Raw genomic sequence first — 53,211 nt, forward strand, 5'->3', positions numbered from 1 at the left:
TATGATGTTATGCATGAAAGAGTGCATTTCACTTTTAAATGAATAAGTGAGGGCTAAAAGACACTGAAATTGATCTGTCATACTGCATTTGGTAAGTATTTTTGCTTGCATTCTCTTCTAAATTGCATTTACAAAACATGAAAATTCACATTTATTACACAAATAGGCTTTGGCTGAATATCATTTTGAAATTTTGCAAAAAAAGGGGCCCTTCGTTGTCTGAATTGGCAAAGTGCAAGTCCTACAGAGGACCCAAATGATACATAAATTATTATCCTAACTTGTTTTTTTTTTATTTTATTTGTTATGGCCAAGCCATGCTAGTATATTTATGAAAAAAAACTATAGAAATGTACAATTGGATAAGCTAGGTTCCTCTTGGATTATTATAATAATTGTATTTTATGTTATTTTATATGATATGTAATTGTACATCTCTAATCTCATGCCCAGATATAAATTGAAGGCTCTCGTTGTTCACAAATATTAAAATTTATTAGAAATTAATTATGATTATTTAAAAGAAAAAAAGAACTAGCATATCAATATTTTAAAATAAAGGTGTCAATTAAGTTTAACAAGTTGTGTATGAGTCTAACTCAGATTTGTCTCAATTAGAACCTACATCACTCCTACCCAACTTATTTATTGAATGGGTTAGAATATATAACCCAAATCTCATTAACCTTCAATCCATTGTGCCCATAACAAACCCGAATAACTCATTTAACATAATGAAAAACAATCATTCGGGTCTTATTCATGTTAATTTGAGTTAAAGAGTCAAACTAAACCTGATCAAAAATTAATTATGTTTAGATTCTAGGCTTGATTCCCACCTAATAGTTATTGGGTCAATCTCCGCCTCAAATTAAAAATTGTAACACGTCTAACTTATGTGATTTAGCAAAATTTCTCGGTCGAAATCTCGTTCATTAGAGCACACGATCATAAGCACAGATAATGATGTATTTAATTTAAGTGATCATGTTCATAAAATTTAAAATTACTTATTATGAGATTCTTTTGTGTGAAAATGCACCTCTATATACATATTATTATGTAAATATTGTCCATAAAAATTGTTCAAATTCATTTTAAATTAAATCATTGCTTGACATAAAATCTTTATATGCACAACATTTATTCAATAATACCATCCACCCTATGGGCATTTAAAAGAGGATAGCTAGTTTAAAAATATTATCATCACATATTAAAGGGGCCCTCCATTCATAACACGCAATTCTTTTGCATTTACATATCTAACACCTAAAAATTTATATTTACATGCACAACATTTAAATCTTTAATATCACATTTTTAATGTCTTTATTACTTAAATTTAACATAAATACACTTTTTTATGTGTGATAGAATCAATGTGATGAACAACACAATAAAGAAAAGAAAAACCACGCATATTTTACATGAACAAATCCGGAAAGGAAAATTCACAGGAAAAAGAGAAGAATTAATTATGTTAAAAAAGAAATTATAGATGAAAAGTGTTGGGTAATAAATATGGAACTAAAGGAAAAGTGAGTTGTATATTGCACGAATAAAAAGAGATAGTTATTGACTTCTACAATGCCCTTTTAAGAAAAAAATATTTAAGGGCCAATAAAGCAAGCAAACATGGATTATAATCTGATGTGTATTAAATGTATAGTGTTGTATGGTGTGCTTATTGTATTAATTGACTCTTTTATGCTTTTGTGGGTATATTTGATTTGTATGTGCAATACACAGGAAAAACATGAGCCTTTGGAGTAATTGGCACAAGAATATCTAAGGCAATGGCAAGTGCCACATTGCCTTGAGAGAGCACCCTAGTGCTATTCTCAGCACTCAATTTACACAGAAAATAGAGAAGATGTCATCCCGACATAAAGCCATTAGTGTCGTCGCGCCCCTACCCAATGTCGTTGCACCACGCACCGCCATCACCGCCAAGCCAAAATCCCTAATTTGACAACCTGAGGCCATAAAACCCTGCACTGTCATGATAATATATAGCTGCATAACAACATCAAGATAGTATTGACGCGCCCCCTACTAACTTAAGGAGGTTTTGGTGGTTTTTTCCATAGTTCCAACATGAGAAGACTTATATTTGTGCATTCTCTTCATAAAAGGGGGATCTGAACATATTTTCTTCCTTCTAGACATTTCATTTCATGAGGTTAATTCTCTATAGGAACTTGGGGAATAAATTGGAGAAGGCTTCTAGGATCATTTTGGCTTTATTTTTTTAAATTAGCACATGTAAGATGTTCTTTTACATTTTATGGGACCATATTTCACTCATAGATAGCCTCCCATAGTCCAAGGGATCCATAAAACCCTTCAACAAATGTTTCCGGCCTAAAACCAGGGATTGATTTGTTGTAGTCATGCCTGGAAGTGCTTCCACCTAGTTGGCATTAATTTTTGATGTCACACATGTATTATATCCATTAAAATATTATGGAAACCATATGACACCCAAAAATAGCTTCCAATAGTTAATAACATCCATAAAAAGCTCTCTAGCACTCGTTTAAGGGCACAAAACCAGGGTCTGAACCAACACACTTATGATAGAGACTGGTGCATTGTTGGCATTAATTTTTTATTTGAAACTTTATGTCAGGTTCACAGTTGCTGGAGACAGTTTTGCAGGTGCCTCAGAAGCATGGCTAAAAAGTGTGACTATTTCCGGTGGGCGGACAGTCAGTCGGATTCCACTGCAGGCGGTGATCGGGATTAGACAGTGTCAGTGGAGGACTTTGTGGCACGGCACATACACAGCCTGCATGCTAAAAATAATTTAATAATTTTACTAAATTTAATTTTAATATTTCATGTCTTTTTTCTTACACTCTTGGTATTCACTATTAAGTGTGTTGTGTATCTGAAATTTTGTATTGTTTTAAATTGATTTTTTGCTTTTGGAGTATCAAATATATGGGTGTCACAGTTTTGTTACAAACAAATTTACTAAACTGGGGCAGAATGATCATTTTTTTTCCAGAAATAGCTGTCTGACATTTATTTTCACACAATTGTAACAAACAGCAGCCAGATTCATCGCAGCAACTTCCTTAAAGTAGTTTCTTGGAGCAGCGCAATTGCTGCTGAAAAAGTTGAAAAGCTACAGCTGCCTCAAACAGGCCCTAGTGCAATAGGTTAGGTTGACGATAGAGTTGCAAGTGCCTTCAACAAAGATAAAAAAACCCAAAATTTATATCAGTGTAAGTAGTCAATGAGCTATCTAATTTTGTCCCCCTTATATCTATCGACCTGGCTATTCTACTATCATTAAGATGAACGTCAACCCAATCAACACCTCTCTCTCCTACCATCAACTTGTTGAAACCCATGCTCTGTCAGTTCGATATCAATACACTATATGGCACTAAATTCTCATCGCACAATCTGAAAAGTGTTACTCCACTCGATGCCAATAAACTATTTAAAACAAATTAATTATTACATCAAATATTATTTTATCAAAGTTCTTTAACTTAGTTTTCATCATCTTATAACTTTATTATTATCATAATTTTTAAAATAAATTTAACAAACGCAACAAATTATTGGCGAGATTTTAAATAAAGTAAATTTAAATGGTATACGACCTATATTCCTAATTAAATCAATCTACTATATACTTCACTAAAACATAGAAAATAATGAAATAACAAACAAATTATAAATTAAATTTGACTAATTAGAGTATTTTTGCACGTAAGAAAATAATCTTTTAAGGCCGACTTCTCTTCCGAGACTTCAAATTTTAAAATTGTTGAGAATTAAGAGAGAGAGAGAGAGAGAGAGGGAGGATCGCGCGGATGTGGCACAATTTTTCCTGGTTTAATTTTTTTTTTTCTTTTGATCTTGCATTATCTCATACTTAAATCCTTAATCGTGCTGTAGTTGAAAATTTCACCTCCTGAGTCTTAATTTAACCTTTTAATTTTTATTTATTCATTTTTTACACACCATCCATTTTGAATTGTACCACCTAATTTTCTCAGAAATCAAAATTATAAAAAATGAAAATCACAGTTTTTACCACCAAAAAGTTATCAGAGAAATAATACATAATATTTCAATGCAAATGCAAAAAGACCCAAAAATTTCAGGATAGTTCAGACTTTATACAAAAATGTCTGGCTAAGCCCCACCCTAAAGTCCTCGACAATTATCACGCATGAGAGACTATAAATTAAATAATACCACCCTCCCCCGCGGGGAGCATAGATTAGTTTATGTTTCTTAGTGGGTGTGAGTATTTTTAATTTCCTCACCAAGTGCTTCGAGCATGGGATCTTTCGATCGGTGCCAGAGAACATAACTGACAACCTGTCCACCATCTCATCCACATGTTAAAAAATGTGTTGCTAAACTTGGAGCCACAAACACTATGGTCATACGTGATGTGTAGCCACACATGTCTAGTAGCACTTTTTTGTAGGTTTTTAAGAACTTGGGATTCATTTTTTGTTGAATTCAAGCCCTGACAAACCCTAATATCAGCTTCCAACAATACTAAAAAATAAAATTCATACACCATCAATAAATTTCATCATTTAGCACAAATCTCAAGACTTTCTCTGTGCAAGAAAACCATCGACCACCATTTTCTGACTGTTGTCGACCGCTGCCGGCCGCCCCCAGTTTGTTGCATCAAAACCACTTGCAAAATCACGACGTAAGTTGCGGATTTTCGACATACTTTGCGGAGTAACAAACACCTGACAGAGCAACGCAACGTCCTTAATGCGATGTAGTAAAAGACCTCGAAGATTGTTTAACAACAAACTTCAAAGAAACAATAACAACGCACCTCAAATGTAGTGTAACGACATACTCCCAAATATTGGATCATGAATAAGGTTGCATCAAGGATCCAACGACAATCATATGCAATAACTGTTTACAATTGTCTTACTCAGTGCCAGAAAAAATATCCAACCATCGAGCTACTATGTGATCCGCATGTTAACAAATCTGTTGCTCCCCTTGGAGCCGCAAACACTATGGCAATACGTGCACATGTAGTCACACATACCTAGTCTATAGCACTTTTTAGTAGAATTTTTACAACTTGGAATTCATTTTTAATTGAATTCAAGCCCTAACAACCCCTAATATAAGCGTCCAGCAATACTAAAAAATATAATTGATACATCATCAATAAATTCATCATTTAACACGAATCTCAAGGCATTTTTGTACAAGAAACAATCAACCACCACTTCCTGGTTGTTGTCGGCCATCATCAGCCGCCCCCTGCTCGTTGCAATAGAACCACTTGCAACATCACGAAGTACATTGCAGAAACAGGACATATATTGTGAAGTAATGAAACACCCGACAGAGCAACGCATCGTCCTGAACGCTATGCAGTAAATGACCTTGAAGATTGTGTAACAACAAACTTTAAAGATTGTGCAGCAATGCACCTGCATACAATGTAACGACACACTCCCAAATATTGGATCATGAATAAAGTTGCATCAAGGATCCGACAACAATCACCTACAATAACTGTTTTACAATTGTCCTACTCATAATGTAGTGACCTTTTCTGGACTTATGAAAGATTTTCCTTGCAACCATCCAGCGTGTCTTAGGTGACCAACTATGGCCTACATGATCCACAGCCCACATAGCTTTCAACTCCGGCCTTCGGTGGCCTACAAACATTATCGTAAGTCTCCACTACAGTCTATATAACCAACTACATCATACATGGTCCACAGCTAACATGGCTCTCAATTCTGACTTTTGTGGCCTACAGACATTATTGCAACTCTCCCACTACGACATAGGTGGCTCACAACTCATGCAGCTCTACACTCAGAGTTTTGTGGTCTACGAACGTTATCGCAGTTCACCACTACAACCTACTTGACCAACCATGGCTTATGTGGATCACAGCTCTTGTAGCTGCCTATTACAGCTTATGTGGCCAATAAGCATTCTTGAAGCAACCATCTATGACCCACATGACTATCTACAACCACGACTTTCAATTACGGCCTCTACGACAAATTGATACCACAATCACCGCCTATAAAATTCATAATGTGTTTTTGGCTTCCTAGCAACTGACTCTGCCCCTTGCAATCTGGTATCATCGAAAACTACATTTATTACAACAAGATTACGGCTAGTATAAATGAAATAGTGTTATACATCTATAATGATCAACTTTGTAACTGCATTTTCTCTAATTCAGAAGAGTAGACATATATACTTACAATAAAATAGTGGAGCATTTTAACTAAGCTAGACCCCATAATTTTTTCTTATTTCTAGAATGTTTCACGTAAAAAGTCGAGGTGTCTCATCTTAATTATTTATTATCTGTGTGCGTTGGATCTTCATCAAACGATAAGATGCTAAATTATTACTGTGTCACCACGAATCTTCCAGCAAGCATCAATAATAATAATAATAATTTGGCAAAATCTTTTGATTTGAAGGAATTTTTATAAACAACTGTCTGGGAAGTTTGATGTTTTAGTTTGAGAGGCAAAGAATGATCTGGCGGAAATGGCTTGGTTAGCAGACTTGAGGGAAGATCTAAATTAATACTCCGGTAGTGATTTTCTTATATTTTCTCCAAATATCTTGCATTGCAATTATACTTAATGTGGCAGCAAAAAGGAGAAAAATTTTAAATCTTAAAGAAAATTGCTACCAGATTAACCATAAATCGCATTGCAAGGCAAACGGATCAAGGAAGCTAAAAAAAATAATTGATGTACTGTTTTACTCGGGTTCATCAAATAAGAGATTAAACATAACAAATAAAAAAAAAAGCATTTACAAGATCTAATGCACCACGTTTGGACGATAAACAAAAAAAAAAATCATCTAAAGCAAATGGCCATAAAGTCATTCATTTACATTCAATGACCCCATTTAAGAGGCAATGAATCTTCCCAAGCCTCGCTAGTCTAACTATTGTAACTTTAATATATCATTAATGCTAAACTCACAAGATCGAGGCCTATAGTGTGCTTCATTAAAATAAAATTAAATTTTAAATCAGCGCACATTTAAGAAACGATGATTTTAAACTTGCCCATTTAATGTTTAAGATTTGAACTCAAAACTTTATTCTCATAGACAAAAGCACGTACACATAGATAAAGTTGCTGCACATATTTCTATGAATTTAATTATACTTTATTCAAATTATTGATACAAGACAACCAACTGCAACATTAATTTAGTTACCATTGCCAGCTCGCCCCGGTTAGTTCAAGTCCAGGGAAGCCAGCATTTTGGCGTTTTATCATTTTTCAGGAAACTAACTTTCTTCTGCTTTCTCATAATGTAACTCTCACACATGTCGATATCAACTGACTTCAGTTCGGAAAGCTTAACTTTGGACTGAAGTTTTTTTATGTCTCTCTGACTCATGTGTCCAAGCATGCAATGACACATGTTTGTTGTGCTCTTTGCAATTCTCTACAACTGTAGTATCAACACTATTAATTAAACCAGTACTCATATATAGTGTACTAGTTTTCTTACCCCGAGTCAGTATCAGTGCTTCTTTAGAGACTTTCTAAGTGTTATCTGAAAACACTACTTAATGCCCTCCTTCATCGAGCTGTCTAACAGAAATCAGATAATTTTTCAGCTCAGAAATGTGTCTAACCTTTTGCAAGATCCATTTGTTTTTTCTAGGGAGTGTAATTTCTACATATCTCATCCCCACCATGTTCAAAACTGCTCCATCAGCCAAGTACACCTTCCCAAAGTCACCTGCAATATAGTTTTGCATTAACTCCCGGTGGAAAAATATATTGAAATAAGCCATTGAGTCCAGTATTCAGTCGTCAACAGAGCTGTGAACTACAAGCAATAGTGCATCATGCACTACTTCAGTTACAACATTAGCACTAATGTTCTCCGTCTTCTTATGATTTGCAGTTCTTCTTTATGTGACCAATTTTGTCACAATTTCAACAGTTGTTTGCTGACTAGGTTTTGACTTGCTCTTGCCTCTGTGCTTGGATTTTGACATTCCTTTGTTTGAGTCCATTTAAAGTGATCTCCCTCTAGAATCAACATTCAACGTCAAACTTGAACACGACGTCTCACCAGAATCCTTCCTGCGCACATTCTTAGTCAAAATCAAATCACGAATATCATCATATTTCAGTTTAGTTTCACCTGCAGAGTTGCTACCTACCAATCTCATAGTTTCTTAACTATTTGGCAATGAAGCCAATAATATCAATGCACGTATCTCATCGTCAAAATCAATTTCAACAGTCAAAATCAATTTCAACAGATCAATTTCAACAGACGATAATTGATTTGTGATGGTGTTGAAATCATTTAGATGCAGAGCGACAGACAAACCTTCCATCATCCTTAAGTTTGATAACTTTTTCATCAAGTGCACATTGTTATTCGTCGATGGCTTTTCGTACAGACCTGATAAAGCTGTCATGAGATCTGTAGTCATCCTCTCCTTGATGACGTGGGCAACCGATCTCGATAGAGTTAATCGTTGGTCAATTAAATAACTCCAAGAACCTGTCGATCCGGCAGTTCCAATCGGTCACATCCATCTTCTTCGGTCGTCTTCCCAATAATGGAAGATGAAGTTTCTTCCCATAGAAGTAGTATGCATCCTCCACTAACCAAAATCTGTGTCGTTGAATTTCTCGATCTCCGAAATATTTACTTCATCTCCAGCCATCGTTCTTCCTCAGATCCAAACCGCAGCTCTGATACCAATTGTTATGAAAATGACAACAATCAAGTGAAAAAACAAGATCGAAAAATTGCAAAACAGAAAATAAAATACAGATTTATATGATTCAGCTAATTTGCCTACGTCCACGGAGCAGTAAAGAATTTTAGTATTTCGAGTAATTACCACGTCGAACGCCTCGACGTTTACAAAAAAACTTCATTCCTCTCTCTCTCTCTCTCTCTCTCTCTCTCTCTCTCTCTCTCTCTTCCTTTCTCTTTTTTAGCTCTCCACCGTCAGCTTTTCTTGTAAGCTTTGTTGAGCCAAGCATAAGGAGCGAAGGAATTAAGAAGATTGCTCAATAGGGATTAAGAGGGCTTGGCTTAGCAATTTATGACAGACCAAAAGAGGCTATTTAAAGAAAACAGGAGAGCGGTAGATCTAGGAAAGCGATAGGTGAGATGCGGAGAGAGGTAGGTGGGACGCGGAGAGGGTAGGTAGGTCACAGGCTTCATATATTTAACATAAAATGTAATGTATTTTCATCTGAAATTGATTTTTTGCATCTATCACGGTGGAGCCTTAAGCAAGTTACAAAAAAACCAAACAATTCTTATTCATTTGCATATATATTGGTTTCATGCAGAATTTTTCTTTTTTTTATTTTTATTTGTTTACGTATGACCGGAATATGCATAAAAATGTAAATGTTTAGGGTGTTTGATATCTATATAAAGAAGAGTTGTGAGGTATGTTAGTAACTGCCCCATAAAATTGTGCTGAAGTTGATTTTGGGCGGTGAGACTATTATGCATTCAAATACAAAAGTTACCTGTTATGCAACTTCTTGTTACCTGTTATGCTCTTTGTTAGGTTTTATTCATTCAAAAAAAAGTTATTATTAAGGTGGAAATGACATGCTTTATACGTTGATTGGCTTTCGATATTCTTATGCCTTTACATGCCAAAAATCGAGAATTTAAATATCTTGATTCTAATGAATTTACTTTTACATACCACAAATTAGTTTTGCATATGCCTCTTTTGCAGTATGGTACCTCTTCTGAAATGGATTTGGTTGCTTGTGCCTTATTTGTAATTTGGTATCTGCCTCTTATTCAGGTGGTCGTTTTAAAAGGGTTATGATGAGTAATTTGACTTGAGGGGTTCTTTTGGATGACCTTTTTAAATATGCATTTTTACATACAAAAATTTGATCTCAAGTGTTTATGGTAACCGAAAGCATCTACATTATGAGTCTACTACTTTTTTCTAATGAAAAATTATTATCTCCATGTGTTTACTATGAACCCAAAAATTTGATATCTTGTCGAGCCCGTGATAGCCTTGCAAAATTAGAGAGTTTGCTCAACAAGGATTGCTTTGCCTTCACATTTATGAGTTTGGTTTGTTATTTGTTATTTTTTATTTGTTCTTTCATTACAAAAATTTATGTGCAAATCGAAATGATGAAAAGATGATGACATTTGATGACATGGTAAAGTGATCTTAAAGACCTGAAATTTCTTGTGAAACAATTACTCCTGTTTGATTTTGTAATTGTAGTATTGTTTTTATTGTTGTTGGCATTGTTTTTATTTTGGTGATGACGTGCTTTGGAGGATAAACTGTGCTACTTTAGGTATTTTTGGTAAGCAAACTCGTCACTGTGGCTGGGATGCAGTTTATGTTGAACTTATATTTATATAATTATTTCAAGGGAAAACAAATTGGGTTAATGTTCGTCTTAAATTCTCTTATGGTGTTTGTCTACACTAGAAACACTTTCGAAACTATGTTTTCCAAAAAGAACTATATTATTGAAACAGAACTATGTATATACTGAGGGCATTACAGTCATTATGCAAAAGGCAGAGCTTTTAATACTATGTTTTTCAAACAGGCCAACTGTTTCTGAAACACGAGCTTATGAACAACAAATTTTCAACAGCAGCTTCTAAACTAGCTTTTCAACCGCCACAGCCAAAAAAATAGACCTTAATTTGGGAGGAATGACAACCCATTCTTTGATGCAATTTTAATGATAATATTATATATTATGGTTTAAAGGTAAATTATTTCCGTTTTATTGAACTTCAAACATAAACAAACCAAAGAAATTAGCTTACATAAAATGTCAAACGACAGCCACCCTTACGTAAACACAACAAGCCAAATCAAATGATATTCGGTTTAGTATATTTAGTTTGGATTTCTGGTTTAGAACTAGCCACTTTTATTTATTTTTTTCTTTGCATAAGGATTTATGTCAATGACTAAACCCTAAACTACCTCCGTTTATGGCATCACCCCAATTATTAGTGTGCTCATTTGGGCTATATCATAGCCAACAAGCATCACCAAAACAATGAAACCATCATCTCAGCTACTTCCAAGTTTCTAACTTTTTTATATCTGGATATGTTGCAACTCTTAGCCTTCTTTGATTTGAACAACTCCTGATCAATCCGTTATTGCGAACATCAAACAACGTTGCTTACATTCAATGCCATAACTATCAACGCCTCTTCCCACTATATCGTGTTAAGATCTTTTTTTTCCTTGATTTATTCATGTAAAAAAGTCCCATGTCTTGTTCTCCTGTACAGCGAAATGTTTGTGATAGAATAAAACGATAGATATAGATACTCTAGGATCGATTCCTTAAACGCAATAAATGTAATCACGTTTTGCATAGCTTCTTAAAAACTTTAATTATAGGCTTGGATATTGATTTTTTTCTTTCCTTCTCCCTTCTTCTCTGTACAACGCTTCTTCCTCGACTATTTCAGGCAAGTTATCATCACCAATGTACAGATTCACATGTGAACGCATTGAAGGAAAATGAGCAAAATAAGACGGAGGAAGGCTGGTTGAGAACCACTTGTAAGACAAGCTGATTTGTCATAAAAGTCAAGCCCGTTATGAAATGAAAAGAACCAGATACACATTCAATGCTTTCTCCTCATGCAAGTATGAAGAAGAGTCAGTAGTCCAATGTTCCTTATGTAACAATAGGATTCTATGAAAAAAGACTGCAACTAACTAGGCATAAATAAAACAAAAACAAAAAAAAAATAACAAATTCAGGTCAGGTGTCAAGACCTCTAGAAAGAATGGTTATCGCAGAAATTTATACAAAGAAAAAAATTGAGAAATTCAACAAATAGCAAAATTAGCAAAAGACATGAATTAAAACTAGAAGGCATTTTAATACTTGTCATCGTGTAATATTGAAAATAAGGGCAAATTGAGCCTTTTCTGATTTGAATATTTTTGGGTACACTTGACCAATTTTTTCCTAATTTAAAACCTTCAGTGAATTAAGTAATACAAAAATAGAAAAAACTTCAGTACTGAAACATGTTTAAGGTTTCTCAAATACATAAAAACGCGCTAAAGCTTGAGAGATAAAACAAAGGGCGAACTGAAATATTGAAAAACTTGAAGAGGCACAAGAAGCAACAGATAATAAGAATAAATGGCGAGAATTTTTAAAATAATGACCTGCAGGCTGGAATAACGTTTGTGCATCTTTTTGGGAATATCAATTAAACAACTTAAAAGAATCACTGCTGCTATTTAGAAGTAGATCCCAAGCAAGAAAAAACCGTATCAAGCTGAGAAATCCAACTTCAAGGTTAATTATACTGATAGTTTTCATGGTAAATTAGTATTACAAGTTTGTGAAATTTGTATGAAAACAAATCATTTTAGGTGGTCTTATTGTCTAACATCATAAACGAATCTCAGAAAGAAGCAAATACGGAAGCAGCATACTAAAAAGTTATAATTTTGTTGGTGTGAGCTTACATGAGAATTACTTATGTAAATGTTATTAGTTAGTTTTAGGTTTCCATCTCGAATTGAAATTTCTCTTTTCATTTTCTTTTTTTTTCTTTGATCTGCCTAACTTTCAAACCCAGAGCTCTCTCTGATTTTTTCTCAGTTTGGGCATTAGTTTCTTCAGATTTCAAAGCTATATGAACCTCCTCCAAAGATAAAATCTGCATAGCTCATTATCTCAACAAAACATGCATACAATTTTGAAAATTTATTTAAAATAATATTGATCGGATCTTCATCATCCACCTTAACCCAAAGATTCTTCAAGTCTGACGGTCTTATTAAAATCATCCATATTATCCTCAAGATTTCTAATTTCAGACATCTTAAATCCAAATAATTTACCATAAAAATAGATTCTATTCTGCGAGTTCTTCATCATATACATTTGCACTAATTTCAACTAACTTCCAGTAGTAGTTGTTCCTATACTAACTCGCAAAGTACTTTGTCGCTCGGATGCAACACTTGTGTGTTATAAGCCAACTCAATGATCTCCGGCTTTCTTATTTGCATCTAAATAATTAAGCAAAATATTCTCTCCATCCAAAACCTTCACAACTTTCATTTGGACTAGAACGGCTTTCATACATTTCCTCCAAATCGAGAAATCAATCTGAACATCAAACCTCTCAACTTTATCTTGAGAAGTTCTCATTTTGTAAGATCTCAAACCATGCTCTGATAATAATTTGTTATATTAAAACGAATAGATTCAAGTTCAATCCAAATGGGTTTTAAGAATAAGAGCTTCAAAGTGGTTTTGATAACTAGAAAGATATAATATTTAAAATTTTATCCTACGAATATAAACCAACTAATAGAGTTCTAGTTTTAATTGTCAAAATCCTTTAGAACTTCAAATTAAAACAAAAAAGAATATGATAACAATTAAGTTATAAACAAATACATCAATTATAAACCAAGTCGGCTCATCTTATAGATAGATGTGTCATATCAGGTGCATCGCATGATTCACAACTCAAATAAATAAAAAATCATTGAGGAATACATGGCCTACAGTCATGGCCATAATATAACAAAGTCATCGAGCCAAATCATCCGATCAAAGGGCTCTAGTTGTAACGGTATCTATTTGCTCAATCCATGCACACAGGATCCGGGTCATCCTTATTGACATAGAATTATTTTGAGTATGAATATAGTTTTATATTTGATATGCATTAATTTATTGTGACTTTAGGTTAAGCTCAACTTGGTCACACTCAATAAACGGCTGCAGATGGTTGATGAATTTTGCTTTAAACATTAAGTGATTTATTTCCTTTGATCATTTATAGATTTTATGATTTAAAGTTTTGATCTTATGAATAGAACCTCCAAGTTAAGATTTACAATCAACACAGCCATTATTGAGTTTGACATTTGAAATTCTTGCATTTTTGCAATTTATCTGAAATTGTTAATTTAATATCCTTGAAAGAAATTCTTGTATTTTTGCAATTTATTAATTTGAAATCCTTGAAAATATTAGTCTCCTCAATTCCAGTCTTGATAAGGACAATTGGATTGATTAAAAAGGATTTATAATCATGTCGTATAAGCAAGTTGACTAATTCTAGTGGAGTTCATGCTTTTAAAATGAGGACAATTGAAAAGGAGGTTTGCACATTTCTTGATATGAGACTGATTTGATTGGAAAATTTATTTTAACCTGTTCAACATTCTCAGATTCATATTTGAGCATTTAGTATAAATGAGCACACATGCGGCTATTCAATTTTATATGTTTGGAAAATTTAGAGAATTCTCACACCATTTTTAAAGTAACCGCATAGCATTCTTAGTCGTTTAACTGCAGAAATTTAATGTAAACTGCAGAAATTTAATGTAATTGCCGAACAACACAGACTTTAAATTTTATAGATTTGAATAGATTAAAAAATTTGCCACGCTTTTTAAAGCAACTTTACTTTTGAGGCAAAAATTTGGATTGAAAATTAACACGAATTAGGCCATTTTTATAAACAACTTGATGCATGAACAATTTTGTTTCGTGATTTTTAAAAAACTAGTCTTCTTTACGCTCATGACTACATGTTATAAATCCAGTGATGAATATCTAGGGTGTTCCAAATTCATCATACAATCAAAAAAAATAATTCATTTGCCTTTAATCTTTAGGTGTTAAATTCTTAATTGCTCGTAGATTATCAAAAAGTTCCGTGTAGGTTTTTATTTATATCAAATTTAGGATTTTCATAATTCAATAATTAATTTAAATTTTAGTGAAATATCCAACTTTATTTATCATTAATAAGTTATTGAGTATTCTATAGATTAATACATGCGTCCAATTCTTGTTATTAAAAGTGACTAATATTGTATACAAAAGTTTTTTTATTTTTGTTCATAATTTATAAATTAATTTAATAATAGTAATTTTTGTTATTTAAATTTTCTTATTTGTTCCCTTATTAGGGTCATATAATTCAATTAAGTCATTTGCAAATCATGTTCATCAAAAATTTTGACAGCCTCCAATGTCTTCGCTGCATAGGAGGCATGAAAGGGAATATTGAATCTGCCCACTCGCCTACAAAGCACACATTGTCAGTATTGGGTCTGCCCACTCACCTGTCGGTGCCATGAGACACCGCAGCAATAAAAGTCTTCTAACCCACTTGTCCATTGACGTGCACAAGTCTTTAATTAACCTACATAAAATCTAACACATTAATCCGTAAGAGACACATTAAACCTTCAATTAATCTGCATAAAATCTAAATCACCGGTCTATAAAATGTGCTTGGGCCTTCACCAATTTTTTTCGTATTGGCCAATTTTTTATTACACCAAATACAGAGAATAATTCGCATCCAAATAATAGAGAATTTATTGTAATTGGTACACCACAAGAACATTATCAATGAAATGTAATGTCTTTCAGATTAAAAAATACCCCACAAATGTCCCAAAGATGGATGGATACTATTTTCAAAGAATTATCACATTTTTGTCTCATATATGTAGATAATATATTAAAATTCAGTCAAACTATTACCGAAGATTAAAAAAAACTTACCTTGTTATCTCAAAAAGCCTAAAAACATGGGATAGCTTCAAGTAAGAAAAAAGTCATCTTCCCAACAAATACAATAGAATTCTTAGGATTTATAATAAATAAAGGATGCATGAGTTACAATAACATATCTTAACAAAAATAAGTCATTTTAAACAAATAAATAATCAGAAAGATTTACAGAGATTTCTAGGATATATAATTATGCAGAAGTTTTTATTAAAAGTCTCGCAAAATTAAGAGCCCCTCTAGAAAAGAAGTTGAAAAAGAATATATCTTGGTACTATGATGAAAAAGCAAAAATATATTATATCAAATCAAAGAATTATGTAAAAATTTTTCAAAATTACATTAACCTATATTTGGAGATTACTTGATTATAGAAAGTGACAGTTCTGAAATTGCTTGGGGAGCCATCATAAAAGTTCAACGTAATAATACAAAACTACTGTGTAGATATAGTTCAAGTACTTATACTCATATTAACATGAAATATTTATTAGCTATAAATAAAGCTATTAAAAATTTTGAAATATTTTTAAATGAAATATTTTTAATTAGAACTGACAATAAAACTCTTATTTCCTTCATCAAAAGAAAAATAGTAGATTCATTGACAAATAAAAGATTAATTAGATGGCAAAATTGATTTTCTCTATATACATTAGATTTAGAAAATATTGAAGGAAATAAAAATTCTCTTGTTGATATGTTAACATGAGAATTATGTAGAAAATAAATATAGATGATGAAAATATGGATACATGTGATATAACTAGTGACACTAAAGAAAAATATAATCTAGACATAACCAATTATATGAAAATTATTGATCTACAAATATGGAAATTAGAATATGAAATTGCTTTTGACAATAAGATTCTAAATGAATTATTTAAAATAGAAAAGTATCTCATTGGAGAAATATCAAAGAACGAGTTACACTCTCTATCTGAATTAAGGCAAATTAGAGATTTTGTAAGTCTCAAAATTACTAGAGAAGAAAGTAAAGAGAAAGTTAAAGTTTTTTCTTCAATTACTGAAAATGATGAACTATCTTTCACCCAAACCCCTACATATGTGAAAATACTATAAGACACAACAACAAAAAAGATCACCGAAATAGCGCAGAAATAACAACAATTATCTTTTTTTGAAGAGAGAGTCAATTGTCAAATTTATTTCCATATAGTTGGAAAATATCAAGTTACTTATATCTATGAAAATATTGATTTAAAGCTCGTCTCAAAATTATACAAATGCGGTTTAATCCGTATGATATATTTAGAAGATGATAGTCTTCTAAAAGAATTACCAAAGTCAATTATTGAAGCAATGGATATCTTCCATCAAGTTGTCAAACATTGGAATTTATTTATCAAAATAAATCAAACTTATCCCGAGATAAAAGGAGTTATTTCTTTAATACAAATCAGAATTAGCAGTGAACCTTATACCCTGAAATACAAACCTACAGAAAAATTATTTCAAAGATAAACCGCTGAAGACTTATACCAAATATGGATTGAGCGAAGAAAATTAATCATTCAAACATATGAGTATATTACTGTTCTAAAAAATTATCCATATATAGTCACTGTAAGCAACCAACTAAGAAGATACACAAATTAATGTATAAGAAGTGGACCTCAATTATCAACAAAAACAACTTAGGCGTCAGCAAAGAGACTAAAGAATAATTCTATTAGAAATTACAAAGAGAAAAAACTCACAAATATATATATTTTCAGAAAAAAGACATAAAAAAAAAGACACTATACAGGGAATTCGAGAAAAACTTGAAGCAATGAGTAGTGGAAGTCATATGTAAGAAGAAAAAACAAAGAGGTACAACCAATAATTCTTCGGGCTGAAGTGAATTATTATTAACAAAGAATATTCTGAGAATTATTCCAACAAAAGCAGCTGCCCACTTACCAACCAAAAATATTCTGAGAATTATTCTAACAAAAACAGATGTCCACTTGCTCAGTCAGCCTGGAAAGAAAGCAACAACTATTTCTTCCACTTAATAAATATGCAAGCAATGACGAATATTGCTAGCTCCGTTCGTCTATTTAAAATTCTCCCTTCTTTTCTTAGAGACAGAGCAAACTAAGTCATCTTCTTCCCCTTCTTCTTCTTCAACTGTAATATGTCATTTAGCCACTGCGGCTAAGAAGTATCTTCTTGCTTCTATGTTTGTAAGTTTTATGAACCATGTATGGTCTTTATGTTATGATCTTATTATTTGCTTATATTAATACTGTTTTGTTTGTTTCTACTTCTATATACGTTGAGTGTAGAAAACAAATTTAAGCTATGTTTTATATCTTTGAAACAATTATATAAGGTTTTGGTCTGAGAATATCTAGGTGATCTTGTTGAGCTCTAACTTTCTCTAGAAATTCACGGAGAATGGTATAATATGAACCGAATATATTAAGGTCAAGCCCTAAAATAGAAGAAACAAACTAATATAATATTTATAATAAATCCTTAATAAAAAGCATGTTTGACCCTTTTGTTCATAATAAACAAAAGACAGAGAAGCTAGAAAAATTTTTTAATCGTAGATAATGATATAGAAAAACTAGAAATAAGAAAAAGAAAATATAAGAAAAAGTAAGAAAGGATATAAGAGAGTTAGAAGAATTATCTTACAGACAAAAAAATAAGCTATCTTTGAAAAATTGTTCTTAGTCAATATCTTTAAAAATATCTGAAACTTCTAGTCCATCGAAGGCATATAAAATGGTATCAAAGTCTGACGATCAGCAGGCTGATACATATATATGTCCAAGACATATTAATTGCTTTTGCACACCTTTATGGACTTATAAATCTAATTTTTCTTCTTACGAATCTCAAATGAGAGAAGAAAAAGAGCAAAAAAGATGTTTGCTTTTAGATAAACTTAAAGCCGATATATTTGAAAATATATCTGAAAAATATGATGTTAAAATAAATTCTATCTTGAATAAGAATTTAATAGAATTTGTAAATTACTTCAAAAAAATATAAAAAGTAAACAATTAGTAGTATTTCAAAAAGAACAAACCTTTCATATAAAATCTCCCTTAGGAAATTCAAAAGAGTGGATTAAAATAAGTTATATGATTTTGAAACAGCAAGTTGAATTAGGATGTATTAATTATGTTGATTACTTTAGAGGAATTCAAATATTAACTACCTATATTTCGCAAGTTGAATTAGACCTAATAATTCATGAATATTAGAAGTACTTTCTACAATTCATCTTGCTGTTTTAAAATCATATAACTTATTATAATCCACTCATTTGAATTTCCTAAGGGAGATTTTATATGAAAGGTTTGTTCTTTTTAAAATACTACTAATTGTTTACTTTTTATATTTATTTGAATTAATTCACAAATTCTGTTAAATTCTTGTTCAATATAGAATTTATTCAACATCATATTTTTTAGATATATTTACAAATATAATGGCTTTAATTTCATCTAAAAGTAAGCGTCTTTTTTGCTCTCTTTCTTCTCTCATTTGACATTCGTAAGAAGAAGAAATAGATTCATAAGTCACACACACACACACACACACACACACACACACACATATATATATATGTATATATATCAGTCTGTTGATCGTAGGCTTTGATACCATTTTATAAGCCTTCTATGTACTAGAAGTTTTAGAATTTTTTAAAGATTTTGATTCAGGACAATTTTCCAAAGATAGCTTGTTTTTTAATCTGTAAGATAATTCTTCTAACTTTCTTATATCATTTCTTACTTTTTTCTTTAATTTTCCTATTCCTATTTCTAGTTTTTCTATATCATTTTCCATGATTAAAAAATTCTTCCTGCTTCTCTATCTTTTGTTTATTATGAACAAAAAGGATCCAGCACGCTTCCTATTAAGGGCTTATTATAAATATTGTATTAGTTAGTTTCTTCCTAATCTAGGTTTTAACCTTAATATCTCCGGTTATAAATATTGTATTAGTTAGTTTCTTCCTAATCTAGGGTTTGACTTTAATACCTTAGGTTCATACTATACCCTTCTGCGTGGATTTCTAAAGAAAGTTAGAGCTCAACAAGATCACTTGGATCTTCTCAAACCACAACCCTACATAATTACTTCAGAGATATAAAGTTTGTATTTCAGGGTGTAAAGTTAACTGTTAATTCCAATTTGTATTAAATAAATAACTTCTTTTAACTTGAGATAAGTTTGATATAATTTGATAAATAAATTTCAATGTTTGACAACTTGGTGGAAGGTGTCCACTACTTCAATAATTGAATTTAATAATTCTTTTAGAAGATCATCATCTTCTAAATATATCATACGCATTAAGCAGCATTTGTATAATTCTGAGACAAACTTTAAATCAGTATTTTCATAAATATAAGTTAATATTTCCCAATTGTATGGAAATAAATCTGAGAATTAACTCTTTTCATAAAAAGATAATTGTTGTTATTCCTACAATATTTCTGTGACCTTTTTGTAGTATTTTCGCATATGTAGGGATTTTTTAGGAAGATGATTCTTCATTTTCAGTAATTGAGGAAAAAGCTTTAGTTTTCTCTTTACTTTATTCTCTAGTAATTTTGAGACTTGCAAAATCTCTAATTTTACTTAATTCGGATAAAAAGGGTAACCCGTCCTCGGGTATTTCTCGAATGAGATATTTTTTTTTATTTTAAATAATTCATTTAGAATGTTATTGTCAGAAGTAGTTTCATATTCTAATTTTCATATTTGTAGATAAACAATTTTTAGATAATTGGTTGTCTGAATTAGATTTTTCTTTAGTCTCACTGATTATATCAAAAATATCCTTATTTTCATCATCCATATTTATTTCCTGCATAATTCTCGTGTTAGTATATCAACAAAAGAATATTTATTTCCTTAAATATATTATAAATCGAATGCATATGCAAAAAACCAAATTTGTCATTTAATTAGTTTTTTATTTGGCAAGGAATCTACAATTTTTCCTTTGATAAAGAAATTGACAGTTTTATTGTTTGATTAAAAATGTTTCATTTAAAAATATTTCAAAATTTTTAATAGCTTTCTTTAATGCTAATAATTATTTCTCGTTAGCATAATAGTTTTGTTTAGTGGTAGTATAGTTACCTGAACTATATCTACATAGTAGTTTTGTATTATTACGTCGAGCTTTTAGAATGGCTCCCCAAGCAATTTCAGAACTGCCAGTTTCTATAATTAAATAATCTTAAGGTACAGGTAAATGTAATTTTGGAAGATTTTTACATAATTTTTTGATTTGATATAAGTTTTTTTGTCTTTTCATCCAGTACCAAGATATATTCTTTTTCAACTTCTTTTGTAGAGGGGTTCTTAATTCTACGAGATTTTTAACAAAAGTTTCTGCATCATTAATACATCATATAGAAACCTCTGTAATCTTTATGGTTATTTATTAGTTTAAAATGGTTTATTTTTGTTTAGATATGTTCTTTTAACTCTATGAATCTTTTATATATGTTCTTATAACTCTATGAATCTTTTATCTATTATAAGTCCTAAGAATTCTATAGTATTTGTCAGGAAGACGATTTTTTTCTTAAAACTATCCCATGTTTTTGGGCTTTCTAAACTAATAAGGTAAGATGTTTTAAATGTTCGGTAATAATTTGACTGAATATCAATATATCTACATATATGAGACAAAAATGTGATAATTCTTGGAAAATAATATTCATCTGTCTTTGGAATATTTGTAGGGCATTTTTTTAATCTGAAAGGCATTACAATCCATTGATAATGTCCTTGTGGTGTACTAAATGTAGTAACTTTTCTACTATTTGGATGCATCATTATTTGTCAAAATCTAGATTTAAGTCTAATTTAGAGAATCATTTGGTTGTTTTAATATGATTAATCAAAAGTTCTTTGTTTGGTAGGAAGTAGCTATCGAATTTAATGTTATCATAAAGTTTCTTAAAATTAATTACTAATCTTGTTTTTCCTCTAATTTCTTCGGTATGATTTCTTACTGAAAAGGTTGGGCTACTATGGGGACTATTGCTTGGTTCGATTAATTTAAGCTGTAATGATTCTTGTATTTGAATCTGAAATTCTTTTTTATCTTCAAAGGTATGCTTCATTGGCCTAACTCTTATAATAAGTGTAGGGTTAATTGGTTTAATTATCGGTATCAGTTCATCTTGTTTCCAGAATTATAAAAGATTCTCAGAAAATGATGATTTAAATATCAAACTTGCAAAGGAATGAAGCTCAGGAAGTTTAGAATTTTCAGGAGAGGATATAGTATTTATTCTTAAATGATTATTAAATACATTTGGAAAAGCATTTTTCATGTTATTAAAGCAATCGGTCATCTTATATCCAAAATTGTAAAGGATCCTCAGAAAATGATGAATTAAATAACAAACTTGCAAGGAACGAAGCTCAGCAAGTTTAGAATTTTCAAGAGAAGTTATAGGTTTTATTCTTAAATGATTATTAAATAAATTTGGAAAAGCATTTTTCATGTTTTGGTCAAGGTGGTAATCACAACGCTGGCTGCGAAAAATAGTTGTGGTGGAATGAGAGAACGGTTTTTTAACTATGGGACAATGGAGCTGATTACCGTTGGTGGTGACCAATATAATTTCATTTTCAGTTTGCGTAAATGAAGAGAATGTTTTAAAAAAATTATTGCCTATGATTAAGTCGGGACCTTTGTCGTAGGTTAGGCACCATAATTTGCTTATTTGTTTATTTGGACAATAAAATAAGAAAAAGAAAATTATCTTTAGGAAAAAAAAATTTCTTTGAAATGCCAATTTTTCAATCGAAAAGACGTAGTTATTATAGTATTCGACAAGGTGAACATCCTATTGATATGATAAATACAGAAGGAGAACATGAATACCTATATATAACCATCAAATCAAAAGACAAGACTTACAAAAAATAAAAGACCCATAAAAATATAAACATATCTTATTTGGAGGAATTCAAATTTTAATTAAGGCATACTTTCCTAAAGGAATTGAGAGCCCTATAATTATCTGGATATACGATGACAAAATTATACATTCTAAAAAAGATGTCTTATTAGGAGTCATACAAGGAAACTTATGCTATCAAACCCTAATGTTCAACTTACATCCAAACTATGTTGTTAATCTCAATGATCGACATCTAGACCGATCCTTAACTCTAAAACACAAATTAGACAGAGTAAATTAAGAGAAGTGTTGTCTATAGCATTACTTATCAGATTGCATATGCCTATAGTAATCAATATAATAACGTAGCTTTTAAGCCACATACAGACTCAGTCCATCTAAATCCACCCTTTTCCCATATAGGACAGTAATTCAACCTGAAGAAATTAATGAGCTAGAAATTACAGCACCTTCATCAAACCTTCTTCTAAATTTTGAAGAAGGCTTTACAAGCCAAAGATATCTAAAACTAACCTACTTAGAAGATAATAATATATTATCCAATTAACCATGGCATTCTCTAGACAGAAGTAGATTTTTTTTCTCAAACCAGCCCTAAGCATAAAAGAATACAATAATTACTTATAACTGGCTATTATATATCTCCAAACGAAAATTTACTATCTTACTAGACACGGGATCTCATAAATCTCATATGGATCAAAATTTAATAACACAAAATTTACAAACACTAAAAGCTCTCCATATATCTATCATGATTATCTAGTACAAAAACACCAATGTACTCATGAAGCTAACATACTTTTGGGATTTTGGGATTTAAGTAGTCATCGTATTGATTTCCAACATGTATTCTTAACAGATGATAAGAATTCAAATCGTATATTAGTAGGCATAAACTTACTTCAACAACATTCTATAACATTTGCACACGAATACATGAACATAGATAATTATACATTGCCACGCAATACGGTTTCAGAGCTACATTAATATTAAATTATATATCACCACCTTCAAAATTATTTCTATACATTTATGCGATACAGGTAGCAATATAACTATAAATTAAAATACTGTCATGATAAAAACCAACAAATAAACACTAAATTGCAAATTCATGTTTAGAAATGTTCAATGAAAGTTGGTTGTTGCGGAGAGCTTGAAAAAATTTTGATAAATATTGTAAATGATCCTCGCAGGTGAAACTATAAACTAAAATAGCGTCAAAATAACTGCGCAAAAGGAATTTAAGGTCTTTAGTACCTCATTCGTAAGTGTCATGAATTTACTAGGCACATTACACGACCTTCCACTCATATAAGCATCTCGAGTTTTAAAAGTGATCTTCCATGCTTCACTGACTCATCTATGAAATTGATGATAACCACTATAGAGGTCAATTTTGGAAAAAATAGTACCTCCGGAAAGTTTGTCCAACATGGCTTCTAAGCAAGGGACTGGAAACTGGTATTTAAATGTATATTTATTAATTGTTCTACTATCCACATAGATCGACTAACTACAATCTTATTTGGTAAAGTAGAACTGGAACAGTGCAAGGACTTAAACTATGTTGAATCACTGGCATAACAAGTAGTTCTTCTTCCATACATTGTAATGCTTGAAGCTCTCTTAGGCTCATTTTGTAATGTGAGAGATTTGATAAAAGAGCCAGAATTGAAATCAATAAGATGTTGAACTGATCGTAGAGGTGGTAGTTGGGTGAGTAAATCAGCTGGATTAATGTCCTAAAACTCCTTGAGCAACAAGTGAACCTCTTCTAGAATGTTGGCAACTGCTCCACATGCATTGCTTTTAGTGAATACTAAAGCAAAGAGGACGAGATTCTCCAAAATTGTTGATCAATGTAGGACCAGAGACCACATGCAAAACAAGCTTATCCTTAGCATTAATTTCATCTAAGATTGAAAGCGATGATAAGAGCCGAATTTTACTTCCTTTCCATTCAAAAAAGTATGTGCTCAATCTGCATTCATGCAATGCTTTTATATTGAATTGTCATGGCCAACCCAGGATAAGATGACAAACAACCATATAGAAAACATCACATAAAACCTCGAATAAGAAATGTTTCCCAATAGAGAATGTCACTTGACACATTTCAGACACAAATATATCAATTCCTTTTTAACCCAACTTATCTTGTAAGGATGTGGATGTTTAGTGGTTTTAAAATGCAAGGTTTGTGCTATATTTCAAGAAATTATGTTTGCAGTGCATCCATTATCTATCAAAGTTTACATACCTTTCCATTGAAGATGCACTTAGTACGAAACATGACATGCCTCAGTGACTCAAGTGGTTGTCAGGGAGCTATCAGTAATTTCTCCGATATACACAACTATATCGCCTTCATCACCACACAATTCCTCAACTTCATCATCTGTTGTGAACTCTTTATTCATGTTTTCATCACATATTTCACCTTCTAATAGTGGAACTTATCTAGCAGGGTTGTCGTTTGATTTGTGATTGTATTGTAGGCAACAAAAGTACTTCAAGCTAATCTGACTTGCATACGGATTTTCTTTATTTAAATTTTTAATGGGACCTGGGCCCATATTCTGGTTTCAGTAACAAGATTTAGCTTGTTGTTAATCAAGTTCTAGGTTTGAGAAGATATATCATTTGCAGAAATTATTTTATTATTTTTTTCTAGAGACTCCAAATCAAACTTTTGGTTGGGGAAGGAACTTTTGCACTGTCAAGCTAGATTTCAGCCTTTAGTGCAAAATTAACGGTTTGAGATCCGGACCATATTGAATTCAACTCCAACTTATCTTGAACATGCTCTCTTAGTCCACCAATATATCTCGCAACCAATTAATTGTAATTTCATTTTAGTTGTTTGGTTATTCGTGACATTCACAGTTCTACAACCTTATGAGCAATGTTGGTATTGCATATACAACATTTGCTCATAATCAGTGGGGGTGTGAAAAGCCCTCGAAGATGTTATTTCATGTGAAACCAGTGGCGAATGCAACCTCTCCCCTCTCGACGACGGGTCTACATTAATTGCAACCACCACGCACTTGCTCCGCCTTTCAAATGGCAAACAACATATTTCACTCGTTTCTTTGGAAGGATCTCCATATATTTGAAAAATGTCTCAATTATTGTTCCCAATCAAAATAATTCTCAATATGTAAGTGTCTGTCGAAGAAGGGGATGTCCAATTTAACTCAAAATTCTCCATATTATTTTTGTGGCGGTCATAACTATTCATAGATTTGTAAGCTTTGCCTTCTTCATCTGTATCAAATACATCCAAATGATGTATGATATTATCCTCCACTTCTAATTTAGAAGATTTTGGGTAAGGAGGAGAAACATTTCTTCCCACATTGATTTCACAAGAAATTGGTGTGGGTGACGCCCTCACAGATTTGACTTTCGGTCATAGCTATTCATAGTTTTGCAACTTTCGCCTCATCTCTATAAAAAAGCTGAAGAACTCTGTAAAGAGTTCATCGATTCTTTGTGTGATACTAGTTGAAGCCACCCGAATGGTTTCCAGATCATGATCCTCCTCGTTGTCTGGACGTTTGTTGGTTTCTGCCATGACTTCATAGGTGCATCAACTCTAACACCACTCTAGCTTAGAAGCTTAGCAGGAAAAGCAAAAAATAGAAAAGAATGTGGATGCAATCCAAACTCTAAGATTTTTGTAAACTGTATTCTATTTTTTTCCTCCCCAATAAACTCCTATATCTATCCCTTATAATTAGCATATACCAAAAATAGAAAATCAAATCAAAACAAAAAATATTCCCTATATGAAAAGATGAAAATCAACAGCTAAGACATGAAGAAAAGGACAAAGTCATAATTGGTTGTTTACTCCTTGTATGATATCCCTACCTTACATGCTCTGCATCAAAGATGGAAAGTGTAGACTTCCTCGACACTATGCCAAAAGAAGCAGCGAGCAAAAGGGGATTCGGTAAGTAGGCGGGCAAAAGTTCGGCTCTGTGCAAATTAGAGGGATCAAGGCGCGACTGTGATGTCACGAGCAAGGGGACGATTGCTTTGTGCATTCAATTGCATAACATCTACGGTTTTAACTGGAAAGGGCTAGACAAACGAGTAGTTTTCTATAACTCGTGTAGTGGGAACTCAATAGCGGGAGTAGTTTTAGGTTTTTATTTTATTTTCATTTTAATTTTAATTTTTTTCAACGGTCACTAGCTATTTCTTACTTAGAATATGTTATTACTTTTATCATATTAGGATGTCAATATATTACATGTTAACCTAATAATAGATTATGCAGTAAATATATTAGCAATTATATATAATTTGAATTTAGTATAAAACTTCATGTTTTGTGCCATTTGTTGATTTTGAAACTTAGGTCTCAAAATGCTTCGAGGCTTATGCCTCACTACACGAACAAAAAAAAAAGCTCAATATCCAATTGCCCAATCTTAAACATTGATCCTTCCAAATGGAAATAGAGCAACTTTGTGTCAGTATCCTCAAATCTTGCACTAAGGCTTGATCAGCCTGAGAACCACAACCACCCTAAAGAATGAGGATAAAAATATAACCACTAGTGAACTTAGGGGCGCTACAAAACATGCCGGAAAAATGAAAATGACGTAATTGCTGATCTCAAACATAGAGGAAAGCGATCCAAAGGACGTTTTAATCTCCTTGATGAAGTTGCAATTATTTAACATTTAATATGCTATGAAGAATTCTAATATCATCTTCACTCTTGCCCAAACAAGTACACAAGCTAAAAGACACTCTAGGCATCATAAGAAAATTCTAACAATAAATACGCTGTGATAAAACTATAAAAAAATAGTCGCCTCAAAGCTGGAACTCTGTAACAAACATACGTGGAATTCCAACTATATTTATGCTAAATGTAACAAAAGAAAAAAATTGTTCACTTGTAGCAAATTAATTTCTATATTACAGAAAAAAACTTACAAATGACAAGAATTCATATCAAATTTACATAAAAAAAGAACAAATGCAAAACTCAAACCTAAATCATAAATTTCCAGTAAGTTTTCTACCATAGAGGGAAGCCTCGGTGTCGGGAAAGCCTAGTTGCAATGCGAAAGATGAACAAAGAATAAACAGTTCAAGAAGAAATAGCAAGGGCTTTTGTCTTGAACCTGTACCTGGGGCACCTAGGGATTGCCTGACTTGGGCCCATGCCGAGCTGACCGTTGCCCTGCATCATGGGCGGGCCGTCATCGTAGATATAGCCGACAAGAAAACCACAGGCATCGCACTGCATCTTAGTGCGCTTGCGCTGGATTCCCCAGTAATTGACGGTCTCGAAGAAGGGTTTAATCTTGTCCTCCTTGGTGAAGCGAAGCTTGGAATCGTCCACCCAAGAAAAGGAAAGCGTGCCCTTGTTCCCTGCCTCGAAGTAAGCATTCGGGGGGAATAGATATGCTGCACTTAGGTTGAGATCGGTTCCGCAGTTCGTGCACCTGCAAAAATCAAACGCGTATAAATTAGGGTGGTGAAATTTCTTGGGAGATTTGAGAGTTCAAAGAGGAGAGGGAGAGGGGAAAGGAGAGAAAGAGAGGTTGCCTGTAAACGGAAGCCATGGATTCCGATGAGAAACATGAGAGGCAGACGAGTAGCGCTTATAAGGATGATTTGGGATTCTTCCAGCTTTCTCGACGGCTTCGGTTGTCGGCAGTTGAACGCGGACTTTCATCAGGACTGGGAGGATTTTTCTCTGCGGACTCGTTATTCTTAATTATTTTCAGCTTTTATTTCTAATACTCCCATAATAATTTTAAAATAACTCAAACATAAAAAATTTCGGGTTAATAATCTGAAAATAAGTCACTTCCACCAGCTGCGTTAGTAGTCCGGATAGAAAATGGGCTCTCTTTGAAACGGATGGGCGGCAACTCTATTGCAGTTACTTTGGGATTCGTGTAAATGAAGGTCGATAGATGCCTCTACACAACAATAGCTGTGCAATAAATCTTTGTACAAAATCTGATATGGTCTTCTTGCTAGGAAATCAAAATACCTGGCTGGAACGGAAAGGAATTTTAAGATATCTTTACTAAATTTTGGTGGGATGAAAATATAGTTTAAATTTTAATTGATTATTTATCCATAATATTTATTTTTTAAAAATTTTAAATATTTTTCAAGGTGACGGTGATCTGCAAGAATATTTGCAAGATGCTTATTTTGAATGAGAGAAGTATACTCCAATTTAAATATTTTTCAACTGCAGGTTTGTTTTCCTGTTAAGGTGTATGAAAAGTAATAGTAGCCACTTTCTGCTGAGGAACAATCTAAATAACTAATTTTCAGTTAAATATGAATGAGCTTTCGTCTTTTTTTTAAGATGTTTATTGGTGTTTTATTTTATTTTTTTTTTTTTTTTTTTTTTTTTGTGTTTTTCCCCTTCCTTCCACCATGGGTCACGTTTCTTGTCCCCCTTACCATCCACTTCTATTCAACCTAATTTAAGGCAAGGTCCTACACTAAGCTGGAAAGGACTGGTTTCATCGAGCCTCCTTAATTCTTCTAAATCTTCTTACTTTCATACCATGTAAGAGTGAACATGTCTTCTTTCAGATATTGAAGTTGAAGAGTCGTCCAAAACATGGAATTTTGTGCTTATTGGATACGCATTGGTTAAGTGTGTGCCTTACAATAACTTGTTGCAGGCTAGTAGGAAGATGTGGAAGCTTAAAGATACGGTTGATCATCTATCTCATACTGAAGATTTTTTCTTCTTTAAGCTTAACAATGTAGAGGATCTTGATGTGGTCTTAATGAGTGGTTTGTGGTTTATCTCTGGCCGACCATTTATTTTTAAATGTGGATGCTTGATTAAAGCCAGCTAGGGAGAATTTTAGGAAGGTTCCTACTTTGAGTGATAAGCATTCTATTTACCCTGGGTGGCAATATTATGTCTTATAATGTTGAAGTTCTTGATGGTTTAAATGTTTCTCTCTTTTTTTTTTAAATACAAGTTGTTGATCTTCAAGTTTCTACAATGCATGATATTTTGTTTCTACGCATAATTTTGATAAACCTTGAGTTCTTATAATGTTAGTGTTTTGGATCTTTTTAACTCGGAGTTGTCAACTTGTCTAATTTTTATTTAATAATTCTCTTTTCCAAATATATTTCTATTTCTTGGATCATTGAAATGATTCGAAGAATGAGATAAATTATAAAAGAAAATAATATAACAAACTTAGACAAACTATCAAAAAAAAAAAACATTGAGAATTTTTTTTAGATAGCCTTTGTGTGATAGATCGAAAGTGTATGCCCGAAATGAAATCAGATCAAAACACTTTAAATGCATATCCACAAAAAGGATCTTATAAAATTTTCCCATGTATATATGACCAAAGAACCTGAAATCATATTTTTTCTATGGGGTTAGAAGTAACTCCCAAAGGAATGTGTCCCTTTCATTAATTACATCTTGGGAAATATTCAAGAATACACTTGATTAAAGGAATCTCGCATACATTTTGATATCAAGTGAAAGAGAATATTAACGATTAATATTGTCATCTCAAATAAGATCATCCCAATGCTTCAAAGCCATGTTAGGCCACAAGATAGAGGGTGAATCGCCGTATCCTAAATAGACGGTGTTCTATCAGCAAATGGAGCTATGAAATGACGTCAACGATATTTCTAAGGAGTAGTATATCATAGTATATCAATAAACGGTGAGGAACTCCTATTTAAGAATAGATAGCCTCGTCATAATTTCATGGATCTATCATCTCAATCTATTAAGAGTCTAAGTATATTTAGTCATGGATTTAGATGACCCAACTCGACTAGAGATCCCTTTTCAACAACCTATTTGCTTCGTTCAAGGATTTCTAGTATCCCTGAAGTTAAGAGAAAGAAAAACATAATTCCCTACATCTTTATCTAGGTGGAATTAATAGAAAAGGGACTCACACTTGCAAAAAAAAATTGATAGAATGATCACATGCCTAAAATATGTTGTTATTATTTGTACGTTTAATGCATATTTTTAATGATATTACACTTTAATGAAATGTATTTTTGATCTTTTTGGTTGTAGGTATACTAAATGGAGTAAATGGAGCAAATTGAACGAACATGGAGCAAATTATAGTCAAATGAAGAAAAAAGGTGAATGTTGATCTGGTGCCTAGGCGCCAGACAACAGAGAGTGATGCCTAAACGTCTGGATCTGGCGCCTAGGTATTAGAGACGGTTTTCTAGAAGATCCATTGGATGTAGATGAATTTTAAAGAGGCGTTTGAATAAACTCTTGGGGATTTTGTGAACTTTATTTAAAGAGACTTACAAAGATTCAAAAGAGAGACTTTTGGAGGAGGAAAAGGGAGTCTTTTGTAGAGAAGTGGATTCTTCCTAGAGAGGAGAAGTCTTAAGGGCTTGCTTTGGATTTGGAGGAGAAGAGAAGAAGTGAGAGATATCTTCTTCACTACAGATTCCAAGTAAGTTTAGAGTGAATTGTAAGGAGAGTGAGGGATTCAAAGGAATTTGAAAGATTGCTGGGAAAGAGATTAAGATAGGCTGTGTAGTTTTTTTATTTTTCTTTCTCTTGTCTAGTAAACTTTTATTCATCTATAAATCCAAGTGTTGTTGTTTCTTCCTCTTAAGATCTGAGTAGTTTCCTTTGTCTTTCTCCTTGCAATGAGGAATAATTATGTGGAGGAATATAGTAGAAGTGTTTTTAAAATTCCATAAATTATGATGATTCAAACTTTATGTTTTATTTACTTGTCAATCTGGTCAATTGATTTGTTAAAATTTGTTGTAAAATATAGTGACCCGAAATGGGTTATGTTCCAACATAGGAAGAATCACATTTACCCCCATGGACGAGAATGTAGTTCTTGAGGTTAAGTGCAAATAAATAGAAAAATAAGTTTTGATGGGCATAAAATTAGAGATTTTAGGGTGATAGACTAAAATATCCAATTTGGTTCAGATGTTTGTAAACTAAAGCGAGATTTTAGCCCTCGAATGAAGGGAAGTGGGGACTTTAGAGTAAGAGCTAGTATCTTCCTAGCCTAACCACGGGTTTAAGGACCAAACTCTGGATTAGCTAAAGTTCTTTAAGCACTTAACAGAGCGTAAAGAATATAATTTCTTATATTTGGCACAATACCTTATATTTTAAAAATTATTTTCCTACACTAATTATAAACTCATTACAAGGGAAACAATGTTTTATACAGATTTGAACTCCTCATACATTATTAGCTTAAAGTAGTGGTAACTTTGCATTTTAAAACATTTTTAAATTGTGTTGCCTTTACATTTTGCATTTGCTTAGCATACTAGCATTCCTTTAATTTTTATAGGATTAGATATTCCACAAAAACTTGTGATCATTTCCTATAAGTTTTTAATAGTTAAAAGTAGGTTTTATTAAATTCAATTTTATAAGAGTTTTGGCTATCTCCGTGGGATAGATACTGGGGTTTTCAAAGAAAATATCATATTACTTGAAATGATACATATACTTGCGTAGTACCTCTAGTGTGTAAATCATTTTTATCATCATTATATAATATTTAATTTTGCACACTAGCAACTAAATATAATTTGGTCAAGCTTTTGGCCATATTTCTGAAGTTAAATAATTGCGTAATTGCGAGCCGGGTCAAGTTTTTTACGTCGTTGCTGGAGAATTGCAACAAAACCTTTTTGACTTAGGAAAATCTTAATTTTTAATTGTAGAAAAATTATAGTGTTGTTTTTATATACGTGATTATATTTAAAAATATAAAAAAGAGAGATATATTTACTATTTTAGTTAGTGTGTTTTGCTTGTTTTATTATTTATCTTTAAAAAGTGTATGTGTAGTGCAAGAATTGAAGGTTTAATACCTTACAATTCTGAGTTAGAGCGAACAATTAGAAAAATTAGAAAACAAAAACCAATTCACAATTTCTAAGAAATGAAAAATATTATACATAATAATTTTGAAAATCAAATTGATGAGAATGGTCAAAACCATTAAGAGATTATACTAACCCTATGGTAGATGAAATTCATTGAAGTATGCAAACTCCTGTTATAGAAGCAACACATTTAAATTAATACCTGCTATCATTCAAATGGTACAAAATAACCAATTTGGGGGAACTTCATCTGAAGATCCTAACTTACATCTTGTAAGTTTCTTAGAACTTTATGCTACATTTCAGTATAATGGTGTCGTTAATGATGATGTTAGAATTTGGCTTTTTCCTTTTTCCTTAAGGGATATAGCTAAGATTTTATTAAACTCATTAGAACCTGGAGTGACCTAGCACAAAAATTCTTTGCTAAGTATTTTCCACCATCAAAGACTGCTAAACTTAGAAATGTTATTACATCTTTTTGTTAGTTTGAAGGGGAATCAATATACAAGGCTTGGGCGCACTTTAAAGAACTTCTTAGGAAGTGTCCACACCATTTTTTTCTGATTATTTAATAATTCAAAGATTTTATTATGGATTAGTAGGACCTCTTAGATCTATTATTGATGATACTGTTGGTGGATCATTAATGTTAAAACCTTTTGATGAAGCAAATTCTTTAATTAAAGAAAAAGCTATGAATAATTTTTAATAGCCTTCTAAACAGTAAATCCTAAAATAATAGCTAGAGTTCATGATTCTGACATTATTTATATGTTAAAATCTTAAGAAGTTACAATATCAAGAAAGTTAGATCAATTTAAAATAAATTTATCCAAACCCTTCAAGTGATTGAGGAAAATTTGTTTGGACAAATGATTGAATCTAACATTTCTACATCTAAAACTTTGAATGCAATTAACAGTAAACATAGTAACCCATACTCTAACTATTATAACCCATGCTAGAAAAACCACCCCAGCTTTAATTGAAATAAAAATTTTAGCAGTGTTAACCAGCAACGGGGAAATAATCAAGCAAACTGATTAGAAAACTTGAACAACGAGAGCAGTACTAACTATAGACCAACTTCTCCTCCTCCTAGATTTAATAAAAATTAACAAATTAATAAGAAGAAGTTCTTTATAGAAGAACTGGTGTTACACATGGTTAATCAATTACAAAGTTGATACACCAAAAATATATGCATTTTTAGACCCACATTTTATACTCATTTTTGGTGATATTGTACTTTAATGGAAGGTATTTTTCATGTTTTCTTGCAGGTTGTTAAATTTAGGACTTGGAGCAAAAAGGATGAAATTTGGAGTCAAAATGGAGAAGTTGAAAATTTGTTCAGCGCCGACGGCGTTGTTTGACAGAGAGCAGCAAATTAAATTGAAGAACACTAGCGTCGATGACGCCAATGTCGGTTCAGACCCTGTTTCTAGAAGATTCAACAAATTTGGACTCTTTTTGAAGAGTTTTTGGAGACACCTATGACACCTATTGGAGAACACCTCCGCGCGCTCCGACTCTATGTTTTATTTGGGGCTGAAATTGATCAGAAAAGGGGCTCCTCCTCGCTCCTTTTTTTTCATTCCTTGCCTCAATTCCTTCTCTTACATACCATACACTTTTCCATCTTCATTCCGCCACTATATTGGAATCTATTAGTGATTTTTCTTTAAGAGTTTATAGTTTTTGTGGTGGGATTAAGTGTGAATCTTTCTCTAAGAGTATTATAGAAGGAGAAAAGTGAGAGATTTCTTCTTCCTACATTTCCAAGGAAAGGCTACAAGGGATTTGCATAGAGAAAGAGTTTCAGATAAGTGTTATTTGTTCTTTTATTAATGTCGTGTGAACTTTTTTTATATATGAAATTTGTATTTGTTTTATCTTTCTCATAAAGTCTGAGTAGTTTCTTTTATCTTTCTCCTTACTCTGAGATATGGTGAAATGAAGAGATAATATGGATGTGTCAATATTAAAATATAAAATAAATTATGATGATTTTTCAACTCCAAACTTAATTTACATTTTGATTTGGCCAATTGAATTTTTAAAATTTATTGTGAAACATATAATCCGGGAAATGGAATATGAGTTCTACAACAGAGTGAGGATCACATTTGATTTCATGAAGGAGAATTTTGTTTTTGGGATTAAGTGCAAATAAATAGGGAAATATACATTATTGGGTGTAGAATTGGAGACTTTAAGGCGACAGACTAAAATCCCCAATTTGGTCTTAGTGTTTAAGAACTAAAGCGAGAGTTAGCCTTCAAGGTGAAGGGAAGTGGGAGCTCTGGAGTGGGAGCCATTATCCTCCTAGCCTATCCACGAATTTAGGGACTAAACCTGGGATTAACCAATGATTTTCTATAACATTGTATCAGGGTAGAGAATTAAAACTGCTCTTATTTGTCACAATACATATTAAAACTATTTATCTTATCTCATTTTACCAAAATCTCATTGTAGTGGGAAAGATGTTTTCTCACATAAGAAATCTTCATTACATAAACATAATTTAATAGTTTAGTAGTTAATTTTTAAACTTTGCATTTCAGATTTGCTAGTAGTTAAATAATTTAGTTCTGATAATATCTCAACATTCAAATTTAGTGACAGTAATTTTCTTTTTCTTTTTGTGAATTTTCTAGTTAATTTATCATTTCAAATTTAAACATTCCCCTTGGGATAGATATTTGGGGCTTAAATAGAAATTCATTTATTGTTTGATAACGATATGTATACTTGCATAAAATTCTAACATTATTTGCTTAAATTTCTTATTTATAAAAGATTGCATCAAGCTTTTGGCACCGTTGTATAGAGGAGGCAACTTTATCTATTTTACACAACTATATTCTCGGGATCAAAAGTTAAGGAGCAACAATTAGAAATATGAAAAATCAACTAGGACAAATTGCTAATGCCCTTAGTAATAGGCTTCAAAAAAGTCTTCCTAGTAATACTGAAATTAATCTTAAAAACCAGAATAAAAAACAAATTAAAGTTGTATAATTAAGAAATGGAAGAAAATTGGAGACAAGAGTTCAAAAAGAGATTGAAGTTGAGAAAGAGAAAAAAGAAATTGAAAATTCTGTGAAGATATTCTTCAAGACCTAGAAAAACCTATTTCTTCAATGAAGATCAATTTAAAATGACCACCACATCTATTTCCTTAGAGACTTCGACAACAGAAATTGGATAAAAATTTTCAAAGTTTCTGGAAATATTTAAGAAGTTAACTATTAATATTTCATTTATTAAAGCTCTGGAATAGATGCTAAGCTATGTAAAGTTTATGAAGGATATTTTTAATAAGAAGAGGAAGTTTATAGATAATTAGATTGTTGCCCTCAGTGAAGAGTGTAGCGCAATAAGTCAGAAGAAACTTCTGCAGAAATTAAAAGATCCTGGTAGCCTTACTATTTCATGTGCAATAGGAGACAGATTTTATGAGAAAACTCTATGTGATCTAGGGGCTTGCATTAAACTTATGCCTTTATCTATTTTTTGAAGGTTATGCTTAAGAGAGAATTCTTTCACTTCTGTAACTCCTTAGTTAGCTAATTGATCAATTACTTACCCCAAAAGGATTATAGAATATGTGTTAGTAAAAGTGGATAAATTTATCTTTCCTGTTGATTTCATTGTATTAGATATGAGGAAGATAAAGAAATCCCACTCTTTTTAAGGAGACATTTTCTTGTTATTGTAAGAGCTATGATCGATGTGCAAAAATGTGAGTTAACCATGAGAGTTAATAATCTGGAAGTGACATTTAATATATCAAAAGCAATGAAATATCTAGCAAAGGAAAGAGAGGATGAATGTTTTAGAATGAAACTTATCAATCAACCAAGTACTAACCTTTTCAAGGAATATTATGAAGATAAATTGGAACAATAGGAAATTAAGATTGATGAAGATATTGATCTGAATAATGAAAAGATTAATGAGGATACAAATTATGTTCAGGAAAATTTTGAGTTGTTGGACACGAGTGAAAACAACAAATCTTTTAGTCCTTAAAAAAAACCGCATGAACTAAGGATGAAAGTCTTACCTATGCATTTAAAGTATGCTTTTCTAGGAAACTCATCTACATTACCTGTTCTAATATCCTTAAACCTGACTGAAGATCAATAATATAAATTAATGGAAATTTTAAAATTATAAGAATGCTTTTGGATGGATGATAGTTAATGTTAAAGAAATCACTCCTTCAATTTGTATGCACAAAATTTTAATGTAAGAGAATTATATGTCGAGGGTTGATCCTTAAAGGAGACTGAACTCTATAATGAAAGAAATTGTTAATAAAGAAATTATAAAGTTGTTACATGCTAGAATTATTTATTTTATTTCACATAGTGCTTGGGTTAGTCTTATCCACTGCGTTACTAATAAATGGGAAGTGATTGTATCTATTAATGAAAATAATGAATTAATATCTACTCAACAAGTCACTGGGTGATGAATCTGCATTGACTATAGAAAATTAAATGTCGTCATAAGGAAAGATCACTTTCCTTTACCATTTTTTGTTCAAATGTTAGATAGGATAGTGGGGCATATATTTCTATTTTCTGGATGGATATACTGGTTATCACCAAAATTTTATAGCTTCGGAGGATTAAGAAAAGAACACATTCACGAGTCCTTACGAGACTTTTTCTTTTAGACAGATGCCCCCTTTGGATTATGCAATGCACTTGCAAATTTTCAAAGATTTATGATGTTCATTTTTTTGTGATTTAATTGAGAAAGGAATGGAAGTTTTTATGGATTACTTTTCAGTGTTTGGTTCTTCATTTAAATCATGTTTAAATTATTTATTAAAAGTACTTAAAAATTGCTAAGAGACAAATTTAGTTCTCAATTGGGATAAATGTTAATTTATGGTTGCAGGAGAAATTGTAGTTAGACATAAAATTTATGAAAAAGATATGGAAGTATATTTAGCAAAAATTGAAGTTATTGTTAAACTACCTCCTCCTACTACAGTGAAAGAAGTAAGAAGTTTGCTAGGACATGTTGTTTTCTACAGGTGATACATCCAAGGTTTTTCAATAATTACTAAGCCTCTATGCCAACTTTTAGAAAAAAGATGCATTATTTATTTTTAATCAGGAGCGCCTAAATGCCTTCAAGTTATTAAAAGAAAAATTAATCGTTGTTGATCCCGATATGCTTTTTTAAATGTAGAATTTAAGAAGTTGACACCACTACTTAAAGATTTTAATCCCCGGTAATGACACCAAAAACTTGATCCAAAGAAAAGTAAGATTTCAATTATATTTCTAGGGATTCTACACAAGTATACGTATCGTTATCAAGTAATATAGGGATTTGTGATTAAGCCCCAAATATCGATCCCAAGGAGATCGAGCTTAATCATGGCGACTTTCAAGAGAAATTCTAGTTTAGAATAACACGCCCTATCTTGGAAGGTAGATAAAAGTTTGGTTTTGATTTTATCCTACAATTATCACTACAATACTACTTCTACTTATAAATTAAAATACTTAGTGAAAATCAGAAAGTGGGGTTTTTAATATATTAAAAGTACTCTTCCTCATGCAATAAAAGTAGTGACATGTGTAAAAGTAAAACAAGTAGTGAGAGAGATTATGACAAACAAGAGCAATTATATTCTTTACCCTTACTAGAAATGTTTTGAAGAATATTGGTTAATCTAAATTTTGAATAGTTTTGAAGACGGGCTCTAGAGTTCTCTCTTATCCCTCCACCTGGAGGCTAACATCTCGCATCAAAACCTAAAACAATAGACCAAATTAGGGGATTTATCCTGTCACTCTAAAGTCCTATAATTCTACACCCTTTAAAGATTATTTCCCTATTTATTTGCACTTAACTATATGCACTACATTCTCATCTATGTAATCTCATGTGATTCTACCACAGTTGATTGAAACAATACCATCCCTGATCTTACATGTTCTCACAATAGATTTTAATATGAAAGTTGATGAAGTTTACATTTAAATGAAGAAAAAAATAAAATCATCACAATATATTCTCACTCTACTTGATTTTATATCCTACACATGCATATTAATTCATTATAAGAGTTAATTCATTATAAATCTACTCACTAAACATGGAGAAACAAAAAGAACTTTTCATTGAAACATGGAGAAACAAAAAGAACTTTTCATTGAACAAAAAGGATGTAAAACGAATAAGCTTTGAAAACTTACGAAAAAAGTACTAAATTCAAATCAAAATACAATGAAAATACTTATCTCTGATAGAAATCAAACTCTCCTTGTATAGAAAAAGCAATCTCCTTACAATCCTCTCCAAGAACAAAGTGAAAAGAAAAGAATAAATCTCTCACTCTCTCTCTTTCTCTCTCACCTTGCCACCCCGCTTAGGGCTCACGCCCAAGCCTTCTTCTCTTCTTCTTCAAGTCTTCTTCTCCTCTTTCAATTAATTCAAGAGTCTAAGAGTTGTTTTAAAAATATTTCCAAGCCTTTTTTTATAAATTCCCAAGAAATGCTTAAGTGTCTCTTCAAAACTGTCCAGATTCAATAAATCTTCCAAATGGTGCCTCAAGTGTCTCTTCAAAACTCCATATAACCACCCCAAATTATTCTATAAAGTCTCTTTTCTCATTTCCAATGAATTTCCCAAGATATGCACAAAGCACCGCTTCAAAAATCGTCCAAATCCGACGTATATTCTAGAAGATATGTTGAAAATCGTCACCGATGCCTAAGCGCCGATTTTTGGGCGCTTAAGCGCCCCCCTTTCTTTATGGTGGTTCCTAAGCGCCAATTTGGGCACTTAAGCGCCAAGCACAGGCACTTAAGTGTCCGGTTTAGGTCCCCTTGGCTCCGGTGTGCCCAGGTTCGACCCGATTTGCTCCGGTTTGCTCCGTTTTGGTTCATTTTTTTTTTCCTTTTGCTCCAATCACTCCAAATTCTTCAATTTGATGTACCTAAAACCAAAAACACCAGAAAATATACCTTTAAAGAGCAATATCATATAAAATAAAGCATGAAAATATTACATTTTTAGGCATATCAAAATTTTTCAAACTTAAACATTACTTTTCCTCAAATAATACTACATTTTTTAAATAATTTATGTAGATTAGGGTTAATGGGTCATCCATTAGAATTGTTAAAATTTTATTCTGAAAATGTGATAGTTCAAATTAGAAGAACTTCTAGTGAATCAGCCTAGCCCAGGCTCTAAAATATTTACCATCAAACTTGGAAATTTGTTTTCCTATCTAGTTCAGAAATATATGCAGATTTTTCAAATTTCGGATCCTATGAACTTTACTTTCTAGACGTAAGAACTCTCTTAAAAATTATTTTTACCAATATAAGTATAAAATGCAAGCTTAGGATTGTTCTAAGTTCTTTACTCTAGAAACCAATTTTTGATTAGGACTTCTCCTCAAGCTTCTCCTCAGTTTATTCTTTTTTTTTTCAAGATCTTTTTGATCCATTATTTTTTTTCTTTTTTTTTGGGATCTTTTTGCTCCATTATTTTTTTTATTCTTTTTTTTTGTATGTGAGTATTACTATATCTAGAGAAGTCCTTAAATAATTTTGAATTCAACTATCCTCCTCTAAAGTTAAAACTTATTACTTTCCTTCACTTGAAAATATGAATATTTTTTTTAAAAAAACTTTATAAGAGAGCCTTAAATGTTTGAAAATAAGAATTCTAGGAATCCTTAATTTTTCAAAAAAATACAATTTTCCCTACTAAAGATAGTTATTCATTTTCCCAAGTTCTCAACTAAATATCTTTAACTCTAGGTTCACCCTTTTCACTAAAAATATCAACTAAGTTTTCCTACTCCATTTCTATATTTAAAATTTTAACATCCTTAAGATGACTCCACATAACAATAATCATTAGAAATAAAATAAAAATTTATTTGTAAAAATTTTGAAAACAGGTAAGGTTTAAATTTAAAACATTTTTCTTTCTCCCCCAAACTTAAGCTCAAACATGTGTATCAATGAAGTACAAAAATTTGCAGCAGCGAAATATCATTTTTACAATTTACTACACATCCTACAAAAATATCAACAAATAACACATGGAGAATATTGCAGTAGAAAGTAAATCTAGCCTAAGCATGTTTGACATAACACTATAAAGGAACAAGTACAAACTGAAGATTAAATAGTAACACATTTTAAACTTCATAAAGGATTTGTTGGATGCTAATAAGTTTAAAATATTGAGATAAGTTTTGTTATCTATAAAGACTCATTTAACTTGACTTACAAACATAGACACACAAAATTCAATACATAAACTCACAGATTCATAAACAAACAACGACTGAGGTTAATTTGATCTCTCTTCTACTCACATTTCCCCTCCTTACTTTCAATTTCTAACGGAAGAAACAACTCTAATAAGGTGGGTGTATTATAAAACCTTGTATCATTATCACCCATGGATTAGAATTACTTCATGTGTTACCAATTTCAGGGTTACTCCAAGTTTAAGGCATACACAATCTGGTAAATATAGTGCAGTTCATCCAGATGTTGTTCACTAAGTAAGTTCATGACCTTACCCGGTGAAAATAAAGTTAGATAAAGGAAGTAATAGAGTTTACATGGAGTGTCTTAAGTCCAAACACTACATGATTCAAGGTAATGCTCAGCTCTGGTTAAGAAGTAAGTCGAAATAGACTCGTCAACCTGCTACTACCAGAAATCACATACAAATATAGTCATGACAAAGGAATTACCTCACAACATTAATACAATCCACTCTTACACATCAAACACAGATCAAAGTCCAACATCTCACTATTATCTAATATAACATAATAGCAATCACAATAAACAAATAACAAAGATAACCATGAGTTGCCTCCCACAAAGCGCTTGGTATAACATCGACGACCTGATGTATCTAATTTTTACTCTGGTTACCCCAACATTAGAATCTCATTCATTTTGTCCGTATACCATGGAATAAGTCATTCGGTGATTTTGAAATACTCTTTCTCAGGAGATCTTTTACTGATTTCATCATTCAATTTAGGTTCTTATGATTGAGTCAAATTTGAAGATATAAAGATTGGTAGTGTAGATGAATTCCCTAAATAGGTAGGCCTTAAAATTGTATGGGGTACTGATACACCGAAAATATATGCATTTTTAGACCCATATTTTATACTTATTTTTGGTGATATTGCACCTTAATGGAAGGTATTTTGATGTTTTCTTGCAGGTTGTTGATTTTTAGGACTAAAAGCAAAAATGAAGCAAAAAGGATGGAATTTGGAGTCCAAATGACGTTTTTGAAGAAGTACTCAATGCCAACTGCGCCAACCGCGTAGAACAATAGAATATCTGAAATTTTTGCTCAGTGCCGACAATGATAGAACTAGCGTCGACGGTGCTAAAGGCGGTTCACCTCCCATTTCTAGAAGGTTTGATGTATTTAGATGATTTTTGAAGAGATTTTGGAGGCACCTCTTGGAGAACCAACCTTGGGCTTTATATGGGCCCGAAATTCATCACAAAAGTGACTCCTTTTTGCTCTAAGACATTCCACCACACTCCATTTTTATCATTCTTCATAATCCATCTTTATTCCACCACTTATTGGAGTCCATTAGTGTTTTTTTTTTATATTTTAGAGTTTGTGTGGTGATATTTAGTGTGAAACTTTCTGTTAGAGTGTTGGAGAAGAAGAAAAGTGAGAGATATCTTCTTCCTGCATTTCTAAGGAAAAGCTACAAGGGATTTTCTTTGAGAAAGAGTTTCAGATAAGTTTTGTTTGTTTATTAGTATTGTATAAACTTTCTTTTATATATGAAATTTGTACTTTATTGTGTCTTTCTCATGAAGTCCGAGTGGTTCACTCTATCTTTCTCCCTACTTTGAGATATGGTGAAATGAAGAGATAATATGATGTGCTAATATTAAAATATAAAATAAATTGTGATGATTTTTCAACTCCAAACTTAATTTACATTTCGATCTGGTCAATTGAATTGTTAAAATATGTTGTAAAACATATGATCCAGGAATTGAAGTATGAGTTTTACAACAGAGTGAGGATCATATTTAATTTCATGGAGGAGAAATTTGTTCATGGAATTAAGTGCAAATAAATAGGGAAGTATTATTTATTGGGTGTAGAATTTGAGAATCTTTAGGGAAACAGACTAAAATCCCTAATTCGGTCTTAGTGTTTAAAAACTAAAGTGAGAGTTAGCCTTCAGGTGATAGGAAGTGGGAGCTCTGGAGTGGGAGCCGTTATCCTCCAAGCCTAGCCATGGGAAGTAATAGAGTTTACATGGAGTGTCTCAAGTCCAAACACTACATGATTCAAGGTAATGCTCAGCTCCGGTTAAGAACTAAGTCGTAACAGACTAGTCAACCTGCCACTACCAGAAATCATATACAAATCTAGTCATAACGAAGGAATTACCTCACAACATTAATCAAATCCACTCTTACACATCAAACACAGATCAAAGTCTAACATCTCACTATTATCCAATCAAACATAACAACAACCACAATAAACAGATAACAAAGATAACCATGGGTTTCCTCCCATGAAGCGCTTGGCATAACATCGACGACCCGATGTATCCAATTTTTACTCTTGTTGCCCCAACTATAAAATCTCATTCATTTTGTCTGCATACCACGGAATATGTCATTCAGTGATTTTGAATAACTCTTTCTTAGGAGATCTTTTATTGATTTCATCATTCAATTCAGGTTCTTGTGATTGAGTCAAATTTGAAGATATAAAGACTGGTAGTGTAGATGAATCCCCTAAATAGTTAGGACTTAAAATTGTTTCAGGTACATTCATCTTAAGTTCATGAGATTTTTCAACAGATGGAATTAAAATTTTACTATTTTTAGTAACGTCCATCATTGTCCATCATTTCACACAGTAACGTCCATCATTTCACACCTCTTTTGAACATGCATACAGTCTTCTTTAAACAACATTTTTAACTCAACATGAAAGTCCATTTCGATCTCATTTATTAACTTACTCTCATAACTTTCTTGGAAATGATCTTTACTTAGATAATCAATTTCATCGATCTAAAAACAATCATCATCATTTCTCTCAGCTGGATACTTCATAGCCTTTAAAATATCAAAAGTGGCTTCATGGTTATTAATATTCATAGAACTCTCCTTTTTGTGCATCTATCATAGCTTGTCTAGAAATAAGAAAAGGTCTCCCCAAAATTAGATTTTTAATTAGATTTTCTTTATCTTCCTCCATATCTAATACAATAAAGTCCATAAAAAAGACAAATTTATCCACTTTAACAAGCACATGTTCTATAACCCTTTTTGGATAAATGATAGATCAATCAGCTAACTGAAGGGTTATAATAGATCAATCTTTCTCCAATTGCACAAGGAACTGTTAAGCTACAAGGATCTTTAAGTTTCTGGGGAAGCTTTTTCTGAAGTATAGCACTGCACTCCTCACTTAGTGAAACTATCTTGTAATCCCCAAACTTCCTTTTCTTGTTTAATATCTCCTTCATAAACTTTGCATAACTTGGAATTTGTTCCAAAGCTTCAGCAAAAAATGAAAAAATGAAATGTTTATTGTTAACTTCTTAAGTACTTCCATGAACTTTGAAAATTTTTTATCCAGCTCATACTGTCTAAGTCTTTGAGGAAATGGAGGTGGTGGTCTTTCTAAATTGATTTTAGTTAGAGATATAAATTTTTTCAGATCCTTAGAAACATGTTCTTTAGATCTTTTAGTTTTCTTTATTTCTCTCACAACTTCTTTCTCTTTTCTAACCACACCCACTATCTCTCTTCCACTTCTTAATTGGACAGCATCTATTTGTTCATCATTTTTATCTTTAGGGTTGATCTTAGTGTTGCTAGGAAGTGTTCCTTGGGGTCTATTGATAAGTGAATTGGCAATTTGTCCCATTTGATTCTCTATGTTTCTAATCGAAGCATTTTGACTTTGCAACTGGTTTCCCATTTGCAATACCACTTCTTCTATAAACATCTTCTTATCCTCAAATTATTGATCATTGTTAGAGTTTGGTGGATATGAAGGTCTATAGTTTGTGTTCCCCTGATTATTCCAACTTCCATTAGGATTTGCATGATTATTTTCCCATTGTTGGTTTTCACCCCAAATAGTATGATACCAGTTAAAATTAGGATGCTTCTTCCAACCTGAGTTGTAAAAGTTAGAATACAGGTTGTTTATGGTATTTAAAGTCTCAAATAATAAGTTATAATCAATCATATGCCCTAATGAACTTTCCTCACTTACTGAAGCGAATTGAGATTGGTTCGTTCCAAGTTGATCCAACTTCCTTGATATTATAGCAACCTGAGATAGCAACCTGAGATGCCAACCTGAGATGCAAAAATTGCAAATGCATTTGTATCGTGAACATTGGCTACCTTTTTAGGATTTTCCCTTACAGAGGACCATTGAAATTCATTTGTAGCCATTTCTTCAATTAACGCATATGCTACATCAAATGGTTTTGACATTAATGATCCACCAGCGGCAGCATCAATTGTAGACCTAAGGGATCCTACTAACCCATTATAATACTAACCCATTGTAAGAAGTTTGACTGATTAACCAATCGGGCAGAGCATGGTGTGGACACTTACTTAGGAGTTCGTTTCGTATATTTCAGGTTTTGTATATTGATTCCCTTTTATAATGATAATAGAGATAATATCATTTTTAATTTAGTAGTCCTCAGGTAGAAAATAATTAGCTAAGAATTTCTGAGTTAACTCCCCCCAATTTTTAATAGAGTCAGGTGCTAATGGTGCTAATGAGAGTCAGGTGCTAATGAGTATAACCACATTTTATCTTTTTCCCTTAGTGAAAAAGGAAAAAGCTTTAGTATAACAACATTGTCTGACATGTCGTTATAACAAAATGTCATCTGTCGTAGGATTTACATAATCCTACTATGATTTATGATGATTTTCTAAGTTATTATTTTGAATGTTTTCCATTTCCATTTCTAGTTTTTCAAGTACTTTCTGTTTTTTATTTTTTTTCCTTTTTTCCAACTCAGGATCATAAGACACAACTCTTACAAATCCTTTGTTCCGCATACGCAACACAATAAATAATACATTAATAATTGAACAAATAAAAAAATATATATATTCAACACTATAAAATATTTTTACAAATACCTTGTTTTTCACACAAACAGTTTTTTTTCACAACACTTTTCATATAAAAAACACTTTTCACACAAAAACAGTTTCCAACTCTAGGCCTAATTACTTCAACTAAAATTTTTCTAAAAGTCAAGATCAACTGTTGCGATCCCCGACAACGACGCAAAAAACTTGATCCCGATATTCTTTTTTATATGTAGAATTTAAGAAGTTGACACCACTACTTAAGGATTTTAATACCTGGTAATGACACTGAAAACTTGATCCCAGGAAAAGTAAGATTTTAATTATATTTCTAGGGATTCTACGCAAGTATACATATCATTATCAAGTAACATAGGGCTTTCTGATTAAGCCCCGAATATCGGTCCCACGGAGATCGAGGTTAATCACGACAACTTTCAAGAGAAATTCTAGTTTAGAATAACACGCCCTAGCTTGGAAGGTAGATAAAAGTTTGGTTTTGATTTTATCCTACACTTATCACTACAATACTACTTCTACTTCTAAATTAAAATACTTAGTGAAAATCAAAAAGTGGGGTTTTTAATATATTAAAAGTACTCTTCCTCATGCAATGAAATTAGTGACATATGTAAAAATAAAACAAGTATTGAGAGAGATTGTGACAAATGGGAGCAATTATATTCTTTATCCTTACTAGAGATGTTATGAAGAGCATTGGTTAATCTAAAGTTTGAATAGTTTTGAAGACATGCTAGGCAGGGAAGATATTAGCTCTCACTTTAGAGTTCCCTCTTATCCCATCACCTGGAGGCTAACATCTCGCATCAAAACCTAAAACAATAGACCAAATTAGGGGCTTTAGCCTGTCACTCTAAATTTATATAATTCTATACCCTTTAAAGATTATTTTCCTATTTATTTGTACTTAACTATATGGACTACATTCTCATCCATACAATCTCTTATAATTCTACCACAGTTGATCGAGACAATACCATCCTAGATCTTACATGTTCTCACAACAGATTTTAACATGCAAGTTGATCAAGTTTACATTTAAATGAAGAAAAAAGTAAAATCATCATAATATATTCTCACTATACTCGACTATATATCCTACACATGCATACTAATTCATTACAAGAGGGAAGAGTAAGGAAAACTACTCACTACACATGGAGAAACAACAAGAACTTTTCATTGAACAAGACTTTGAAAACATACAAATAAAGTAATAAATTCAAATCAAAACACAATGAAAATACTTATCTCTGATAGAAATCAAACTCTCCTTTTATAGCAAAAACAATCTCCTTACAATCCTCTCCAAGAACAAAGTGAAAAGAAAAAAGGAAATCTCTCACTCTCTCTCCTTCTCTATCACCTTGCCACCCCGCTTGGGGCTCACGCCCAAGCCTTCTTCTCTTCCTCTCCAAAACTTCTTCTCCTCTTTCAATTAATTTAAGAGTCTAAGATTTGTTTTAAAAACATTTCCATTCCTTTTTTTATAAATTCCAAAGAGATGCTTAAGTGTTTCTTCAAAATTTTCCAGATTCAATGAATCTTCCAAATGGTGCCTCAAGTGACTCTTCAAACCTCCATATAACCACCCCAAATTATTCTATAAAGTCCCTTTTCTCATTTCCAATGAATTCCCTAAGAGATGCATGAAGCACAACTTCAAAAATCATCCAAATCCGACGTATATTCTAGAAGATATGTTGAAAACCGTCACCGGCGCCTAAGCGCCGATTTTTTGGCGCTTAAGCACCCCCATCTCTTTATGGTGGCACCTAAGTGCCATTTTTGGGGCTTAAGCACTAGGAATAGGCACTTAAGTGTCTGGTTTAGTTCCCCTTGGCTCCGTTGTGCCATGGTTTGACCTGATTTGCTCCAGTTTGCTCCGTTTTGGTCCATTTTTTTTCCTTTTGCTCCAATCACTCCAAATTCTTCAATTTGATGTACCTACAACCAAAAACACAAGAAAACATACCTTTAAAGTGCAATATCATTATAAAATAAAGCATAAAAAATAGTGCATTTTTAGGCTTTTTTAGGCGTATCAGCTGGTCATATTATTACTTCACCTGATTGGGGGAAACCATTTGAGTTGATGTGTGATGCAAGTGATTATGCTATTGGGGCTATTTTGGGACAAAAAAATGATAAAATTTTCGAAGTAATATATTATACTAGTAAAGCTTTTAATGAAACTCAAATTAATTATAGTACTGTAGAAAAAGAGTTATTAGTGATAGTATGTCTTTTATAAATTTAGGTCTTATCTTATTGAAACTAAATGTATAATGCATACAGATTACTCTGTTATTAAATATTTGATGTTGAAGAAGGATGTAAAACCAAGGTTTATCAGATAGATTCTTCTAATGCAAGAATTTGATTTTATGGTAGTAGATAGAAATGGAACAGATAATCAAATTATTGATCATCTACTAAGCTTGAACATAAAAACTCAGATTACATTGAAAATTAAGTTAATGAATATTTTTCTAATGAAAAGTTATATATTATAATTGAAGGACATGTTTTGTGGTATGTCGACATAGTTAATTACATAGTAACATTTTACCCTATTGTTTGACGTAGCCACAACAAAGAAAATTTAAGCATGATGCAAGATCTTATTTCTGAGATGACTCATATCTATATAAACAGTGTAAGGATCAAATTATTAGAAGATGTGTACCTATGGAAGAAAATCAACAAATTATTCAGAAATGTCATGATTTTGATTTTAGAGGATACTTTAGAATTGATAAAACTGCACATAAAATTTTATAATCTAAATTTTATTGGTCTACATATTTAGAGATGTTAATACTTATGAATAACATGTGATCGGTGTCAGCCGGTACACAATATTTCTAGAAGAAATGAAATGCCCCTCAATGTTACTTTAGAGGTTGAATTTTTTTATGTTCGGGGTTTAGACTTTATGAGATCATTTATACCATCTTTCGTAAATATATACATAATAATTCCTTTGAACTATGTTTTCAGGTGGATAGAAGATGTAGTTTTACCTCACTGTGATGCTCGAAGTGTTGCAAAATTTTCAAACAGAAATATTTCTAATAAATTTGGGATGTCGAGAGTAACAATTACAGATGGGGGAAGTCATTTTAGGAATAAGAAGATTGAAACATTAGTTAAAAATATGGTATTAGACATAGAATTGCCACTATTATCATCCTCAGACCAGCAATCTAGCAAAATTATCCAATCGAGAAATTAAAAGATTTTTGGAGAAAACTATAAATACTAATAGGATGGATTGGACTGATAAACTAGAAGGAGCATTATGGCTTATAGGACGACAAATAAAACTCCTATTGGAATGACCCCATATAAACTCATATTTGGGAAGGTTGTCATTTACCAGTAGAGTTGGAGCATAAAACTTATTGGGATATTAAAGAATTTAATTATAACTTGAAAGATTCTAGTGAGAGATGACTATTGCAATTGCATGAGCTTGAGGAAATCATAAATGAATATTATGACAATGCAAAGATTTATAAGAAAAAGTTTGAATTATGGAATGATCAGAAGATTTTAATAAAGAACCTAGAACCTGAACAAGAAGTTTTACTATACAAATCAAGATTGAAATTATTTCTTGGGAAACTAAAGTCTAGATGGATGGGGCAATTAATTATGATAAAATTTTATTCTTACGGTGTTGTGGATATCAAGGATCCAAAAAAGTGATAAAATTTTTAAAGTAAATGGATATAGGCTAAAACCTTATCTTGACGGAAAAAGATCTATATCTAATGGAATTCTAATGTTGGGTCAACCTAAGTAAGATGTGGATACGTCGGGTAATCCCGAAACTGCTTATATGCAACAGTATCACAATAATTTTGATTATATTTTTCACTTATATTTCCTTATTTCACAATAAAACCAAAAACTTGATCTTGAAGAAAAATAAGAATTTAACTTTTAATTTATATATATTGAGATACTACGCAAGTATACGTATCATTATCAAGTAATATAGGTCATTTTAATTAAGACCTGAATATCTAACCCACATGAAAAATATGCAATATAAACTTTTTGGAAAACTTTCTATTTTTAAAAAGACAATTATTTAAACTAAAGACATTTTTAAAGTAAAGAAAGTTTAAATATTTTTGGTAATTTTAATATTTTGACAAAAACAGAACAAACTTAAAAAGATAACTTGAGTTTTTGTAGAAGAAAAAACACTAAATATGAAAATATCTTTCTCCTTATCATGAATCAGTAATAAGTATAGGAATTATGTTGTGGAAGTATGCATATTGTGTTGTGACAAAATAAGAGCAATAATATTCTTTACCCTTACTAGAGATGTTATAAAGAATATTGGCTAATTTAAAGTTTGAATAGTTCTAAAGACCGGCTAGGCAAGGAAGATACTAGCTCTCACTCTAGAGTTCCTTCGATTCCCTCCACCTAGGGGCTAACATCTCGTATCAGAACCTAAAACAATAAACCAAGTTGGGGCCTTTAACCTGTCACTTTAAAGTCCTCTAACTCTGCACCCTTCAATAAATATTTCCCTATTTATTTGGACTCAATCATATGAACTACATTCTCATTCATACAACCTCCTGTGATTCTTTCCAATTGTTGATTGAGACAATGCCAGCCCGGTTCTTACATGTTCTCACAACAAATTTTAACATTTGGATTGGCCAAATCAAGAAGTAAATGAAGTGCATGGATTTAAATTATCACAACTTCTTCCAACATTAAAGATAAATACTCTCCACAACTTCCATCCAACACTTAATTACTTATTATTTTAAGAAGAAGGATAAAGAAAACTACTCAGAATCCATGGAGAAAATAAAACCACACTTTAGTTTAAAAGTAGAAATTGTCAAACCAATAACATGTCTCAATTAAAACCAAAAGTAGTCTAAAACAAATGATAAAAACTTATCTCAAGTCCTCCACCAAAATCTTGAAATTACTTTAAATCTCTTCTCTTTTACAACACTCTCAATATAAAACTAAAATATAAAGGATAAATATGTGGTGCCTAAAAATCTCTCCAACTAAGTCCCCAATTTTAGAACTTACAAAACTTTCTCAGTACTTTCAGGACCCCTTTTAAAGTCTCAATCTTCCTTCTTTTATAATTCTCCAAAAGGTGTCTTGGTATCTCTTCAAAATGTGTCTTGATTATATGTATTTCCCTAAGAGATGCATCCATTGGCAATAATTTCGTCCATGATGGTTGTAACCACCTATTAAGTCAATAAGTGCCTCAAAAAACTCTTTAAAATTTGCAAAAACCAAATTTACTCATACAATAACTTCCACTGGCACTTAAGCGCAGGGCCTCTAGCGCTTAGACGTAGTCTTCTCTGTTTAAACGGCGTGTAAGCGCCGGATCTGGCGCTTAAGCGCCAAAACACTTTTGCACATTTTACACCTATTTTCCCCAAATTTGATTCTTTTTCACTCCTTTAAGCATTTTTCACCTTTTTACCTGTACATGAAAGAAAAACACAAAAATACCTTCCATTAAAGCGCAATATCTCAAAAATAGGTATAAAAATGTGTCTAAAAACATTATATATTTTAGGTGTATCATCGGGCTGACGATGTTAAACCAAGCGCTTTATGGGAGGCAACCCATAGTTATTAGAATGAATTGAGTTTAATTGGTTTTGATTTATTTTTGTGTATTTATTTGATTGAGTTTGAGGGTCGCACATGTGGTGTTACTACTTAAAATGATATAAGTCATGAACTAGGAGAGGTTAAGACGTGTATTTGGACCTTTGACAAACTGGTGTTTAATGGTGCACTGGCATCTAGGCGCCAATATACAGAGAACCTAGTGCCTAGGTTCCCAAATCTTGCGCCGAGGCACCCAAATCTAGCGCCTAGGCTCCATAGTTATAGAATCGCAAAATAAAGCAGTTTTTTTATTTTTTTTACAGTTTTCTCCATAATAAACCCTCAAAACCTTCAATTAATTATGTTCCTCACCATTTTAGAAGTCTTGAGAGTGAAAGAAGTCTTAAGATCTCACCGGATTTAAAGAATCATGGATTGCAATGCTTTGTCAAGTTCAACTCTTAGAGTCTTTGATCATAAGAAGTTCATAAGCAAAGAAGTGCAGACTTCATGATAGGACTTTGGTGAAGAATAAATTGATAAAATAAAGAGGATTCATCATGCTTGAAGGGTAGATCAAGGCAATTATTGTGCCGAGTCGTTGGGAAGTGTTTTGTTACACCACTATTGTTGTTGTGATCTCTACTGTGAAAGAATTCTATGCAAATCTTCATGTATTAAATCATGGACTGGTATATGTTTGAAGTAAGTTAGTACCTTTCACTTCGTCAAGAATCAACGGGTCGTTTTAGGTGGATGGTGTGTCAATTTGTGAATTTGTTAACTTTACGTTGACTAGAGACAAGTTGTGTAAGATCTTCAGATTTTTTATGGATATCGATGAATGTTGGAAATTTAGAAGCGATTCCAAGGTTAGTTTCTCAGCTGCAAGATTAAATTCATCATCTATGCCTTCGGAATTCTTCATTTCTGCCAAATTACTTCCTACCAAGAACATCAAGGAAGTAACGAAGGAAAGTGCAATCCTCAATTATTGTATTCAGATGGAAAGACATATTGATGTGGGGGCACTTATTTATAGATCCATCATTGGAGTCTCACTCAATGGATCTATGATTAGGCTTAGACATCTGATCCCTAGATACTACTAATATGAAATGTACAACAATAATTCAGATTATCACTTATATTTCCTTACTTTACAACAAAACAAAAAACTTGATCCTGAAGGAAAATAAAAATTTAACTTTTAATTTATATATATTGGGATACTACACAAGTATATATAACGTTATCAAGTAATATAAGACTTCTTGATTAAGACCTGAATATCTAACCCATAGGGAAAATACACAATGCACTATTGAACAACAAACTTTCTATTTTTAATAAAAAGATAATTATCTAAACTGAAGATGATTTTTGTAGTAATGAAAATTTAAACATTTTTGGTATTTTCAGTATTTTGATAGAACAATAACAATTTAAAAAGATAACTAGAGTTTTTGTAGAAGAAAAGCACTAAATATGTAAATATCTTTCTTCTTGTGAAGAATCAGTAATAAGTATAGGAATTTTGTTGTGGAAGTATGCAAATTGTGTTGTGTCAAATAAAATAAATAATATTCTTCACCCTTACTAGAGATGCTATAAAGAATATTGACTAATTTAAAGTTTAAATAGTTCTGAAGATCGGCTAGGCATGGAAGATACTAGCTCTCACTCTAGAGTTCCCTCGATTCCCTTCACCTGGGGGCTAACAATCTTACATCAGAATCTAAAGCAATAAACCAAGTTGGGGGCTTTAACCTGTCACTTTAAAGTCCTCTAACTCTGCACCCTTCAATAAATATTTCCCTATTTATTTTCACTCAATCATATGAACTACATTCTCATTCATACAACCTCATGTGATTCTTTCCAATTGTTGACTGAGACAATACCAGCCTGGTTCTTACATGTTCTCACAACAAATTTTAACATCTGGATTGG

The 53,211-nt window shown here is 32.0% G+C and overlaps 1 protein-coding gene across 1 annotated transcript; it reads right to left on the reverse strand.

The window, feature by feature from the left end:
* Positions 1 to 27,413: 27,413 nt before the first annotated feature.
* LOC110029116 lies at positions 27,414 to 28,281 on the reverse strand. The gene is made up of 2 exons (XM_020731239.1): positions 28,127 to 28,281; positions 27,414 to 28,023 (listed from the first exon to the last, which is right to left on the reverse strand). The coding sequence occupies exons 1-2, from the start codon at positions 28,141 to 28,143 to the stop codon at positions 27,666 to 27,668; spliced, it is 375 nt and encodes a 124-aa protein (XP_020586898.1). The 5' UTR covers positions 28,144 to 28,281; the 3' UTR covers positions 27,414 to 27,665.
* Between the last annotated feature and the right edge of the window lie 24,930 nt (positions 28,282 to 53,211).

This window comes from Phalaenopsis equestris, unplaced genomic scaffold (genome assembly GCF_001263595.1).
Source record: "Phalaenopsis equestris unplaced genomic scaffold, ASM126359v1 Scaffold000551, whole genome shotgun sequence".
NCBI classification, from domain to species: domain Eukaryota; kingdom Viridiplantae; phylum Streptophyta; class Magnoliopsida; order Asparagales; family Orchidaceae; genus Phalaenopsis; species Phalaenopsis equestris.